A 72,089-nucleotide genomic window follows, 5' to 3' on the forward strand; every position below is an offset into this window, starting at 1 on the left:
AACAATATTTTTTTAAGACCCGACCACTTTATATTGGATGGAGGCGAAAATGCTTGATGCCCGTGTGCTTAGATTTAGGTGCACGTTAGGGAACCCCAGGTGGTCGAAATTTCCGGAGAGCTTCACTATGGCATCGTTCATATCCATATCGTGGTTTTGGGATGACCATGCTGATGCAGAAATCCCCGAGTGCGTCCTTTACAATGGGACGGGTAATATCATTCTTATGGCGAGCCACTGGGATAGGGTTGACCTTACGTGCATGATCGGTGCGACTAGAAGTATGACATGGCGGTGAAATATGCGACCGGCCAGATGATGCGTTACTATGATACAGGGTGTGGAAAAAAGATAATGTGGACAATTTTGTGCGCACAGCAAGCGGCGGCATCTTCAGCGTTCCTTTCAAAGATGAAGCGCTTTGAAATCGCGAGTATGATGATAAGATGAATCGTGCTGCTTTGTTCTGAACGGCTTCCAGTAGAATAATTAGGGTTATGCGATGGGGATGCCAAGTGACTGATGCATGAAGTTACTTCATGAAGCCTGGTATCGTCGACCGGTCGCGTCATTCGGGAAAGTAGCTTGCTGCCGTACGCACCGCACTTGGATATACGTGTCGCAGTGAGTTTCCCCGACGTATGTTTCGTGTTCGTGCGCCAGCTTTTGCGAAGTGACCTTCGTGTGTGCTTGGTCTTCTGGTGCAGCGTTCGCACAGCGCACACGTGGATTACTGTTGTGTGCCATTTTGCAAGTCGCGGTCTGGAAAGACCGCCGGCGTGTCATTTCACCAATTCCCTGCTGATGAGGAACTATACGCGAAGTGGCAGAAAATCATTTCACGGGAAAATGTCCTGATTAATGTCGTCTCCCTCCACTCCACTCCTGCAAAGAAACCACGCAAAGAGTCAAAAGCTCGAGGCTCTGCTCCGAATTCAGGCAAGCCGACGAAACAAAATTCTTCTTCTTCTTCTTCTTCTTCTTTTATTATTATTATTATTATTATTATTATTATTATTATTATTATTATTCCTGCTTTGTTATTTTCAAGTACAGTGACGGCCGGTATTTGAAATAAACGTTTCCTAAACCATTTTTTCTCAAAGACTAAGTGACGGATCGGCCGAGCCTACTGAGTGCGAGCCAAATGCAATATTCATCCGCTTACTTATTCTCGAAATTACAGAAAACTAAAAGGCTTTGTTATAACCGCGTGGATGCTCTGCCGAGCAACAGAAACGGGCGTATGAACGGTCCGCGCCACCCCTTCGGAAAAGCGGAATTTACCAGAGTCATCATATTTATACTTGCTGCCATGTTTCTATCGCACTGGTACCATGCATACCATATAGAGTAACTTCAGAAAGGGCCGCGGTAAGTCTGAAGCCAAGCACTTCCTGCGCGCGCTAGCTTCAGCAACGGCCGGGAGCGGGTTGGCTCGGAGCGCCCCCACGACATTGCGGTCATAGGTAGAAACAGCCCCCCGTGCGCAGGCCGTAAAGGAAGGAGCGAGCGCGCGCCTCCAGACCGGCCGTGTCCGGTTTTACCCCCGTTAGCAACTAATTTATTTATAAGGCAAGCATATTTGAATGGCATTTCGCATTTAATGAAGCCATCGCACGCCGCACCGCACATCGGGTGTCTGCGGGTAGCGAGTGACCCACGTGGTAGCAGCACTAAGACTCGTCGTCTAGTGCGTAACCATGACACTCGCACGATTTCCAGACCCGTGGTGACAGAACGTGTGGAGTGCTGGTACTAATTCATGCTCGTGAGCGTTCAAACAATTTCAAACGACATTAACGGACACCTCGGCACCTAATTCGTGGTAGCAACAACTTGTAGGTTTGGGCGAGTCGGTTCATGATGCGAAAACTGAAGCAGCGCGAAAAAAACGACGACAAAAATGGGAGCACACACAACAGGACTAGCGCTGAACTGCCAACTGAATGTTTATTGAAGAATCACCACTTATAGCTATGCCACCAAAAACGCCTTGTCACACAAAAAACGCCACAAAAAACCAACGATTGCGGACATGCGTATTGCTAAACTAACAGGTGTTTATCGAGAAAAGATCTCTCATGAGACGGCGCGAAGGGCTCGAAGAGCGCGCTTTAAAGGTCGTCGCTGAAAACTGAAGCAGCGCTAGTCCTGTTGTGTGTGTTCCTATTTTTGTCGTCGTTTTTTTCGCGCTGCTTCAGTTTTCGCTAATTCGTGGCTCATGGCGCGTCGGCGATCACGTGGCACAGTTTTCATACACGGTGATTTGCCACTGCTCTATGTCGGTTTTGTAATCAAAACGCGGAATGAACGTTTTGATACACGTAAGAGGTGTCACTTCGGGCTGGCTGTGGCCGCTACAGTGAACGAAGTGACCTTCGTGCTCTCTGTAACTTCAACGCAAACTTGCGGTGAGAGCGCAAGACGTACAGACGGGTCCACTGTTAAAAGGAACACTTGTGTTTCGGTTATGTCCGGATTTCGCTCTCCTACAAAAGCTTAATGGCTTAGATTTGCATAACACTACTGGTGGTTGACAGTTCCGAGCCCGTTACTAGTAACGTTCACGAGCAATCTTTCCGCATTCAATAACCCTTAGGGGGCCAACAAAATGACAGTTGCTCATTCGAGTGTTCACTTTAAGAGTGGACTGTACTAGGTAAGCGCGCGCGCAGGAGCGACCACGCGCTGAGATGAGCACAGGCTCATCTCAGCGCGTGGGGCGACGACCTTTAAAGCGCGCTCTTCGAGCCCTTCGCCCCATCTCGCTAATGATAACAAAAACGCGCTGATGTACCCTGATCTCTGAGTACCGCCACCGGCAAATGGTGTATATAAATAGCACGCCGTTAGTATGGCGAAGAACGTGCCGTCTGTGGCGGAGTCGTTTTGCGCTGCGCGCTGGGGATCGAGGGGTCTTAAGTTAGACTCCCGGTGACGGAACTTTTTCTTCTAGTTTTTCTTTGCCATATGTTAGTCTGTATTCATATTGCTTTTTTAGCGCAAAAAACGACACCACAAGAAAGAAGACGAAACACAGCGCTTTGTTTCGTCTTCTTTCTTGTGGTGTCGTTTTTTGCGCTAAAAAGCAATATAGATTCTCACCAACTAGCCCGCCAACGCATTCTGTTGAACTATGTTAGTCTTTATATTTTACGACCTCATATCCGTAACGGAAATGCGTCAGTGGAGCCGTGAAGGACCCCGGCATAAAACACTTTCGTGTTAAAAAAGGGAACAGAGAGAAGCGCAGCGCTTGTCTCTGTTCCCTTTTTTGTCTCTTGTCTGTTCTGCACTGGTTGTTGCAAAGGGATTACCAACTAATCGAGTGGAACGCTGTGCTAATGGTTTCAAGTACATGCTTTTGCGGATTCCGATCTTGTCATGGCATAGCATACAAAATATTTCTAGACTTTTGCGATAGCGTCTGATTTGTAGGAATTCTAGATTTGCTGAAATTAGAAGAGCGCTTGGGGAAATTTTTCAACTGTACGAATTAAAAATAAACCTAGCTGCTTTTTTCTGAATATTTTCTAGTTTGCTTATATTTGCATTTGTGTGCAGATCCCATACTGCGGCAGCATATTCTTGTGTTGGTCTTATATAGATTTTATAAGCCAAAAGTTTTACATCTCTTGAAGCCTCAGAAAGTGTTCGCTGCAAGTATCCTACACTCAGCCAAAAGAGAGCAACGGCGGTATAGGGGTTCCTCCTTTGAGGGAGCAAGTGCATTGACTCTTCTAAAAGGAGCAACGGCAAGGGGACGAACCGTTGCTCTCCTTTCAGTTGCTCCTTCAGGGGATGAATGGTTAGTCCTCCCAGTTGCTCCTTGAGGACTAACTCTTACTCCTTCCTGATGCTCCTCAAGGGAGCAACGGGTGCTCCTTCCCGTTACTCTTTAGTTTCTTCTTGGGCCAAAAAAAAAGTCGTTTTTGATTTACTAATAGAGCATATTGAGGTTTATACAGATATTTGTTTAGATGTACAAACGATATACAGACATCTTATTCAGAAACAAATTTCAGAAAATTTGCAACAAACACACAGGATTCGAACTCGCGACCACTAAATCGCCATGCGCGTACGCTAACCACTACGCCACCACACGCTACGGCGCCGTCTGAAAGGAAATGGGGTTATGTAGGTACAGATGGGTCGTTGCGCGTTCTGACGCGTTAGTGAAATGAGCATAGGCGTGCAGAACCAGCGGTGATGTTCGAAAGAGTATAGAAAGTAACAATGTAAACATCTGAAAACGTCAAGGTAATGAGTCGCGAAAACACGGGCTTTGCCAGTGCTGCCTTTTGCGCTAGCTAAAGGGCCAGTAATTTTTTTTTCTTTTTGCCCGGAGGTGCGTTTTCCTCTGCGATAGCTGCCCTCCTCCCAAAATCATCCAGTGACGGTAAAAATGGGGGTGGGGGGGGGAGGTAGCGGTGTTAGCTCGCTGTCGGTCTTTCTGCGCATCGCAATATAAGTGTGCGTTGCGTGAACGCTGCTGCAACTCTGTAGTCGGGGCTTTTGCTGCTTTGTGCTGGAGACTGCCGTTCAGCATAAAACCTCAAATGTAAAGTCTATCAACTGTGTACTTCTTTCAACCGCTTGTTTGTCATGAAGTATACACGGAGTCTCGCGAAGCTTCGCATTTTATTGCCACATTCTCAGGCTATATATTTATGCCAAATGTTATAAGCAAACATGCCATTTAACTTGCGACGATAGCAGCTTCAGCCTCTGGCGTTCTAGTGCAACCATGCCTTTATTAGGAGCTGTTAGCTTGTATTAGGGACTTTTATCTTTACTTTCTGCGCATGCGCGGGCCTTTACAGAACGTGAACTACTCGCCGGATTGGCTTTACGTTTACGGCCCTATCTCGCAAATCCATCTTCGTTCGCGGCTACTCGCGATACCCGCTTTTCTGAGGCTCTAGCCGCCGAGTGAAAGTAAACCTAAGTGTGAGCGCCAATTGCGATCACCTTTTTTCAGCCGGATTACCGAGGCTAAAGTCTCTAGAGTGACATAAAAATAGAATACCGAAGCCGTAAAAACGTGAGAAGCCTTGACATAAATACCCCGACAGGGTGGATAGGTGACACCATCTAGCGGGAACAAGATAAGCCAGGCGAGCAAAATATTGTTATTGCAGAAACATCGTGCGTTATACTTCTGGTTTAAATGCCTTGCTGCGGCATAATTACGAATGAGTTACATTTTCAATCATTTTTTTCCCTCAAAAACACTAGGCGAAAACAAACGCGTCCACGACTATGATTGCATGAAGCGTCACAAGATGGCGACAACATCGTCGGATAACCCGCTATTCTACAGCCCTTTGCGTATACCGGGACACGCTAAAAACCCCTCGTGGTTTTGCCGCAGCGGTGATATAATCTTATATAAATTAATTATAATTTAAATGTCGTTATCACCACCATTTCATGGTTTATTCAAACGTAAAGGTATTCGTTTACATACGTAAACGTTTACGTACGGGGAGCTAAAACTTTTCTGAAACCAACTGTCTCTCCTTCGTCCTTGTCTGCTAGCGCTGAAGATGGTTTATTATTCAGTATACCAACAAGCCCAAAAAATGGCGAGCTAAATGTGCCTATTAGCGTGCGTATCTCTCTGTTCAGTTTACAAAAATAGTTTCCTTACGCCAGCCCGCAAGAAAATGTGGCCCATGCATCGACCGATACAGGGAGCGTGCTGAAGGAGAGCAACGGTTGCGCGCCGAGAGCAACCGTTGCTGTTCGTCCTTCTGTTGCTCCCTTCCAACCTAAGACTAAACGGTTACTCCCCCAACTTCAGACATGTCAGCCGTCTTGTTCCAGTTGGTCTTTTTGGGGAGTAACAGTTGTTCTTTAGGACTAAAACTCGCAGTTACTCTCATTTTTTCCATTTTTGGCTTGGAGTGTAGTTGCCGCATGGCCTTCTTGTGTATGTAGGTGACGTGACCATTCCATCGGAAATCAGCTGTAATGACAACGCCCAAGTATTTGTAATTGGAAACTGCAGATAGGTTATTGCCGCTGATACTATAAGTGAAACTGAGTGGATTGTTCTTACGCGTGATTGCTATTGCTACCGCTTTGCCGTAGTTTATCTGCATCTGCCACGAGGTACACCAGTTTTGAATTTGGGCTAATGAATGGTTAAGAGAAATCTGATCGTCAGAGCTGCGGATTTCATTATATAAGATGCAGTCGTCTACAAATAAACGGATTTTTGCCGGTATGTCTTGAGCGATATCGTTAATGAAGATCAAAAAGAATAATGACTCAACAACAGAACCTTGGGGAATGCCGGAGTGGACGGAAGCAGAATCAGAGCTGACATCATCGATGGACACTGATTGCTGTCTACAGGATAAGTAAGCGGCAATCCATGCAAGAATGGAATCATTTTTAAGAATAGGCTTTAGTTTTAAAAGAAGTTTACAGTGCGATACGTGGTAAAAGGCTTTCTCGAAGTCGAGGAATATGATATCGACCTGACCAGATTTATCTAACGCTGCGGCGAAGTCGTGAATGCTCTTAAGTAGTTGTGTTGTCGTGGAAACTCCTCGTCGGAAACCGTGTTGGCGACTATCGATTAATTTATTTTCTTCAATGAAGTTGGAAATATGTTTAAAAATGATGTGTTCGAGTACTTTCGCACAAGTGCAGAGGAAGGATATTGGCCAATAGGATGCAATAGAGGATGGGTCACCCTTTTTGGGTATCGGGGTTATTCTGGCACATTTCCAGTCACTAGGAATTTCCGCGTCTGACAGCGATTTCTGAAATATCAGACAAAAATTTTGCACACCACTCAGCATATCGGTGCAAAAAAGCGTTCGGGATTCCATCTATGCCGGATGATTTTTTGACGTCCAGTTTAAGCAAGAGGGATAAAATTCCATCCTCGCTGATAGTGATGTAATCAAAGGGGGGTGTTTGTTCATGCGTCGAAAAATATGAAACAATGCCGTCGTCGGGAGTGAGCACAGAGCAAAAATAATTATTTAGCGCGTTAGCCATTTCTTTGTCAGTTTTAGCTGTGCCGTTAATTAAGAGACTCGTGACAGTTTTTTTTTTCTTTCGGAGATAGGTGTGGCTAGAATTTTTCCGGGGACGTAGAAAGGAAATGTTTTAAAGACGCACTTTCGTAATATTTTTTGGCCTGTCCAATGTCGTGCTTTAGTCGAGCGCGCAGCTCAGATAACTTGTCAGCACTCTGAGCAGAGGGGCGTCGCCGGTGCTGCATTCGTGCCTTTTTTTACTTTCCTTCCCAGTCGAATAATATATTTTGTTCTCCAAGGGTTCGTACTTCGCCGCTGTTTTCGTTTCCATGGGACAAAATTGCAATGCCAGACCGTTTCTTTAAAAATGCACCACAAGCCGTCAACAGATGTGCTGCCAGATTCATACCGCGACATGAAAAGAGAAAGTGAACAGTCCAATGTATCTAATATATCTACATCACTAGCTTGTGCAAACATAGGAATTAGTTATGAGTGCAAAGCAGCGCAGCCGACAGGAGGGGACAGAAGAGGACACAGAGCGCTGAAGTCAGCGCTCTGTGTTCTCTTCTGTCCCCTCCTGTCGGCTGCGCTGATTTGCACTCATAATCATGTTGTACCAACACGCCCAATCCTACAGTCTTCATAGGAATTAGCCTCCCCTTCTTTTGTTCCTCAGGCGCAACGATAACAGGTATTGTGAGGCACGCCATATATCCGATATGCCTTCGATATACCTTCGAAAAGATTTTACTGAGCGAAACGTTACAAAGTGACGCTAAAGATTTGTGTAAATTTTATATGCGTGCATATACGTTGAAGAGGCGCATATGTATTATATAACCAGTTTACAGTTGGGTAACGCTGCCAACGGCAGCGTGGGCGTTACCAAAACCAGAAGCAGGAAGCTGCTTCAGCAGCTTCAGCAGGAGCTGAAGCTGCTTCAGCAGGAGAACGTACGCACGTTTCACGAACCCGTGTGCATGTGTGGAAAGGTTCCTGACAGTTCTTGTTGAACAAGGTCATCATCACCATGGTCAGTGGGCACCAACAGCTGGTCTTGACTTGTTATTGGATCCGGTCGTGATCGCGGTGACGAGGGGTATAGTGCAGCTGTTGGAAATCGTGGATGCCTCGGTTATTTCGTCGACAAATTGTGTCGATAGAGCTGGCGACATGTCGGAACCTGAAGTCACCCTTCGCGTTGGTGAGGTATAGGCCGTCAAGGCTGGTAGGCCTGGATAGGGCTACGTAGACCAACACCAATGGATGGCGCTTGTATTCGTAGACTACCTGGGCGTATGTGGCCTACGTACCGCAGTCTACAAAGCGGCTGTCAGTCAATCTGGCATCATCCTCAGTCAGCATGAGGCCATCACCCCGCCTAGTGAGAAATGAAGAGGACACTGCGCCGCTCTGGCGGACTAAGTGCACTTGACAGTGCGATGGTGTGAATATCATACGTAACTTTCATTAATGTATTCCTCCGGGGCCGAGCAATGCTTCAATATAGCTTGCTAAATCATAGGAATATAAATTTAATGTTTATTAGACTGCTATAAAAGCGGAGCCAACGCTGGAACCACAGACGTTAATCTGATATGACTCCTGTATCGTAGGAGTATCATGTAGTGTTTATTGCTGTCTTGCAAAGTTAGGTAGCCAGCGCCATAACAACAATTGATGTTGCACCGACATTACGCCTGCATAGGCTGTTTTTCCAAACCAGTTTATATACCTGGCGTAGCTCTGTGGTAGAATACCTGATTGCCACGCAGACTGCTTGGGTTCGATTCCTGCTGGGATCCTAATTTTCATTCTTTCCATTCGACGGGTCAACGCTGCCGATGTCGATTTTTCTTAACGCTCTCCCATTTAAGTTACGAATGTCTTTTCTCGCCGTTCCTGGGTAGATATAAACTGTCAATCACCTGTGGCGCAGACCCGTAGACTGCGGCCAGTGGCAAACAGGTATGTGCCACACATGTCTGGAGGAAAGGGTTTGACGACGTACGTGACAAGATTTTCGCGTTATTCATGTCATGACCCGACAGTCATGGATGGATGGATGGATGGATGGAAACGCTCAAAGTGCCAAAGGTTCGGTAAAAAATGCTTCGCATTTAATAGGCAGACCATCTTAGCAGACGTAGAAAAAGACCAGCAGTAATCTGCTAAATCATATCACTGATCTTAAGCAAAGGCCTACTGCTATGTAACTACAGTTCTTGTGCAATCACAAGTTTTTTTTTTTATTTTTGATAAGTATGATGCTTTTTTGTTTCTTTCTTTCAAATGTTTGAGGTGGATCTAGTTTCCAGAACCTTTTTTTTAATTATTTCGTATGTTTGTTACACGGGCTAGATAGGTCCCGTGGTATGTAAAAAAGTAGTGTAGTTCATACCTGGCTATAATCTGTTAAAAAAAACTTTCTCCAAAGGCTGTTTCAGGGTTATGTGTATTCTAAGCCAATTGAAATATGTACTTGCCTCCCCAAGTGACTACAAATTTGTTTTTTCAAGCTGCTAGGACGACATATTAAACGCCGCTAGCTGCTCCAAATCAAGGTTCTTCTGCTGCAAAATCGAGATTTTGCTGCTCCAAAAACAGTTTCAGCCGTCTCACCCCTGCTATAGCAAACCTAGACGCTGCAGCGAGCGAAGTGACCTTCATGCGGTCTATGGCTTCAATGCTTACCTTCTAATAAAAGCACAACACCTTGACTTAGTCATTGTTCGCTCTGTGGGGTGGCTCAACACAATGCTTTTACTGAAATAGTGTTCATGTGCACTGTGCACGAGTTAGCTGATGTTGATTGGTTTGCACATATTTTTGTTTTCTAGAAGTAAGCCTTCTTTGTTATACTGCTCCAAATTTGGGATTTCGTGCTAAATAATTCAGGTTTTTTTTTTGTAACCTGCTCCAAATTTGGATTTTTCTGCTTCAAAAGCAACATTTTGCTGCTCCAAATATTGCTCCAAATCCTATTTTCGCCTGTTGCACACCTGCGTGTTCCACACGCCGTGATGGTCTAGTGGTTATTGCGGCTCAACTGCTGACCCCGAGCTCGCATGATCGAATCCTGGCCACAGTGGCTGCATTTCTATGGAGGTGTAATGCTAAAGACCTGTGTACTTAGATCTAAGTGCGCGTTAGAGAACCCCAGGTGGTTAGCATTTCTGGAACCCTCCACTACGGCGTCTCTCATTATCATATTGCCACGCCCGCTTCTTTTATTTTGATGTGTTCGGGTTTGACCAGCAAGGACGGTTATCAACGCTCGACGCTGGCCGCGAAGCAGTGTTCGAGAAGCTTCACGATTTTAGTAGATCGTTTTGTTAAGATAGCGCGCCGCACGCGAATGTTCCATCTTTGTCGAGAGATAACGCCGCCACCAGCGATATTGCTGGAAAGTTCCATAGCGCCTGTGTAAAAGCCGACGCGCTTGACCGCTTGTGAGTTGATCGAAGGACGACGCCCTGTTCGCCGCTATCATTGTACAGCGTGTATTGCTGTAGTTCTAGTTTTCAGTTTCTCGGCCTCAAGTTGCCAAATAAACAGTTTCATCTCGGACGTGCTGACTGTTGTCTTCGTCGACGTCACGACCACGTGACAATATGGTGGTTTTGGGCCGTAAAACCCCAACAATTATTAACGCCGTGTTCATTTTTATCGTCGCCAAATGGTTGTTACTTCTACTCCTCTAAGGAAAAGTCACGCAAGATACGTGAAAAATGTCATAATCACAACTGTCCACGGTACTTCTTCTCTTCGTGCAATGTGATATCTGACACCGACAAGTCATGCTTAAGTCTGGGCTGTTCTCATTTTAAAGTATTCGTAGTGTACTTATTTACATTTCTGCCAAAAGCCCGTTACATTTAACAATTTAAATCAGTACATTACAGTTTTCGTAGAAGTGTTGCTACATTTGTCTACTTTTATTGCTTTTCGCTCAGGTTGGCTACTTTTTGGATAGTTTTCCCGTTTTTACTATATTTTTAAGAAGGGTCTACAGCATTGACAGATTTTAAGAAGGGTGTTATTCAGTAACATTCATAAAAGACTTGGACAGAAGCAAGAAACAAAGTTACAAGTATTTGCTCCGTGTACTTTCTAGAAAGCACAACGCTATGCACAGGCCCAAGTAGCAACCTCAGTGAAGTCTTTTCAGAGGCATTTTGGGCTGGGAAATTATTGTTGCTCTTTCTCACCTTGTTTCCATATGCACTTTAATGACGTATGTTGGAAAATGCTTAAGGCGTGTGTGGGTTTTCTTTGCTTTCTCATGTGAAGGGTGCCTACTTCCCTTGGAAGGCCACTGCCATGGGCAAGAACCAGATGAGCGGCAAGGCATTTCTCGAGAAACGCTACAGTGAAGAACTGGAACTGGAGGATGCTGTGCACACAGCCATCCTGACGCTCAAGGAGGGCTTCGAAGGCCAGATGACTGCTGACAACATTGAAGTTGGACTGTGTGATGCTGCTGGCTTCCGCCGCCTATCACCCGGAGAGGTCAAGGACTATCTGGCCAACATTGCTTAGCCACTGTGCATAAAACAAGCCATGAAGCACTTGTTTCCTTGTGAATTTTCGTGAAAGCCATAGGTGCTGTGAAGTGTGGATGTATACCTAAAGTTCCTGCTTTTCTGACGTGCATCTGCATTGCTCTGTCCCACTAGGATTGCGTTTAAAGTCTGTTTGAAAGGAAAAGCACGCCTAGATAGAAGGTGCAGGATTTCGAGAGTTGTCATAAAGTCCTGTTGACTGCATTCACGTTGTGACCATTTTAATGCATGTGTGAGTGTGAGTGTAAATCCCGAAATCTGACTTGGTTTCATTGCTCACTTGTGGCATTGTAACCTGGAGCAAAGACTTCCCTTCAGCTAAGAACAACTCAGATGTAATTGAAGGACAGCAAGAACATACAAGAAGAGTAAAAACACAGGACGAGGACTGTGTTTTGAAACACTTTTTTCTGACCTTCAATTATGCAACCGTATCAGCTAGCCCAGCTTTCCAACTTACTTAATTTCTAAAATATATTTTCCGGGATGCTTGTTTGTCAACTTCTAAAGGACATTAATGTTACGTCAGCCAGACTGGCCAAGCTGACACAACACAGCACACGACTCGAAACCCAAGCAAGCCTGAACCTCATTATTGAAGAGTGTCTGCTGCTGTGTATACATGTGACACTTGTGGTGCCACCTCTAAACGTTCTCATGGCATCTGGTGTCAGTCTGAGACACTACATTTTCTCCCTTGACAATGATCCCGTTAAGGTGAACTCCGTTTGAGGGGATCATGAGCCACCCGTCAGTCTTGCTGAGAAAACACATCCTGCTGACAGCAGACACTGTTATGAAAAGCTCAGCTAAATCCTGCAGTCGTGCGGGGCAAGGAGAGTTTAGAAGCAGAGCGCAAAGTCACCATTTCTCAAACGCACTCTCTTCATACAGGGGCTACTCTCTTCGGTGGGTCTGCTGTTTGACGTTGAACAACAAATAGCATGCTGTTGGACATTAATCAAGAGCAGCGGTTGGATCAGATGCACTTATTGCCATGGAATATCGCCGCGTTCTGTAGTGTGCTAACGTATTACACAATTAGCCACACGCACGCACAGTGGGATAGAGCGATAGCGTTCGTGACGCTCAAGGCCGTGACACGCGCTGGCGTAACTTATTTCCTCCTGACTATCCCTCCCTGTGCAGCTTCCATCGCTCTCGTAGAGACGAGGGAAGAGTAAGCGCATAGAGCGTGCGAAAAACCCTGTAACTCCGCTCGTTCTTGACGGATTTGAGAAATATTTGCGGCAATCGATTCGCGAGGCAATAAACTCCGATACTGAGAATTCGATTCGATTATTACTAGGAAAGGTAGTTGAGGACCCCTTTAAAGGGGTGGTGCCATCAAATTTCGAGGCTAATACAAGCCTGTTGTTGGTTTCCTCTGTATGCAAGGACATTCCACACGAAGGGTCGGACACAGCAAACGTTTAGAATATATTTTAATTCACTGCCAAAGTGTACCTAAATGCCCATTCTCCCGATCGAAACCCATCGCGAGCGCGCCAACACTGACGTAGATCTGTAGGATAGGCAACGAAAGTTGTAGTGACGTCACACCAAATCTGCTGTATTAACGTGAGTGGCCTCCGGACCTCCGCCACCTCCGCAACGTATGTACCAGCTGTAGTGAACTAGAATACATCCTAGTTCACTATAGTACCGGCAAAGCATCGGTTGCTACATCACTCGCCAAGTTTCGATCGCTTCCTGGCTATGTGCGTCACAGCCTTGTGTGGTCACGTGACCACGCCTCCTACACTTCTACGTCACTGCCCAACCTCGGCGCCCAGAAACCGAAACCGAAAGTTGTCCACATCAAAAGGCGATATTAAATTATTTAGCGAGAATACATGCATCTTGGTGCGTGCATCATGTTTCCTGGAGCTATAGGAAACGCCTACAGCAAAGAACGCGCAAGCCACAAATTTGGTGGCACCACCCCTTTAAGACGAATTCTTGCTTATGCCGAACAACATGGGAACATTTGTTTGATTTCCCATAGACTCGATGCGGAAAAAAATCCGCTAAGACGAACCACCTAACAGGTACGGTGTATACACCACAAGGAGGCTGCCATTTTTAAAGCTCTCCACCGCCGCAGCGCTGTCTAGCGTCTGCGATGTTTCGCCGCCCTTCTGGTGTGTGGGTCGTAGGTAGAGTGACCTAGAATAGGGGGAGTGTCCAAAGCGCCGGACCCGTGTGTAGACAAGGACGATTTCAAAAGGGCACCAATATTCAAGACGCACGGAGTCCGTTGGAGAAGAAATCGACGTAAGCACGAGGGCCAAACATTCAGGCATAGGGTATATAAACATGCAGGGTGGCAGGAATAGGTTGAAGTGGGGAGATAGAAGAGCAGCTGAGGCAGGAAAAACTGATGGTATATAGGTTTGTAGAGACGAACCTTAGGGATATGGAGCGACCACCTTGCAATCCGGACTATGCATGGAAATATTGCAATAGAACAGAAGGCAGCACTGCAGAATGGGCAAGTTGGTGCATTATGACAACGTATTGGTATAGCGCAGCTCAGTTTGAGCATAAAGAAAAGGCTTCAGTGAAGAAGGAAACACAGGCAACAGGATGAGCGCTAACAGGATAGCCTTTTCTTTATGCTCAAACTGAGCTGCGCTATACCAATACGTTGTCAGAAGGCAGCAGAAAGGGGGGTGGAATCGGGGCATTTATTCATAAAGGTACAGATTGGCAAAGGGTCAAGCAGGAGTGCAGGGAACATTTGTGGCTAAAAGGAAAAGTGGCAGGGCAGATGACGCTCCTTGGTTTTGTATACTTGTGGACAGGAGCAAAAGCTAGAGAGGAAAACCAAGAAATGGTGGAGTCCATAGCAAATGATATTGATGAACTAGGAAAAGAGTGCGAGATAATTATACTGGGAGATATGAACGCGCACATAGAGGATATGAATGGGTATACGACTCAACAGGCAAAATTCTGATGGATATGTGTGAAAGGCATGATTTAATCATTTGCAACAGTACTGAGAAGTGTGAAGGGCAGATAACATGGGAGGTAGGAGAACTACAGTCGACGATAGATTGCGCACTGATGTCTCACAGGATGTATGATAGGCTAAGGGCAATGAACATAGATGAATATGGCTACAGAAGCCTAGGTAGCGATCACAAGCGTATCGACCTGAGTTGTGGAAGAGAAATGAAAATAGGAAGGAGGCAAGATGAGCAACCACAGGGGAACTTTTATTCAGAAAGGTAAGTAGAAATAGCAACTAAACAAATTGAGAAAGTAATCACCGAGGATACTAAAACAGCGTGGACGTGCACAAAACTAACTAGACTGTTTCAGCTAGAGCTTTCCAAAGTACGAGTCAAGTCGACCGGGAAAAAGAGACACAAACCCAAGAGCTGGTGGGACGAAGAAGTTAAGAGGGCCATAGTAAAACGTCAGGAAGCCTCCAAGGAACACAGATACGCTAAGCAGAGGGGTGAACCGGAAGATGATGTAGAAAGAAAATGGGATAACTTCTTAAGCTGTAGAAGGGAAGCATCCCATCTTATCAATGAAAAGATTAGAAGAAAGGGGGCCCAGTGGTTGGCAGACGTAAACAAGAAGGATAGGAAGGCAGCTGCAATCTCAACTCCCTGAGTAACAAGACAAGCCTAGAGCAGAGGTTTATAACTACAACTTAAGATGTCAGGCTAGAAGGGGATGAGGCAATGGAATATATAAGAACAATGATGACAGAAAAATTCTAAAAACAAGGAAGCGCCACATGCATCCTAACAGACAAGTATAGAGCAAGTAGCGCAGTGGCTCCATTTGGACAACGAGAGTGGGAACGGGCAGAGAAGAGAGTTCCTAGTAGCACATCAACAGGCCCTGACGGCATCCTAATTTTGCTTATAAAGAAATTGGGTCCGAAGTCTAAGCAAACATTAAGAGAGGCCGCGAGCAAAACAATAATGGATGGTGAAGTCCCCGATGGGTGGAAACTAAGCAGGATGAGCATGATCTATAAAGGAAAGGGGGACAAAGCAGACACAAACAACTACCGCCCTATAACAGTGACATCATTGGTTTACAGGCTGGTGATGCAAATTATAAAGGAAAGGCTGCAGGCATGGGTTGAGGATGAGGGGGTGCTGGGGGAACTGCAAAACGGGTTCCGGAAACAAAGGTTGGAGGACAATCTGTTCTCATTGACGCAGTGCATTGAAATTGCAGAAAAAGAACACAGACTCCTGTGGCTGGCATTTCTGGATATCAAGGGAGCCTACGATAGTGTGATTCAAGAGGACTTGTGGGAAATACTGGACACACTAGATGTGGAAGATGGAATAACTAATCTCCTAAAGGATATCTATAAAGGTAACAAGGTAGTTATAAAATGGGAAAAGCAGGTATCCAAGTCTATAGAGTCAAAGGAGCACGTTCGAGTGGACCGACAATGTCCATGCCTAGCTTTTCCCAAGGTTTGTTTGGCCATGGGATAGGCTGTAAGGGTGCAAAAACTGGTTTAGCAGATTTATCTGCTGTTTGGCATAAGACAGTCGCGAACTGCACGTTCAACTTGGCTGTCTAAGCCAGGCCACCAGTATCTTTCTCTACGTCGCTGCTTAGTCGTGACAATTCCAGGGTGACTTTCATGAGCCAACTGTACGAGTTTATTGCAGAGTGAAGCAGGAATGCTTACTCGTGTCTGCTCGGAAAACTAAGTTGTCTACATAGGACAGCTCATTTCTGATGGCAAAGTAGGGCAGTAGTTCGGGCTGAAGAGATTTCTTTTCTGGCCATCCGTTAGCAATGTATGAAATTACTTGTTGCAAAGTAGTATCCTCAGCAGTTGCTGCCTGTAAATCAACTTTACTTATGCAGGGAGTGACAAGTGAAATTATCTCTTCTTCTAAGTCTGGTGACACTGGAAGTTGCAAAGGCAAACGGGAAAGTGCATCTGCTACAACATTATTTGAACCTTTGCAGTACTGTACAGTGAAGTTGTAGTACAAAAGTTGACGCAGTTTTTCTTTGAAGTCGTAAACCAAACTTGATTCGTAGAATCGCCGTGAGCAAGTCCAGCTTCATTTTGTTGCGGATATCAGATTTGGTCACGTTTACACAAAAGAATACGCGCTCGGCATCGGCATTAGAAACTGGAAGTGTCAAAATTCTGAGTGCACCCAGCGCCAAGTGCGGAAAAGGGTATTCACCAGAAGTGTCCTTGTAAGATGCCGCTGAGTGCCAAAATGTCAAAGATGATCTGTGATCAAGTGCACCGCAAATTTTCTGAAGCTGCCGTATTTCTGACTCCAGCTCGATCGAGGAACATCCGAAAAAATGCGGCGGCAGCTTCAGTATGCTTTCACGGCTCTTCGTGCTGTCTATGTCATGCGGATTGACGGCATGCAGCCTCCGTAATGCAGAGGAAGCATTTGGAAGCCGCTGCTGGAGTTGTATCTCCATTTGCCGCAAGAACTGGAAGCAGCGCTCTCTCACGACCCCTTGGTATTCTACAGGGACTAGTGAAAGTTCTTCTCTCAAGACGTCACCTAAGTCCGCTACCTCTGGTTGCAGGAATATAGACTTCATCTTCACCAGGTCTAGCGATAGCAGGCTCGCTGTTGAGTTGTGCCTCAAAACTGATGGGTGCAAAATTCGTCGCAGAACGTCCAAATACAAGTTTTCAAGCTCTTGAAAGACAACCAATGGGTCGGCTGCGTTTGTCTTGAACATTTTGTTCACCCGTCTCACGCTATGTAGGACTGGGGCAAGAAACACAAGGTAAGCATGATTCCTTCTGTCCCCATACATCTCTCGCAAAATGCGCTCGTTGTAGCTACGCTCTTCTGCTTTTTCGTAAAACTGTTTGAGTACCTGATACTGCCCCAAAATTCTTTCGACACAGTCAGCAATAGCAAGCTATCTTGTCTGCGAAAGAGAAAAAAGTTTTGGCGGCGGCTCTGCACTTTCATCGTCCACTGACAGACTGGCATAAAGTATCTTATAAGCACCTTGTCGGCAGCTGCTGTGCGCAGAGAAGCTGTACGTTTCTCTCGCCAAGTGCTCGACAGCAGAGGGAATCGCTTCCATCGATTTGGACGCCACAAGGTCCAGGCTGTGGCAAGCGCATTTTACCAAGACCAATTCCTTGTCCTCACGAAGACGACTGAAGAGGGAATTGTGGTTGCCACTCATGGAATTTGCACTATCGGTACAGAGCCCGAGACAGTTCTTGACTGGCAGGCCGTGCTTGTCCAAAGTCTTCATTACGGTGTCGTGAAGTGTTTGCGCCGTTCTGTCAGACAGCTCTACGAGATCAAGCAGCGTGATCCGTGAAATGTGTCAAAAGCACGTTTGCAATTATAGCAGTGCACTTCGTTCTGTGCAGGTCGAAATCCTTGAATTCGGAATGGAGAATCTCGCCAAGCTCATCTACAGAATTTATAGACGTGTGCACGGCAATGTACAAGGCAATCCTTAACTCTCGGCAATCCTTGTCATAGTTTGCTCGACCAGAAGAGACTAGAAGCTGCGGCAATTCTCTTTGCGTACTTGGGATTACTGCGGACTCGCGATGTTTCTTGGTTTCGGCGTGCTTGAGCAGATCACTGTAGTGGGGTCGAATGTTGCAATTGCAGTATTTGCAGTGGACGGCCGTTCCATTGTCACAAGGTGAAGCCCAGCCTGTAACACGTAATAATAAAAGATACCTATGAGGCGCGACGCGAAAATAAAGGCCTGAAGTATAGTTTTCATTTAGCTTACCGCTCAGTTTCTTGTCCTTTCGCCATTCTTCTCGGAACGTGCGCTTCGCGTTTGCGTGTTTTCCCATGACAGATGGTGGTCTCCGCACGCTGGAAGTGCAAAGCAGAAGCTCTGCTAGCTACACAAGTGTTTTCGCGCCAGTATCGTGCTTCTCGTGTCCTAGCGATACGCCGCGCTACACTGCCCACATGGCTGCGCCTTAGCGCATGACTTCGGGCGCGCGACGGGGAAAGTACGTTAGATGCGCGTTGTGGTCATCAGATGGCGCGCAGCGTCAGTATTGAGTAGAGTTACTGTATATGCTACCTAAAGGTAGCATATACAGTAACTCTAGTATTGAGTGTCTTTAGCAGTGTCGCGAGCATGGTCGCGAGCGTGTAGCAGCGTGAGCGTGCCGGGTCTCCCTTTCCGGAGGTGCATTGAGGTACGGGGGCGGAGTCACTTTTCTTTTTGTTGTTGTTCGTTTCCTGACGTCACTTCCGTTTTTTCTTTTTTTGCGTGGAGCGGCTGTATGTTTTCTGAAGTCATTATTTTTGTTTTTTATTTTTTTTTGCGCGGGTAGGAGGGACAACACTGCAGAGCATGGACCCGACTAACCCGACAGCGCCGACAGGCTGACACGATGTTCTCTGCTGACACGGGCACATTTGATCGCTGCATCAAGGTCGGCTGCATGGTTTAATCGTGATTTGGCTAACCTCAGAGCCAAACTCTATCCGTGTCGGCCCTGATTGCGATCAAGTGTCCGTACGACACCGGTATATGACACGGTGTGAAAGCAAGCTTGACGGCTCGCAGAAGTTCGAGCCATCGTGGTGACCGCTGTTATGACGGTGGATACGCAGGTCGTTGAAGGCGCACGTAATATTTCCAAGGTTATTGTCGTGATCGACTTGAACATAAGCCTCCTGTGTTCCCGAATAATCTGACCTGGAAACTGGACTCGCGTGAGCGCTGGCCAGACGTCAGCTGAGTTCAATACCGGGCTGTCGATCGCGATCAAAAGTGTCCGTGCGACACCGGTATTATGGCACGGTGTGAAAGCAAGCTCGACGGCACGCAGAAGTTCGAGCCATCGTGGTGTCGGCTATTATGACAGTGGCAGGGATACCTTTCTCTATGGTGATACAATGATACACGGTTTGTTGCTTTTGTTCCTGCAACATTGCTCGATTTATTATTCGTGCGCCTGCGACGCGCGAGTAAAGATTGGATACGACATACGGCCAGCCCACGGGCCACCAAGTAGCTGTTTGGTACTGGAACGACGGCCAACATAATAATCCAGGATGCGGTCGACATTGGACGCGTCCTCATTAAAGTATTAACATATTTAGCGCGCATTAACTAATGCTCCACTCACCCAGCCAACTCGTTCAGCAGTTTTAATTCCAGAGTTCGTTACTGAACTCAGCCGACGTCTGGCCAGCGCTCAAGCGAGTCCAGTTTCCAGGTCAGATTCTTCGGGAACACAGGAGGCTTATGTTCAAGTCGATCACGACAATAACCTTGGAAATATTACGTGCGCCTTCAACGATCTGCGTATCCACCGTCATAACAGCGGTCACCACGATGGCTCGAACTTCTGCGAGCCGTCAAGCTTGCTTTCATACCGTGTCATATACCGGTGTCGTACGAACACTTTTGATCGCGATCAGGGCCGACACGGATCGAGTTTGGCTCTGAGGTTAGCCAAATCGCGATTAAAGGTCTCTGCACAGCGTTGTTCCTACCCGCGCAAAAAGAAAAAAAAAGACTTTTGAAAACATGCAGCCGCTCCTGGCCGCTCTACGCGAAAAAGAAGAAGAAAAAAGAAACGGAAGTGACGTCAGGAAACGAACAACAACAAAAAGAAAAGTGACTCCGCCCCCGTACCTCAGTGGGGAGCGACTAAAAAGCCACCAAAACATGCCCGCGTTGCCAGACCACTTTTTGGTGCTGTCCCTAGGAAATTCCAAGCGAGATGTACCTAGCCTAGTCCCGTGGCTCTACGTGCGTGCGAGACGTTGATCATGCGATTTAACCATGGAAATGCAGGTGGCTTGATTTAATGAACGCACGAATTAAGGTGCATACTTGCTGCTTTCTTTGGGAAGGGCCACTTTTTGACTAAGGGGCACGCAGTTCGCAAGGAGGGGGAATCAGTGTTGTTTCAGCTCAGTGAGATCACTGCGCAAGCATAGCCACACAGTGCATTAGGTTTCATTTTTGTGTTAACCTTGCTGGCGTATCAAGCGCATTAGTTTACGAAGCTGGTTCTTTTTGGACGACGAAGTTTGAGACGTGATCGGAACAGCTAGCGTGCTATATATTCATATGAGCTGCTGTTTGGGCCTTGTTTTGTGGTTCCAGAAAAGCCAGCTTTTCCCAAAAGGTACCTTAGAAAAACCGTTAGCCCCAATATTCCGTGATAGTCACCGAATAATCAATATTATTGCTTGTTTTAAGCAAATACTTGTGGCGATCGAGCCACCACGTGAACGAGCGTCACGCCGAAGCCGGCCTCCCTACTTGGAGCACAGTATGTGCAGATTGCATTTTTTTCTCATCAGATCAGTGGAGTTCCCGGTGCCTACCGAACACATCGTGGTGATGGATCTAGGCCATCCTCAACCGATATATGTCGCATATGCATGCATGGCTCCCATCGCATGCGTGCGGTATCAAGCCGATATATTGCCACGCCCACTTCTTGTCTTGTTTTGATGTATTCGGGTTTGACCGGCAGGGACGGTTATCAACGCTCGACGCTGTCCGCGAAGTAGTGTTCTAGAAGCGTCGCGATTGTAGTAGATCGGTTTGTTAAGATTGCGCCCCGCACGCGAATGTTCCAGTTTTGTCTAGAGATAACGCCGCCACCAGCGATATTGCTGGAAAGTTCGATAGCGCCTGTATAAAAGCCGACGCGCTTGATCGCTTGTCAGTTGATCGACGGACGACGCCCTGTTCGCCGCTATCATCGTACAGCGTGCATTGCTGTAGTTCTAGTTCTCATATTCCGGCCACAAGTTCGGCCAAATAAACAGTTTCATCCTACAAACGCCGACTGCTGTGTTCGTCGACGTCACGACCACGTGACATCTGGTGGAGGTGCTGCTTCTTCCATGATCCGTACGCCCCCGCGAAGCGCTGACCCAAGCCCAAGCCGCGAGGAGGACGACGGCAAAGGAAACCCGGATCGTCGAACAAGCCGCAGGCAGAAGGGACTGCAGCCAGAGTACGGGCTCCTTCCCGAAAACACCAGGCAGCCCCAGGTCCCAACACCGACCGCAGCGACGATGACCGACCCCGTGCAGCCTGCGCCGATACTTCTCCGGCAGCCCAAGGAGCCGCCAACTTTCCGAGGGTCGTCATTCGAAGACCCGGAAACCTGGCTCGAGACCTTCGAAAGGGTCTCAGCGTTCAACAACTGGGACTCCGAGGACAAGCTGCGCCACGTCTACTTTTACCTGGAAGATGCAGCAAGGACCTGGTTCGAGAATCGGGAGTCCACTCTTCGAACCTGGGACGCCTTTCGCAGCGCTTTCCTGGAGACGTTCACAAGCGTCGTCCGAAAGGAAAGGGCCGCAGCCTTGCTGGAGACACGGGTCCAACTTCCAAATGAAAGCGTGGCCATCTTTGCAGAGGAAATGACCCGGCTATTTCGCCACGCTGACCCTGCCATGCCCGAGGACAAGAAAGTCCGCTTCCTCATGCGAGGAGTTAAGGAACAGCTCTTCGCTGGACTTATGAGGAATCCGCCAAATACCGTCGAAGAATTTGTCTCCGAAGCAACAACAATCGAGAAAACGCTTGAGATGCGAACACGGCAATACAACCGCAGCTTCTCGACCACAAGCTACGCCGACGTTCAAGCACTAGGATCCGCCGACCTGCGTGAGACGATTCGAGCAATCGTGCAAGAGGAGCTGCGAAAAATTCTACCTTCGTCGCAACCTCAAGTGGATTCCATCGCCGACGTCGTGCGCCAGGAGATCCAGAATTCACTCGGTGCGCCTCAGCTAGCAGAGCCGCAGCCGCAAGCTATGAGCTATGCTGCTGCAGCCCGCCGTCATGCTCCTCCTCCACGCCCACGCCAAGACGACACACCGCCGCAGTACCCTCGCCAGACGCCGCCAGCGACGCCCTACCGTCCACCTGTCGGCCAGACGCCGCCGCCGCCACCGACGCCCTACCGCCCACCTGTCGGCCAGCGCTACACCCCGAGGAAGACCGATGTCTGGCGTGCCCCTGACAACCGCCCGCTCTGCTACCACTGCGGGGAGGCCGGCCACACGTACCGCCGCTGCCAGTACCGTCAGATGGGGCTACGCGGATTCCCCGTCAACGCGCCGCGCCCGCAGACAGGCGAACGGCCTCGCGACATCGACGACTACCTCACAGGCACACAGTGGCAAGAACGACGACCTTCCCGCTCACCGTCGCCCGGCCGCTACATGTCACCGCACCGCCGGCAGTACACTGGCCCAAATCGGGGCCGGTCGCCTAGCCCGTATCCTGAAAACTAAGGGCAGCAACCCATGGAGGTGCGGTTGCTGAACGACGAAATGCTGAAGATCCTCCGCCGTCGACGACGACACCGCGATGAAGTTCCGAGCCCCCGCCGCACGCCGAACGACGTCGACGTCCCGAAGACGAAACTTTGCGATCGGAAGCAGACCTGACGACGCAACGCGGAAGCAGCGGTGCAAACCGACGTAGCCGTGACCCGACGCCGCGACGTAACCGCAACGCAAGACGGCGGACTAGCGACCTCGACGTTCTGATCGACGGCCACAACGTCACCGCTCTTGTCGATACTGGAGCCGACTATTCCGTCATCAGTGGGCCGTTCGCAGCAAAGTTGAAGAAAGTTAGGACTGCTTGGGAAGGCCCCGAGATCCGTACCGCTGGAGGCCATCTAATAACGCCGATTGGTGTCTGCACGGCGAGAGTCACTATCAACAACCGGATTTATCCTGCGAGCTTTGTAATCCTACAAAACTGCTCCAGGGATGTGATACTTGGAATGGACTTCCTAAGTGACCACGGCGCCGTCATCGACTTAAGAACCAAGTCGATAACCTTATCGTCGGAGAAAGCGACACCACCGGATACGAACCCATGTCAACATGCCCTGAACGTGCTCGAGGATCAAGTCACCATTCCTCCTAGATCCAGCATCATAATTCCCGTCGGCACCGAAACGGCTGAATGCATCGAAGGTGTCATCGAGAGCGATCAGGGTTTGCTGCTAGACCGTGACATTTGCGTCGCAAGAGGCATTGCTCGGCTGTATGAAGAGAAAGGAAGCGTGATGCTAACGAATTTCAGCCAGGAATACAGACACCTGAGCAGGGGCACGACGATTGCATACATCGAAGAAATCTTGGCCGTCAGCGATGCGTTTGCCTTTTCAGATTCTGACGAAGCTACGACGACGATCCCTGAGCCACCCTTCGACGTAAACCCAAGTCTTCCCGCTCGCCAACAGCAACAGCTTCGACGCCTTCTGCAGGAATACAGGGACTGTTTCTCGTCGTCGTCGCGGGTCCGACAAACGCCCCTTGCTAAGCACCGCATCATAACAGAAGAAAATGCTCGACCACTCCGTCAGAGTCCCTACCGGGTTTCGACGCGGGAACGGGAGGCCGTTAAGAAACAAGTCGATGAAATGCTACGCGACGACATCATCCAGCCGTCCAACAGCCCGTGGGCGTCTCCCGTGGTGTTAGTGAAGAAGAAGGATGGGACCCTACGTTTCTGCGTCGATTATCGTCGCCTGAACAAAATCACAAAGAAGGACGTATACCCTCTCCCACGGATAGACGACACCCTGGATCGACTCCACAACGCGAATTACTTTTCGTCGATGGACCTCAAGACCGGCTACTGGCAAATTGAAGTCGACGAGAGAGACCGAGAAAAGACCGCCTTTATAACGCCGGACGGCCTGTTCGAGTTCAAGGTCATGCCCTTCGGTCTTTGCTCGGCACCTGCGACTTTCCAACGAGTCATGGATACTGTATTAGCTGGCTTGAAGTGGCAGACTTGCCTTGTTTACTTGGACGACGTCGTTGTGTATTCCTCGAACTTCGACGAACACCTCCAGCGACTTCAACCCGTACTTCAAGCAATCAAGAACTCCGGGCTCAACCTGAAGCCAGAAAAGTGCCGCTTCGCGTACGAGGAGCTCTTGTTTCCGGGTCACGTGATCAGCAAGACTGGAGTGCTCCCAGACCCGCAGAAAACAGCTGCCATCGCCGCTTTCCCGCCACCCACCGACAAGAAGGCCGTGCGCCGATTTCTCGGCTTGTGCGCCTATTACAGACGCTTTGTCAAAGACTTTTCACGGATCGCCGAGCCACTAACGCAGCTCACGAAGACCGACGTCGAATTCAGGTGGCAAACAGCGCAAGTCGAAGCATTTCATGAACTGAAACGACGCCTGCAGACACCTCCGATACTTGCGCATTTCGACGAATACGCCGATACGGAGATTCACACCGATGCAAGCAGCATAGGACTCGGCGCCGTCCTTGTGCAGCGGGCGGGCGGACTGGAAAGGGTTATCAGTTATGCTAGCCGGTCGCTGTCTAAAGCAGAGGTCAACTATTCCACAACAGAAAAGGAGTGCCTCGCCATCATCTGGGCTACGTCAAAGTTTCGCCCCTATCTCTACGGCAGGCCCTTCAAAGTTGTGAGCGACCATCACGCCTTGTGTTGGCTAGCTAACTTGGAGGACCCTTCAGGTCGCCTCGCACGGTGGAGCCTGAGACTTCAAGAATTTGACATTACTGTCGTGTACAAGTCCGGAAGGAAACACTCCGACGCCGACTGCTTGTCTCGTGCCCCCGTCGACCCACCAACGCCCGACGACCAGGATGATGACAGCTTCTTGGGAGCCATAAGTACCGAAGACTTCGCCGAACGACAGCGAGCCGACCCTGAACTGAAAGGTCTAGTGGAATACCTGGAGGGCAGGACCATCGTTGTCCCAAAAGTATTCAGGCGAGGATTGGCATCATTTTCCTTGAAAAACAACGTCCTCGTAAAGAAGAACTTCTCTCCGGCCCGAGCCAGCTACCTTATCGTTGTACCTTCGGGACTGCGACCAGAAATTTTGCATGCCCTGCACGACGACCCGACGGCTGGACACCTCGGACTTTCCCGAACGCTCGCACGAGTACACGAAAAGTACTACTAGCCGCGCCTTGCCGCCGACGTCACTCGCTACGTAAGGACGTGCCGAGACTGTCAGCGACGGAAGACACCGCCCACAAGACCAGCAGGCTTCCTTCAGCCGATCGAGCCTCCTCGGCGACCATTCCAGCAGATCGGGATGGACCTCCTGGGGCCGTTCCCAACGTCGACTTGCGGAAATAAATGGATCGTCGTGGCTACCGACTACCTCACCCGGTACGCCGAAACAAAAGCCCTGCCCAAAGGCAGTGCCGCTGAGGTAGCCAAGTTCTTCGTTGAGAGCATCGTCCTTCGACACGGCGCCCCAGAGGTTCTCATCACCGACAGAGGTACGGCGTTCACGGCTGACCTAACTCAGGCGATCTTGGAATACAGCCACACAAGCCATCGCCGCACCACCGCGTACCACCCACAGACCAACGGCCTCACCGAGCGTCTAAATAAGACCATCGCCGACATGCTGGCCATGTACGTCGACGTCGAACACAAGACGTGGGACGCCATCCTTCCGTACGTGACCTTCGCGTACAACACGGCCGTACAGGAAACGACGCAGATGACGCCATACAAGTTGGTCTACGGACGGAGCCCGGCAACGACGCTCGACGCCATGCTACCAAACGTGACCGACGAGGAAAACATCGACGTGACCACCTACCTACAGCGCGCCGAAGAAGCACGACAGCTCGCCCGCCTACGGATCAAGAACCAGCAGACGACTGACAGCCGCCGCTACAACCTTCGACGACCCCACATGGAATACCAACCCGGTGACCGTGTATGGGATGGACGCCAATACGCCGACGAGGACTTAGTGAGAAGCTTCTTCGACGATACTTCGGACCGTACAGGGTACTTCGACGTCACGGCGCTCTTGACTACGAGGTCGTCCCGGACGGCATTACGAACTCTCAGCGGCGCCGTGCGCGACCTGAAGTCGTCCATGTCGTGCGCCTTAAGCCGTTTTTTGCGCGTTAGCGAGCCTGGGGACTCTATTTTTTTTCCTTCGTTATTGTAATTTATTTGTGTATGCACTTGTTTTGTTTTGTTTTTTTCTTTTCTATGTTCTTTCATAAGCATCGGGACGATGCTTTTTCAGAGGGGGGCAATGCCACGCCCACTTCTTGTCTTGTTTTGATGTATTCGGGTTTGACCGGCAGGGACGGTTATCAACGCTCGACGCTGTCCGCGAAGTAGTGTTCTAGAAGCGTCGCGATTGTAGTAGTTCGGTTTGTTAAGATTGCGCCCCGCACGCGAATGTTCCAGTTTTGTCTAGAGATAACGCCGCCACCAGCGATATTGCTGGAAAGTTCGATAGCGCCTGTATAAAAGCCGACGCGCTTGATCGCTTGTCAGTTGATCGACGGACGACGCCCTGTTCGCCGCTATCATCGTACAGCGTGCATTGCTGTAGTTCTAGTTCTCATATTCCGGCCACAAGTTCGGCCAAATAAACAGTTTCATCCTACAAACGCCGACTGCTGTGTTCGTCGACGTCACGACCACGTGACAATATGAAGCACCATTGTATATAACTTTTTTTGCCTAGCTGTTCTTTATGAAATATTTTTTTCATTGCTGTGCTTTTCACATATCCTATCATCAGTGAAAAGGAGTAGCCGGTGCTATACAGAAGCACCAACATCTCCTAAATATCATATAATAAAAAAAAGTATTTGTTTACGCCAAGAAAATCAATGCTCCTCATCACGTAATGCTTCGCTGAACCGACCAATGTGTTACGAATGCACACTGTCGGCTAAGTGTATATACAGTAAAACTCGCATACATCGGAATCAAAGGGCATCGCTAAATAGTTCGATATACCCGTAATTAAATATGCATAAATGTCATGTCTTGATATATACTGAGTATGTGCAGCTCAATGAAACGAAGACAAGAGGAATAAACGACATAGCCAGTCTATGTCGTTTATGCATCTTCTCCTGTCTTCGTTTCATTGTGCTGCACATACTCAGTATATATCAATAAATATTCATGCGTCTCAGACTGTCCCTTTCGTTCTAAAGCTGCTGTGAAGCCGTTAAAATTTTCCCATTACTTATTTTTCATCAACCTGCTCGTGTGAGACGTGTACGTATCGGACCAGACAACACTTTGCGCCACCGAAGCAACCTGGCGATACATCTTTCCGGCAACTAATTGCAGCCACAGGTAGCAAGCTTCACAGCGTGGCATTTAGTTTTCGTCGCATTACACCCATGTGTAGCGGTAAAACTTACAAAGCAATTCCTTCATTGTATGGAGCGCAAAGCAATCTGTGCTGCGCACGCCGCCCATATTTTGACTCGTACCCTGCTTGTTTACGCCATGCTTGCACTGCCCCTTGGATTCAATGCACTATATATTTACATTATATATACGTGCTACAAGATGACAGATTCACTATAGTCAGCTTTATGGCATTGCAGCTGTGTTATGCCACAAAGCATGTACTGTGCATCGACGTTCGTTATGCAGCGAAGCCCACCAGCAGGGAAATCGTAACTGCCACATACGTTACCTGATGCTTTGTCTTCTTTAATTACAAAAAAAGGCGCCCACGCAGTCTCCAGTCACCGTACGAGCACCCAAACGTCTAATAAATGCGCAAGTGCATAGCAATTAAATTAAGGTTTCTTCAATTCTTCTACCTGCCACGCAAACGAATTAGCAGCAAACCTCTACATTAGAGAACAGACCAAGCCACTTCTTGGAATAGCTTGGAATAGTGTCATGGAGAAACTTAATTATGTAAACAGAGATTATTACAAGATACCAATGAATCAGGTGGCCTGAAACGTGATCGCATAGTGAACTTGCTGCACAATTGCGACGAGGCGCCGCTACGGATGTCTACTTCAAACGCCAGCTGCTACATTTCAGGTCAAATAATAAATGCGCAGATGATGGATTTCTTAGCGCTGCTGATAGTCTTAACAATCTGTATAAATTCAAGCGAACACTCGCGAGGTAACATAAAGCAGGGCATACACAGACGTTTTAACGCAACGTACGCTCTCGAGTGCCTCAAGTTTCACCTCACTTGACGACCATCGGACACATCGGATTCGAAGGGGATCGCGAAATAATTCGATATATTCATTATTACAAACCGAAAATACGCCTGTAAGCTTTAATATTTACACGTCTCGGACAGTCTCATGAGATGACTGATTCGATCCTTTAAGTTGCTTCGAAGGCGTAAATGTTTTATCAACACTTTGCGGCAGCGAACCCTTCTCGGCCACGAAGGGCTAGAGCTTCACAGCGTGACGTTTAGTTTTCTTCGCATAACGCCACTCATTCTGGAGCGCACTGAGTTGACAGCAGAGCCGATGACGTCGTAATTGAGGCTGCTGGTCGTCACTCAGTCACTTCTAAGCGAACACTCGCGAGGTAACACAACAAACCATGACACAGATACACAAAATCTTTAAAGCAGACACGCCATCAAGTGCCTCTAACTTCAAGTTTCAACTTGGCCCTCATTGCTCTCGTCAACTTGACTAGGGAATTTCTGGGTACACCAAGGCGCTAGTTTTGCTCGACAGCACAAGGTAGCCAACATGAAGCGTGCTTACATCGCTAACATTGGGCGATGTTTAGGTGGCTTTTTAGTCTCGTGCCCTCAGTGCACCTCCGAAAAGGGAGACCCGAGCGTGCCAGCCCCCGCGTGGGTTGCCTACATGCGTGCGACCTCCTCACTCCGTTTTTAGGAGCTTGCTCGCCAAGCTTCTTATGCTCGCGCCTTGTCCTCACCTACGTGACCGTCGGCTCGGCGGCACAAACCACGCTCGGCGCAGCTGCGCTCTCTCTGGTGATTTCAAGAATGCTCACTAGATGGCGCCGCCGCTCAAGGCGGCACACGCCCACGACCTCCTCTATAGAGGAGGTCGTGCACACACCACGCTCGGCTCGGCGCAAGCGCGACTGCTCGAGGGCCGCACTGGCCGCACCTCTCGTTTCGCTGGCTTCCTTTCTCTTCGCCGGGAGCACACTAAGTGAACACTCTTTGTTGCCGCTCCGCAGCATGAACGGCAGCGGCGCGACGGGCTCGCAACGCAGCAGCAGCTTGGGAAGATCTCGCCTTGCCAATAACCAGCCAACACATGATGTGATGCGTATTGTACGACTGCAAACATCCCTCCACAATCAGGGGCACCTGTATCGATGTTGCCTTCTCGAACTTTCCATTGCGTCCCATCATTGATGATCCCTTGGCAACATACTTTACTGATCATAAAGCAATCATCTTTAAAGGGAAACGAGTCCCCAAGCTCATCAAGGGACGCCCTTCTTGTACTTTGTAAAAGAACATCTCTTGTGTATATGTAATGCATATAGTTCATCCATCATAAAGCAATCATCTTTAAAGGGAAACCAGTCCCCGAACTCATCGAGGGACGCCCTTCTTGAACTTGGTAAAACAACATCTCTTGTGTATATGTAATGTTTCTAGTTAATCGAAATGTATATATACTTCATCAAAATGTATATAGAGCATCCAGCCTTACATTAATAAACATTGTTTATGTAATGCATATATAACAACGTTGTCACGTTTATATACAATGGTAGAGGAATGTGTTTGAACTTGGTAAAACAACATCTTTTGTGTATATATAATTTTTATAGTTCATCCAAATCTATATATACTTCATCAAAATGTATATAGTGCATCCAACCGTAAATTAATAAGCATTTTGGATGTAATGTATGTATAACAACGTTTTCACGTCTATATATGATGGTAGAGGAATGTGCACGGAGCATTCGCGGGTTACCCGATCATCTCCGAGCAAGCTCCTCTAACATCATTCATTTCGTGGATATGGCGGTGAATTTTTTTCAGCCGTGCCGCGCTTAGGGATCTCGTACGCGCGCCAACCCGCTTGCCTGAGGGACGCGCGTGTGCGCATGAGCCAAGACGACACCAAAGCTTGGAATCAATGGGTCGTCTTTATGCTTGCTTGCTATTATATCTGCAATTAATTTTTAGAAATTGGCTAGTAAATGCGCCAAAATAGAAGTTCAAAGTAGCCAGAAAGTAGCCAAGGAGCCAACCTAAAATTTTCATCGCCAGACGGGGTATGGCGCAAAGTAGCCACCAACGGCAACCCTGATGGGAACCGACCGTCGGCGTTAGTGCGGCTTTTAGCCGCCGGGCGCCGCCACCGTAGTAGACCCACCGACGCGTCGTCGCTCGCGGAAACGGTTGCCGTGGCTGCATTCGAAGCTGCTATATGGTTCAGTTTTCGGCTGTATTTGCGTTGTTTAAAGTATAATGAAAATTTATAAACTGGAACCATGAAGCACTTGTCGTTCTGGGCAACCAGCCCATTTCGAAGGCATGTGTCTTTCGCGGCTATTTGATCGAGACGCTCGCGCGTCGTCTGCTAGCCCGATACCAGAGAGCGCGTGCCAGTGATGCGATTGTTTTGTCACCATTAGGTTCGCTTGACTGAGAGTCGGTTTTTGACTGTCTGAAAGTGGATATTTGAAAGCAGCATTTGCCAGGAGCTAATACTGAAAGCTTGGGCGCTTAAAGTTCCCCGATGCGTGCTACCGTCTACAAGTGTAGCTCACTATACGCAAGCCTGGAGTTCATGCGTTAAATAGCATGAAATGTCACTAGACTGCTTTAGGGATATACGTGATCGCCCGTTTCCTTTGTAAAGCTTTTGAGAAGTACATTTGTTGCCATCGGGAGAAAGCAACAGCTGGTACCAGAAAAAGAGGAACTACGCCAAGTGATCCCACCATTTCAGAGCTTAAACCAGTTAAATCGTGGTGGTACGAAAAACAAACAAAAACAGCTACATATGCCGCGCGCTTCCTGCAACACTGATTGATGTGCGTGAACAGACGCTGTCGTTCATGTATAAAGTCGTAGTGCCGACTCTCAACTTGAGCCATTATTGTAAAAGGCGTGAAAAATGGCGCGGCCTGTTGTCAGTTGCTTGAGCGCGTCTTTGTATTTGTCGACGGATTGTAGTAGCTTCAGTATCTGGCTCGTCAGGTATCTTTCTTTTCTCTTCCATTTGCCCCTTTCGGTAGTGAGCAAAGTATAGAGGCCGAATGGCTGGCGACCTGGACGCTTTTGTCGCATGGGGCAGCCTCCTCAACCTTGTGCACTCATTCACTGTGACACTGTACATAATGATGGTCGGTTGTTTCGCCGGTAGCGCATGTGGTGTCCATGGGCTCCGATTCTTCAGCTTCGGGACCTAATGTCAGTGCTGCATGCACATGGCTGCGATCGCGAGGCAGCGTTGCTACTGGTACTACATGCATTCGTTGACTGTTCGGACGCAACACGGTCACGTTTAGGGATACTTGCCATGCTTGGTTCAGTTGTTACCTTGGGCTGCTAACGTGAACGGTGGTCTGCAAAGAGTGACCTGCATCCTTTTTAAGCCGCCGCTTCTTATATTCTATGAAATCTTCGCGTCGTAAACGACGGCTGCATATTCTAGTCCCAAGCAACATTTTATTTTTGGCAAAATGTCGGCCTGACGTCGCTGGCCAACTGCACTGTCGTTGGCCCAACCTTGGCACCCGATGTAGGGCCGGTCTCGGGGATTGACATTGGCCTCATGTGGGCCTGCGTCGGCACCAAATGTAGGCCCGTCCACCGTGGCCGACGAGGCCGAGTGCATGCCGCTCGCGGGTTGACTAATGCCCGACCTTACATAAGCGTCGATTTACCGACGACCATAGGTCGGTTGCGGACGTTTCTCGCTAGTATTGCTCTGCTTTTTTGTGCGTGTTCTAACAAAACGCATCAATTGTTTTTCTGGTGTGTTGGTGCGTGTCGTATGTAATGTCAACGGGCAGTTTATAGAGGCGTTTAACTCTATCTGAATTACGGGCACAGTGCACATGTAAGACGGAATTAAACGCCTTTAACGGTCTGCACTTGTTAACGTGTTAATACGTAACACACAATAAAAGAAAGACGTGAATATAAGTTTTCTCTCTTTAGATCTTTATTTTGCAATTGTATAGATGCACTAATTTTCCATGCAACCTTGTTCGCACGGAGCGTTTGCATCAGCCCTTGTGCCAACGCAACCGTGCAGTCCATGTGATCACGGCATGATAACGCCGAGGTGAAAATGTGTAACTGGGAATCCAAGTGGTTTCAACTGATGTTAACTGGGACCAAATGGTCCCAGTTGCGGGCCACTGGCCCCAGTTGGAAACCAACTGATCCCAGTTGATTCCAGTTGCAACTGGTTCCAGTTAGCAGCTGGTCCCAGTTACAACTCAACTGGTTCCAGTTGATTCCAATTGCAACTGGTTCCAGTTAGCAGCTGGTCCCAGTCAGGGCTGGGCAGAGATACTCGGTAAAGTATTCCGGAATACAGATATCGAAATACATGGAACAGAAGCCTAAAATACGGATACTGAGATACATTTGACTTTAGCGTAACGGGATATTTTGGAGATACTTTTGCAATATGACGAAAAAAGTATTCCGGAATACAGATGCAGCAATACAGATACTAGAATACTTCTTTTTTATTTCAAAGATGCTCCTACTCCGCTAAGACATTTAGAGGTGCAGCATAATGGTGTAATTAAAGTTGCAGTGCATTGAAACTTTTAGTTTATTTGTTTATTACAGTACCCTCAGCGCCATTAAGACATCACAGAGGGGGGGGGGGGGCGGCTTACAAAGTACATAAGTAGTAATAATGACATAATTACAGATATCAATCGCAATAAAAAAGTACACTGTTTCACAGCAACAGTAACAAGCATTGGGCACCGAAATCGACATGCTTGGTGACAACTAAATGAGCTACGCTAGAAAAAGCACAGTTTAAGCAAATCACTAATGAACAACAGTGAATTGAGAAAAAGTATACATTTACTTTGCACATAAGATCGGCTTTGCTGAGTAGGTTGCTGTGTGAGCTTCTGATGCGTCGATTCGGCCTCAGCACAAGACTCGCGAAAGAAAAAAGTCTATCTAGCGGTGCAGACGGGCACAAATTCGTGTTACAGCGAATAAATACCGCCTTCATAGCCGGATAGCCCTCGAGCGTGGCGACATCTCTCTCGGGCCATCCAGATACCGAAACACTTCCTCCCTCACGTGGGTTGATCTGACCGCTCAGAAGCCCAAGTCGGTCTCCATCTTCGGAATCCTCAGCCGTCTGGCCCGGTCGGCGCCGGGTCAGACGACTGAGGATTTCGCTGCCCATAGAGGCCGGTCATAATTACATACGCGCAATGGAGCCCAGTATGTCGAAACTGCACAATCCGAAAATTGGCTTCCTAAAATCACGTTCTTTGGGGGTGAGAGAGTAACGTGTAAGCCCTCCCAAGTCGCTCCTGCAAGCTCTCTAAACAGACGTGGAATCAGGGACAGCTGCTCAGAGCGCCCCATCAGAAACTACAGCAAGCACACTCTAAGGCAAAATTACCCCGAACGAGGAGTAACGGAGCCCAATAGGCCCGCAGATCAACGGTTAGACCGTCGTAGGAGCAAGCGGAGAGGGATGCGTGCGGTGTGCAATTCAGTTAGTCTGCAAAGGGATGAACGGCGCGGGAGATGCAGGCCGTGTGCATGGATACGTTCCGTGTGCAAACCGTTGTCAAGGGAGCTAATCGTCCTCCTCGCTCGGGTCAGTCTTCCATCTTGTGTTTGAGCTGGCGTGTTGCCGGTTAATTAAGTCGCGCTCGGAGTTCGCCGATCTAGGACCTACGGCTCGCTGCCTTTGATACAGACGTATGCGTGGATTAGTGTGTCGTGCTGCTTTTACGTTTCGCCACACCCACGAAGTCTGGAGCTGCTCTCGACACGTCGCGACGCCGCGCTGTATATCTCCGGCGCAGTCACGGCACTGCGTCGCCACCGGCTAGGAATGGCGGCCGAGAAGACTGTAGGCCTATCGGACTTCAATCTGACTCGGGGCACAAATCGGCGCTGGATTCTTTCACAAGTAAGTGATCGCTTTTTATTCTGCCGTACCTATCGCGTGCGATGCAGTAAACTGATCGCGTGCGCGAAACTGATCGCGATTATCGGTAACGGACTCGATCGTGTTGTATATCGCGCGCACGAAATGTACCGCGAGGGCCGGCTTGGGCGTGGCTCGCCTGTGCTTTGTGACCGCCTGGATATTGGCCGCCGTTGTCGTCGCCTGGCCGGATGTTCGCTCACCGATGATTCACCGTGGTGATGAGCTGCAAGCTCGCGATATTAGCAATATTAGGCAGAGGCCTCGCCGCTGTTTTGCGACTCGTACGAAACGCTGTGCGGTAGCAACGAGCTCGATTGTATGCCGCGCGCTTGAAATGCACCGGCATGGGTTGGCGGGTGCTTCAGCTAGCCGACATTAGCTGCGATTCGGAACTCTGCGGAAATTGGTCGCCGTGACCTTCGGCTTCCTCGACGCTCGCTCGTAAGCAGTCCGCCGCCGTTCGAGGCGTCGACCCCGCTTTCGCTCGCTGCACATTACTAGTGCGCGCTCGAAGAATTTCGTGGAAATTGGACGCCGTTATCGTCGGCGTCCCCTTCGCTCGCTCGCTAGCAGCCTGGCGCCTTTCGTGGCGTCGGCTTCGCGTTGCGGCTGACGGGCTTGCTCGAGTGTACGACGCCGCTTGCAAAAAACTCGCCGGCTCGTTGGGGCACGGTGGTTGGCGGCGCCTCGGCGTGATGGCTGCGGCCGCCGCACTTGAAGTGTTTGTTGCGCTGTGTGGCTTGAAATGCGTCTTTGATGACGTATGACATCACGGTGAAATTATTTACATGCCATATTTTAGACGTGTGTTTTTATTAAGCATTCGACACTATCAACCACCACATTCTTTTTATGCAGCTTCAAGCAATAGGCGTAACTGGTCCTGCACTATTATTAATAAAAAACTACCTACTCAATAGAAGCCAAGTTGTCAGTCTGTTAGGTCATAAATTTATACCTAAAGTAACAAATATAGGAGCACCTCAAGGTTCTATTCTCGGCCCACTTCTTTTTGATTTGCCATCTTGCCTTACCAGTTCAGAATGCTTACTGTATGCAGACGACACAACAATTGTTAACACTGATAAATGCCTCCAATCTCTGACACAGAAGCTAAATGATGACCTTTCAGGCTTGGCTGCTTGGTGTATCCATAATAAATTACAAATAAATCCCACTAAAACGAAATTCGTTGTTTTCCACTCTCACCAACGTGAACATAATTATATCCCGCCAATATTTCTAAATCAATTCGCAATTGAAGCAGACGATGAGGCGACCTTCTTGGGAATTAAACTGGACCGTCATTTGAAATTTCATTCGTATGTTCCTGCGAAAAAAAAATGGCTTACGGCATACGTGTTCTAATTAAATCCCGCGATATATTTTCCAAACCCACATTACTTTCATTGTACTACGCTTTTATTCATTGTCATATTAATTACTGTATCACATCTTGGGGCAATACCTACAGCAGTCATCTCGTCTCCCTTCAAACTATGCAAAATCACTCTATTAGAATACTTACCCACAGTCATTATCGCAGTGATGCTAAAGCACTCCTGCATGCCAACAACATCCTAACAATCGAGAACACTTTCAAATATAATCTAGCAATACTATTTTTCAAGCAAATAATAAATCAGCTTCCTTTGTTTATAATCCCTCCATCAAGTCTAGAGAATACAAACTTGACAAGGTTTGCACAAAATCACAATTTTATCTTACCTTAGTTAATACTAACTATGGCAAACAAACAGCCCACTTCACTAGAATCTATTTCTGTAATACTATACCTTCAGGAATAAAAACCTCGGAATCAATCGGCATATTCAAAAAAGATATGAAAACTTTCCTCTCATCCATTCCATAATCTGGATAGTTTTGGTCACTTCTATTACTCCCGCTCCCTTTCGTGCCTTCTCACAACCTAATGTTAACGCAGCATCGCATCATCATCCTACATTGCTGATATCAGATGTCTCTATTTAGTTTTCTTTTTCGTAGTTTATTTTTTAACATTTTTTACCATGGTGATTATCTGAAAACTGTTTAGGAGAGTTGAATTACCTCTATTTTTTATGTTGTCTAATTTCAGTTTTTGTTGCTACTTTCTGCTAATGATTTTCTTCAGTAGAACTCCTTTTTTCTTTTTTACCTGCGATGTATTTTATTACCTGTTTTCTGCACTACTGTTTGCTGCACCAATTAATTGTTTCTATATTCACTACTGTAGGAGGTCCCGATTCAGTCTCTGACTATGGGACCTGCTTCTGTATACACAAATTTTGTAATTGATTCGATAACTAGATAAAACGATTTCTGATTCTGATTTCACCTTGCACATATTTGTCATGTACGTGCGTCTTCATCCCTCCTGTGACGTGTCGCAGAATATTTGCAATATTCTTGTGCTTCGCAGGGGTGAAATTATTTGCGTGCCATGTTTTAGACGTGTTTTTGTTCACATTGCACGTATTTGCACAGTTCGTGCGTCTTCACCCTCGCTGTCACGTGACTAAATATTTGCAATATTTTTGTGCTTTGCAGGATGCAGCCGTTGCCCACGACGAGCAGAATGCTGTGTGCCCTGGCGCGTACAACGCCTGCCATCTATCGCTTCCGTTGGAGCAGCTTCACAGAAAGGACTGTACGAGATATGACAACGTGGCTGAACATGTATTGGACATTTTGCAAGGAATTCTATGGAAGAAAGCAGAAACTTCATATGTATAGAAAAAATAAAACGTTTCATTGTCTCACTTTTGTCTTTCGTTGTCGCATTGAATGCGAAAGCAGTGACATACGCATGACTAAATATTCTTTTGCGTGTTCTTTTCCGCGGCATTTGTTGGTCACCGCGGAAAGAAACACGCGAAAAAAGTATTAAGTCTTGCGGAGAGTAACTGTAGAAAATCATCCCTGGGATAAAAAGTTCATCCGAATGGAGCGTTTGAGTGGACCGACCGTTGGTCCTTGCGAGGTGCAACTGCGAGGACTAACGGTTGCCCGGTAAGGTGTAAATGTGAGGACCAAATGTTAGTCCATTGAGGTGATCTGTGGGGACTAACAGTTTAAGAGAGTTGACTGTTGGGCTAGTTGGTGTTCAGACATGGGAACCATCGTTAAAGGCGCAACACCACACAACACAAGAGAAGACCAGACGAGCACAGGCGCAAACTAACAACTGATTTATTGAAGGCAGATCTCCAGGCATATATACCAACAGGCTGCGCAGGCGCAACGTCACAACAATCCTCGGAAAACATCAAAAATATCGCGAAAGAAAATCAATTTCAGCTTTGTAAAGCGCAATGGAAGTGTCGCTGACACACGCCTCACCTGCTTTCCTGATTAGAAACGCTTCTAACGTTTCACGAGCCGTTTTTAAATGCGAAGCATTTCTTAGCGAACCTCTGGCACTTTGAGCGTTTCTATCTACGTATCTATCTATCTATCTATCTATCTATCTATCTATCTAGCCGCCTACGTCTGGCTGCACTCATGATCGCCTCCTTAACTTGGTGTAGACCCAAATTGGCATGGGAGGGTAAGAGGATTAGACGAATATGATTGCCGGGTCATGACATGAATAACTTTAAAATCCTGTCGCGTACGTCGTCAAACTCTTTCCACTAGACACGTGTGGCACATACCCGTTTACCACGAGCCGCGGTGTACGGGTATGCGCCACAGGTGACTGACAGTTTATATCTACCCAGGAACGGCGAGAACATACATTGGTAACTTAAATTCTAGAGCGTTAACGAAAACCAACATTGGCAGCATTGACTCAACGAATGGAAAGAATGAAGATTAGGATCCCAGAGGGAATCGAACCCAAGCATTCTGCGTGGCAATCAGGTATTCTACCACTGAGCCACGCCAGGTCTATAAACTGGTTTGGAAAAACAGCCTACACAGGCGTAATAGCGGTGCAACGTCAATTGTGGTTGTGATGCTGGCTATCTAATTTTACAAGAAAGCAATAAACCACTCTATCATACTCCTACGATGTGTACTCCTGCGATACAGGTGTCGTATCAGATTAACGTATGTACTTCCAGTGTTGGCTCCTCTTTTATAGAAGCCTAATAAACATTACGTTTGTATCCCTATGATTGATCAAGCTATATTGAAGCATTGCTCGACCCCGGAGGAATACATTAACGAAAGTTACATGTGATATGCACATCACCGCACCGTAAAGTGCACTTCGTCCACCTGAACGACGCAGTGTCCTCTTCATTTCTTACGAGGCTGGGCGATGGCCTCATGCTGACCGAGGATGATGACAGATTGATTGACAGCCGCTTTGTATGCTAGGCTACGTAGGCCACATACGCCCAGGTAGTCTACGAATACGACAAACACCATCCACTGATGTTGGTCTACGTAGCACTATCCAGGCCTAACAGCCTCGACGGCCTATACCTCACCAACGCGAATTGTGGCTTCCGGTTCCGACATGTCGCCGGCTCTGTCGACAGACAATTTGTCGACGAAATGACCAAAGCATTCACGAATTCCAACAGCTCTACTACACCACATACTTCACTACACATAGGCCCCTCGTCACCACGATCACGACCGGATCCTATAGCAAGTCATGAACAGCTGCTGGTGCTCACTGATCACGGTGATGATGCCCTTGATTAAGAACTATCAAGAACTTCTTCCACACATGCACACGGGTTCGTGAAACGTGCGTGCTTTCTCGGGACACGTATTAGCACTACATATCAGCTTACCGTTTCTGGTGTTGGTAATACCCACGTTGCAATTGGCAGCTTTACCCAACCCTAAGCAACTGGTTATATAACATATATGTGTGCGCACAAAATTTACACAAATCTTTAGCGTCATTTTGTAACGTGTCGCTCAGTAAAAAAAGCTACGCCGCAGTCACCTTCCCGCCGCGTGCTTCGCATAATATCGACTCCCACGGTACGTGGGATCTGCCGAATTTTTTGTCTGCTTCTACCTACAATTTTTGCGCATCGGAAACGTGGTTCACAATTCGGGCATGTCATGCAATGGTCGACAAGATGGCTTCGCTCTTTGTTAATTAGATTTCTTGCGTGTTCCCTGAGCCGGTCATTGAGGCAGCGCCCCGTCTGGCCGATATATACTTTGCCGCAGGTCAGGGGAATCTCGTACACGACGTTTGCTGGCACACTGAACGAAACGTCGTTCATGGTTCTTTTTGCAGCCTCCCTTTTCCTCCGCACAGGTGGTGCGACGGCTCAGCTGAGCGAGCTTCTGGGGGGCCGAGAAAGCCAACGGCACGTTGAACCGGCTAGCCACTTTTTTCAGGCTATGTGTGACCTTATGCATGTACGGCACCACTTCTGGCCTCTGGGCGCCCACCAGGGGCTTCGCGGCATCTGAGTAGCAACGGTGCTTCAACTTCTTAAGCAGCGTCTCAGCAACAGACAAGACGACCGACCCAGGGAAGCCGGCTGAAAAGAGCCTCCCCAATTGAAGGTTAAAACTATCCTGCACCTTGTAAATGCACGACTTCCGAAGTGCTGAATCTAAACAGAGAGTAGCGATGCCTCTCTTTACCGTTTTTGAGTGAGCTGAATTGTGTTGCGCCTTTAACGATGGTTCCCATGACTAACAGTTGCCCGGTAAGGTGTAAATGTGAGGACTAAATGTTAGTCTATTGTGGGGACTAAATGTTAGACCCGGTGCCGTTAGTCCTTAAAGGGATTAATGGTTGTGGCAGCCCCATTAGTTCCCAAAAGGACGAACCACACACCCTCTTAACACCCTTTTGCCTTAGAGTGCACTCGTCGCCTGGGCCGAAAGGGTCACTCTTCAATAAAGGTGTCACCACCACCAAAGCTACCAGCATCCATTTTCAGTAAGCCGCAACAGGCGAAGTCGCCTCCGGCGGTGTGGGAGCCTGGTACCACAAAAGACCGTTTCACACTTGTGATCAATTAGGAACGCACACTGACACGATGGAGAGGTGGCTGAAAGCGCGACAAAGATAGCCATCTTTTAGTCACTTCCGCCGCGACTATGGGAACTGCTTTTAGAAGTGCCGCCGCTTTGAGAACTGAACGCACGCGAAGCATTGCAAAGCCTCTGTTCCAAGGCGGTATGCGCGTGGGGGGTTACGAAGTAATGGTTTGCCACCCGAAAAAAACTAGGCGAGCTGCACTGGCCTTTAGAGACATCGACTTTCGTCGGCAGAGGCCGACAACACTGCCTCCCCGATTCTGCCGTCTGCGGCGTCGCGCGCTTTACCACATGGGCCATTCTGTGCTTGAGGGGAAACCATCGCCGCCCTTTCTGTCGGCGACCGGCGGCACGCCTTTGCTTGTATTGGCGCAAAACAAATGAAAAAAAAAAACCCCGTCATACCCCCTTGGAAACACGCGTCAACTAATTTCCGACAAAAAGAAAATGTAACGAGATACCCGTGTCCTGCATTGTATCGCGATACAAGCGATACATCGTAAAGGTATTTCACTACTGAGATACAAATACATTTTTCAAATGTATCTCGATACAGAAATACAGATACTCAAAAGTATCTCTGAAATACTATCGCGATACTCTTGTATCGCGATACTGCCCAGCCCTGGTCCCAGTTACAACTCAACTGGCCACCAACGGGAACCATGACCAGTTGAACAGGAGGCAACTGGTCCCATTTGGAAACCATATCCAGTTATATTGGAAAGAAATGGTCCCAGTTGTACGCTAACTCGAAGTGCGACCAGTTACTCTGGTTGTACAATTCTTCACCGTGAACGAAAAAAAATTGAACTCGAATGTATACGACGTAGCGTTGCTGGACTTGAGCGAATGGGTTTTATCCAAGAGTTTTTTGTGTCTTACTCACAGAAGGGTACGTGATCACTGGCCTGCCGTTATGAACACAGATGATAGGACGATGAGAGAATAAGAAAATAGCGTCTCATGGTTTGCGAATGAATTATCTTTTCTTGTTTAGACGTCATCCTCCTCTTCGCGTTGTTTTAACCCCATTACAATAATATAGACAGTCTTACCTGACCTGATATGTATTTTTTTAAATCGTGTATTATCGTCGATTATTCCGTTGCGCAAATGCGCAACACAGTGCACTCAAACGTACGCTTGCTTTAGCATCAGTACTGCTGTCATCAGCTGTTGTCAATCTTTTTACGTCCATCGCGGATACCCGCAGGCGAAGCGGGCCCGATTGACGTCGGGGTGTTAATATTGCCGTTGCCTCACTGAGAGCATGCCTGCTCGATTGGCTTGTGTGCAGCACAGCGATTACTTCCGTACTTACGACAAAGACAAATCGAGCAGAGCCGAGAGCTACCACTTGCGAGACTGCCGCCGACATGCTGCTACGACAAACGCACGCCACACTCTCTCTGCTCTCTCCCCAACTGCCTCGACAGCCGTCACATCAGTTTCGTATCTCATACACTCATACAAATGAAGCAGTAAAGTAATGAAACATAAAGCTTACACATAAAATAAACTGAAAAGAATTATTTCATGCCAATTCCGCACTATTTAATGGAGGAAAGAAGCTCGATAATAAAGGCAGAAAATTTAGAAACACAGCCATAGTAGTTTCGTACACCACATGTGTACGAGGGCTATCTGCCGAGTGGTGGAAGTGTTCCTGTGGTGGTGGTCCGTGGAAGTGGTGCTTAGTTGAGCTGTTTTTCAAAAGGAACGCGCATTCATGGCGTGCGTAATTTAGATTTTGTCGAATTAGTGTTCGACAGTTTCATATCTCTGGAAGTCCGTATGGGTGAACGCCGGACAAGTGTTTTTTCTTGTGACAACACGGATATGTGGATCCATTGTGTGCGGAATGCTGTGCAAGCCTGCGCCTTGTCGGCGATGCAGCCGTTCGAAGGTAACTATATATCGCTTATGCTTCGAGTGCTAGTTGTTCAATATCCTAGAGAATTGATATAATGCAATGCAAATTGTTTTGAGTGTTCAGATGATGGAACGCCGCATTGTTAACAAGTTCTTTCGGCCCTGCTCTGTAATATGTTTGCTTAGGGGTTTGTGCGGAGTGCTTGCTAATTTTCTGCCATTTGTTTTGAAGCATCACAGAAAACGAGTGCCGTGCAATAGTATTTTGAACGGCATGCTAAATAACTATAAAGTATACTCGTGCAAATTTGTAGCTCCATTCGCGACTTCTAAAGAAAGCGCAAAGGGGCCCGTACTTTGCACTGCAAATGTATATTCCCGAACCTGTTCAATTTGTAGGTACACAGGCGTCCACTCTTAAAGGGAACATCGGAGCGTGTGGCGGCAGCTCGGTGCCACCGCCGGCCAGCGGCTGCAAAGAGATTCGCGCAGGCGCAGTGCGCGCTGCGAGTTGTGCTCTTTCGTCGTCTGCTGCCGTCTACTTCCGCGCTGCGTATCGTCGCGAAGCGAACCGTTGACGCGACGAAAGAGCACCGGGCAGCGCATTTGACAACCGTATGCTACGCAACGCAGGAGAGAGAGGGGAGACCGAGGGAGACGCCCATGTCGTCTGCTCTGGCGTTTATTGGCTGCCGGTGCCGCGACCGCCATTTCCGCTTTGCCAGCAGCCGAGGGCCGAGGGCCGCGGCGGCGGGTATTGCGGGTATGCTTGACGTTGGTGGTTGATGAGTAACTGAGAGCCGCTGTTGTCTGATGTTTTTGTGAATACGCCGGTGATCAGATTGCGTTTGGGTTGTTTCCAAACTACTGAAGCCGTAAGTAAACAGTGTCGGGCTGACTGCGTAGATAGACGGCAGCTGCGCACGCATCGCGTAACGACGATTAGTAGACGTCCAAGACTTGCGCGTTGGAGCGAGACGTACGCCGAGGCCGAACGTTTGTTTGCCTCTATGTATATGCCGCATAGGGTTCCACAGCTTCGCTAATATCAAAGCTCGCTTTTTCCCGTAACCTCCGCAGCATGTACGTCACGCGTGTTTAAAGCATGTCAAGTTTTAGCCAGTTCGGCTTATTTACCTGTTGCAGGTACGGCCCTACGTTGCCGTTCATGTTTTGTGCAGTTTCGAGGCTACCGACGGCTACGCGTTCGATGCATAGCGATTGCACCTGATATTTTTTAACGATTAAGTGCTCATTGGAACACCAAGTCAGCTTTTTACCTGCCGCGAGACCGGTCCAAAAACGTACAATGTTGTTCAATCACTGTGTATTTCATGTTTTAAAATAAACTGCCTTGCAACTTGGCATTGCTGTGACCGTTCGTGACATCTCCCGTAGTTTTGCTAACTTTGTGAAGCGATCATTCTACGTAATACTGCGATTGTATAACTTGCAGGTGACCGTGGTAACATAAGCAAAATCAGAGAGAAATGAGGTAGTTGTTATCTGAGCCAGGGAAAAAAAAAAGCTAGTTTTGACAACATACGGGACACAGGGGATAACATGTGGGTGACTTTTCACACAGCTGCATCACTGAAGTGATGGTACTCTGCTGTGAACACAGTGGCTTCTAACTAAACACGGTGTGATGATACAGCATCAGATACGAAATTATGTCGAACATAAAGTGAGAGCTCACTGATGGACCATGATTAAGACTATATGACAGCTGAAGAGTGCATGAAAAGCAGTATTGTTCGTGATGAGCAGAGATTATCAGCCACCAACCTAGCGGCTGACAATGTTAACAAAAGTTTCTGTTGCACCATGGGAGACAAAAAAAACAGTCAGTCAGTTTGTTTGCAGGCACTGTAGCACCAAATAGACTAAACTCCGAAGAGAAAACACTAAAGCTAAATATATATATATATACATATATATATATATATATATATATATATATATATATATATATATATATATATATATATATATGTATATATATATATATATATATATATACATATATATATATATATACATATTTAGTCTTTATGACACAGGCTGGGTTGTTGTGATAGACTATGAGTCCCTTGCAAATACAGTTACCTTAATTTTGGCACACTTGTGAGGTGACAAGAATGATCAATAAAATAAAAATTATATCACAAGCAGATAGTACAAAAAAAGAAGACTAAATGCCAAATGTTTTATTCGTATTACCTCCACGGCTCGAGGGCATCGCAGAAGGGAGTAGAAAATTCAAGTTAAGGCAGGTAGCGCAAAGAGACACAGACACAAGCGAAGAATAAGTGCACAGGACAAGCGCCAACTTCAAACTAAAGTTTATTTCCTGAATCCTCGCCTATTTATCTTATATCACACCACCACATAGTCACCATGGAGAGAACAACTGATACTGCTGCGAATGTCATGACGCCGGCTCACCTTGATCATCTCTTATACCTAAAATGATAACAATACTAAAACGCGGATCAAGGTGAGCCGGCGTCATGACATTCGCAGCAGTATCAGTTGTTCTTTCCATGGTGACTATGTGGTGGTGTGATATAAGATAAATAGGCGAGGATTCAGGAAATAAACTTTAGTTTGAAGTTGGCGCTTGTCCTGTGCACTTATTCTTCGCTTGTGTCCGTGTCTCTTTGCGCTACCTACCTTAACATGAGTTCCCACAAACTAGCCCAGTTATCCGTTCTCGTAAGAAAATTCAAAGCACACAAATAAAGTAAGCATTAGTAATTTCTTATTTTACAGCGTTATGTATATTGTTGCATGTTTCTGAGAGGTTCAGGTGTTTAGAATAAGTAAGCAAGTACTAAAACACAAAGACTACCATTCATGGGAACAACGCCGTCGCCTTCCTCCTGTCTCAGCACTTTTGTTTTCTATTGTGATCAACACACTTTAATATTTCTACTCTCCCACACGAAGCCCTCCTGGTGAGTCACTCTTGATGCCTTCGTGTGAAGGGCTTCAGACAGGCAACACGCATCACCCCAGTCTTTGATGGGCACTGGCCACATGAAGTGAGGAGTGCAAATTTGTAGTTAGCTTAGACGATCAGGGATGAACAGCAGGCTGGCATCGTCCGCAAGTAGCCTTTGACACAAGCCACATTTATATATTGGTGTTCACAGCCACACGAGGTCACCAAAAACATAGGTAATGTATTTGAGCTAATTATCATGGCATGTTTTGGAGCTTTCTCATGAAGCCCACCTACATGAGCATGAGCAGTTCGGAGGGCATCCTCTGCATGAAGCGAAGTCTTCGCTATGGACGAATTGTCATGGATGGTAAAATATAGTATCCAATGAGGTGGGTGAATTAAAGGAGAAAGAAAAAGCTATAGCCAGTTGTTTTGTGATTTGCAGTGTTGAAAGTGTACATGACACTGAATGATGCTTTATCGCCAGCTCTTGCGATATGAAGTGCCGTTTTATAACATGTTGATCAATGTTTGGTTTATGCGGTCGATCAGGCCACTGCTTTGTGGATGATAAGGCATTGAGTGCTGGAAGTTGAACCACAGAAACAAGGCAATACTTCCACAACATCAGCTGGAAATTGGTGACCACAGTCACTTATCATGAGAGGCAGCCCATGTCGAAGTTTTACTGAATGCAGCATAAACTTGTGCTGAAGTGTCAGAGGTTAGGGCTGCTGTCTTGTGGTAGTGAGTCAGGTAGTTGGATACACAATTATCCACCAGTTGTCTATTGAAGAACACAAACTGTCCAATATTACATCTCGCCTAACACTCTGCAAGTACAGTTCACAAAATAACATGTTAATAATTCCTGTTATCATAGAGACATTGTTAACATGACAAATAAAATTGAATAAAGAAGAACATCAGCTACAACTATCATCTCTGGCTCATGCCTGCTGGAGAGGTTGGGCCCTCAGTCCTGGCCATCCTGGGCCCCTATGGCTAAGCCTGTTTTCAGAGTCTGTGTATGCTGAGCTAGCTGTTGCTGTTGGCAATTTATTTATTTACCAAAGTGCACACAGAACCTTCACAGGCATTACAGTGGGTCATAGGCATTACAGTGGGCTTGTAAGGGTTGATCCCACAGCAACAAGCAAACTTGAAGGGAATCGCTAGAGGTTGTGAAACATATAGGTTGAAACTATCATTGATCTTTTGTGTGCATGGTTAGGTTGAAGTTGATTTGAGGCATAAGGAAGCAATTTCCTGTCTCACTAGTTCTCAAGAAGTTCTATTATGAATGATAATGAAAGTGAGTGCAAAACGGCGTCAGCTATTTTGGCATTGCTTGCAATGTTGGAAATGTAAGGTGCGTCGACGACAACGGACAAACGGGAGAGTACACACACACACGGAGCGCCACTTCCAGCAATGTTTATTACGAAATGAGCACAGGGTATATATACAGCACGTGCTGTCACAAATCATCAGTGTGCAGTTGCATTAAAGTAAGACAACTCTTTTGGTGATAGTCAAATTCAAGCCCCGCTAACACACTTATTGCCTGCTTCGATGGCTGTCTTGGCCTCATTCATTAATCTTACCCATTTATCGTGGCTTCACCCGACAACAGAGCAGGCACAGTGCTTTGTTTGCAGCTGACCATGTATGTTGACAGTACGAGCCTCGTGCAAACAAAGCACTGCTACCTTTCAGATCGTCCCACTCTAAGCTCGTCAAACGTAGCATCGCCAATATGTGCTTGCTGAATGCTTTTAAGAAGTCCTGCCCCCATAGAGCAACGGTTCATATGTTCGCTCCACCTAACTTTCTGCCACCCTCGGTCGCTCTTCTCATCTCAGTATCCATTTCGATGCTCTATAGCTGACCATCAATTATCTGTCCTTCTCATGAAGTAACCAGCTCAGGTTCATTTTTTTTCTCTTAATATCTACTAGGGTAAAAGCTACCCACGTTTGTTCTCTGATCCAGTCTGATATCTTCCTATTTCTCAGAATTACATCTATCACTTTTCGTTCCATTGCAAGCTGCACGTCCTTAATCGTTTATTTCTTATTCTCCAGGTTTCTGGTCCTCCGCAAAACTTGATTAAAAATAATTAACCGGTCTCAAATGACGCAGCTTAACAGCTATCCCTGCAAGCTAATCATGTGGGAGTCTCACAGGGCTTAATTTCAGGCCTTCTTTTATTTTTTATGCTTATTAGTGACCTATCTACTATTCTTGCTAAAACCAAGTGAATAATTATGCCGATGACACAACCATCTTTACACCCAGGATATTCAGCAGCCATGCTCTAGTGTAACCTTAAAGAGGCAGTAAAGGCAAATATTAATTCGACGTGCATTGTTGAGATAACATTCCCGAAACCTCGTAGTGCTTGTTTCGTGCATCATTGCATATAGGCTCACCCCAGATGGCGTTTGCATTGAACGTACTGGTACAGGGCGCCCAAATATTGCATTTGAAGGGGCCGGGTGGCAAGTGTGTGCCGGTACTGCATGTCTTGGTTCTCTTCATTACATTGCTGTTTATGTTGTTATTGCTGCCATTGCTTCACTAGCTTTGACTCACTGTGATAGTACTGATCCTGAACACTACTTATAACAACAGTACCTGGTTTTTCCTAGCACAATAATAATCTTATGCCTGCCGTTGGGAAGAATTACAGCAAATTCGAAATCCTCTTCTCTAGCATAGCAATACGGCATTCATTAACTCTCAAAATAGAATCATCACAGAATGTTCACACTTTCTCTACATGAAGCAACTCATTTAAATCTTCTAAATAACTCTCAGTATTGCTACATAATAGCAGCAGTTATAGAAGACACTTCGTTCATGATTACAAAGACGATCAGAACGAGAAATACTGGAGCAAGCTGTTTGTCTTGTGCAGTACTGCATGCAAATGCACTTGTAAATACAGCTGTGTATAGTCTTTCCCATGCCTCTCTTTTCATGTAACAATATTTATGTCATTTTGCTGTATACCTTTTGGTTTTGTATAATTTATATTGACAATGCAATGAGTGTTATGTCAAGTTGATTTTTTTGTTACTTTCTCTTGTATTTTTGCTTGTTGAAACACTTTTGATTATTTTACATGCTTTTTGTTTAAATCAGTATTTCTGTTAAATTTAGCACAAATTGCTTCTTATATATATATTATATATATATATATATATATATAATCATCTTACTTAATTTTCATTTTCGCTGTTCACATGTCTACACTTATTTGCCATTTTTGCACAGTAACCATATATTTATGTAATCGTAACAGTTCATCCTGGCAGTTTTTCTAAATTCTGGAACCTGCTACTGTGATATTTTTACCATCTAGGTCCACCATGACAGTTTCAATAAACTTGACATATTAGACTTGATAACGTACGTTGTGATTGAGTGCAAAAATAGTGTCTTGAGAAACGGAATATGATTACAGAGTACAGTAGCGCATTGAATTGGGCTGGATGGTACATTACTGAAAGTGAAGAAAGCAGTGCTCAAAATGGGACAATGATGAAGAGACAAACGCGACATTGAGTTACGTACGTCTCCCGTGGACATTTTTACACAGCATGATTTATTTATGCTGGCCCTGAGAGTTTTATACGGATATTACAGGGTGAATTTTCAATCACGTTTCTTAATCGCGATTGGAGTGTTTTGCGCAAGATGCGGAAGGGGGCCATTCAGGATAGTGAAATTTAATAACTATCGCGGCTTGACGACGTCGAAAGTGCTGATATGAAACTCATATCGAGTATTTCATTTTTCAAGCAAGCGTGCAGCGGTACGCGTACTCGAGCCTCGATCATACCGACCGCCACTTCGCGTATAGATTAAGGCGAGTCAGTAATGATAGTTTAAACTCGCAAGTGTAAGCGTTTCGAACGCGCAGGCGGCATCTTATGAGCAAGCAGTCTGTTAGTCTCGATGAACGGCAACGTACGGCCGTACACAGGTAAATAAGCCGAACGAGTCGTTTCGCCAAGACCAGAATACTACTATGAGAATTAAAACTTGACATGTGTTAAACACGCGTGACGTACATGCGGCGGAGACTACGGGAAAAAGCGAGCTCTGACATTGGCGACGTTATGGAACCCTAGAGCAAAACAAACGTTCGGCCTCGGCCGTACGTCTCGCTCCAACGCGTAAGTCTTGGACATCTACTTAGTCATCGTTACGCGATGCGTGCGCAGCTACCGTCTATCTACGCACTGTTTACTTACGGCTTCAGTAGTTTGGAAACAACTCGAACCGCAATCTGATCAACGGCGTATTCACAAAACACCACACACAGCGGTAGCGGGGTTAGCCTAACAGCTGTAACAGCGGCTCTCAGTTGCTCCTCACCCGCCATTTACTGCGAGGCGTCAGCCGTTGCCGTGGCAACCGCGCGAAAATTTCAACCAAAGTGGAAATGGCGTTCGCGGCATCGGCAGCCAATGAACGCCAGAGCAGACGACATGGGCGTGTCCCCATGCTCTCCCCCTCTATAATGCGTTCTGTAGCATACGGTTGTCAAATGCGCCACCGGGCACGGTGCTCACTGCGTCTGCGCGAATCTCGTTGCAGCCGGCGGCCGGCGGTGATGCCGAGCTGCCGCCACACGCTCCGATGTTCCCTTTAACAGTGGACGCCTGTGTACATACATTCGAGTGGAAACAAAGATGCTTTCGATCGCCTTACTGCCCGTAGTTCTTAATGTTTTTGCCGCTGAGGTAAGCGACTTAAAAAAAAAATTCGGATTACATCCGGCATGATCCCCAGAATAGTGTTCGTAGTGTGAATTTTTAGAAGGCTGGTCTGCTGTGTATATTAAAATGATATGGCTATTCTGAGACATGCATGTAACATATGTTACCTCTTGTTTTGCAGCAACGCTCTCCCATTGGTCACGGGTACGTGAATCTCACGGAAAAAATTCAGGATTGCCGCCAAACACTAAAAAAATTTGAGTGCTGTGTAATGTTTGTAAAATAAACATTTGATGAGTATCCAAGGTTGTTTTTTTATCTTGCACAGGAGCCCCAGGAATTAAATAGCCACATCAGGTTTAATTTTTGAAGGGACAAGCTACAGACAGTAGTTCCTAATGGGACACCATTTGCAACGGGCAACTGGCTCTTATTGAGATCTCAGTAAGAGCCGCTGGGACCCACTGCCGACTGGTCCCAATTGCAACTGGAAATAGCTGGGAACAGATCAAGTGGTTTATGGCAGTATTCCCAGTGGTGACCAGTTGTCAGTGGGTGCCAACTGGGACCAGGTCAAGTGGTTTATGGTCAAATTCCCAGTTGGGACCAGTTGCCAGTGGGTCCCAGTTGGGAATTCGGTCCCAGTGGGTCCCAACTGGGAATTTGACCATAAGCCAGTTGAACTGGTCCCAGTTGGGGCCAGTTGTTTCCAGTTGCAATATTTTCACTTGGGTGACATATATAAACATAAAGACGGACGGCATTCCTGTTGGATCGGCTCCCTTCTTTCGGCTGGTTCTCGTGCTCTTGGCCCTGAACACGTGCGCAGATGCGACATTTTACCGTCGAGATGTGAGACTTGCATTGTTCTTCTGTCGGGAAAAACTGAAAGAAACAACAATGAATAATACTGTGAACAAGGTAGACTATCTACTTGACCAGTTGCAGACATGTCGCGTCTAGAAACTCTATTCACACAACTAAACAAAATAATTTTTTCGCTGTACAGAAAACACTGCACTTACAATAAATGCGAGTGTGCTGAAATTCTGAGAAGTGCTTCAAACTCCACAGCGCACAAACTAGATAATGTGTGCAGACAGGATGGATCGAGGCTTTCGTTGTTGGCTCCTAATGTCACTGCAAAACAAATGGTACAATAAATAGAATAATGAGAACACAATCTTACCTTCAAAACGGCCGCGGGCCAGTCACATATTGTGCAGTCGGCATTTACAGCACACCTGCGACCAAATTCAATGTGAAAAGCGATTGCGTGAGACTTTTGTAACCAAGCATGCATCTTACCAGAATTCTTTTCAGTTGGCGAGAGCAGCGCAGCACGCTATCCACACTACAGTCCTTGTTGCAGTGTTCCCTAGAGAAAACGGCAAAATATGTCACGGTCTTACAATAAGATGCCACAAATAAAAAACAAGAAAATCTGACATATTTGCCCGTCAGCGAAGTCTTGGGCCCACGGACAAATATAAACGCCGTTCGCCTGAACATTTCTGATCTGCCAGCTAGAAGAGACGACCAGGTTGACGCATCAATTGTGCAAATAAAATTTGTTTTGTCGCTAGACAAAACTCACCATGATACAGCGAGGAAATAAAGTGCTACTTACGAGTTCGCTTCAAATCCTTGGCAATGGGAGACGGCCGCCTCCAGGATCAAGGCAAACGAAATGCCTCTGAGTGCTTGCTCGCCCGTCTCTGTGCAGTGTTTCAGCACGTCCTCGCTCGAAAGAGCTACAATTTGGCGGGAACTGACGCATGGAGCTTGCTCCCCTCCCCAGCGCTGCGACAAAGAAAAAAAGAAAACGCGAGAGGTGCGGGGTCCGGCGCGCGAGTTTGTAATATGCAGAGCGCTCAACGCATGGCAACGGCAGCGGCGCGCTATTGGCTGCGCGCACACAGGGACGCCGCTGCGGAGTTCCGCCTAGCAACGGCCGCCACGACGCATGCCACGACGAGACGACGTCACGACGAGACGACGTCTCCTTCTCGGGGTGCCTTTCACGGGAATTTTAAACGGTGAACGCGGCCGCCGGGCCCCGTGGAATTTTCGTCGCCGCTTGTGAACTGCTACTGCTCTCGCGTTGACCGAAGACGCCGTCGTCGCCGTAAGGTTCGACTGTGCTTTGTGCATTTTGTTTTGTTATAACGGTGAACACGTTCGCCCATGAACATTTGTGTTGTCGCCACTGTCTTTTGTGCCTTGGCGCTGCAGCAAGACGCGATCGGCCGTTGTGTTCCACTGTGCGTTTACGCTTTTTTCTTTTTTTAATAATGAACACGCTCGCCCTTGAATATCTGTGCTGTCTGCTGTGTCTTTTGAGCCCTTGCGTTGTCGCAAGACATAATCGTTGTTGTGTTGGTCTGATTGCTTTTGTTTATTTTTTTAACGCTGAACACACTTTCACGTGAATATATGTGTTGTCTCCAGTGTTTTTTGCGATCTCGCGTTGTCGCAAGACGTGATCACCGTGGGTTCGAGTGTGCCATGTGTTTTTTTTTATTATTTTTTTCGCGGCTGTGTAGAAGATTACGGCTTGAAGACAAACACATCGTGGGTTGTAGACTTCGTGAAGTCAACAGCAAGGTGTGAAAGGTAATACAAAAATGGTGTTTCATAACTTCAAAAATAACTTGCGGAATCTTCTGTGGTAATTTAACTTCATGCTTTGGGGATAATGTCCAATGATCAGCCGTTCTCAATTAGGTCGTATTATGTGTGCACTTGGCCCCCCTTATACGTGGCGTGCGGTTGGCAAAACAAAATCGAAAAAGTGCCGCAGCCACATAAGTAATTGTGTTCCAGTTATTTTCATATGTTATGGCGTAGGTACCATAGGATGGGAAAATAATGAGAGCAATCAGAGCGCAATGTGAACCACATCTACATTATGGTTGGATCTCACGAAAGTATTCCACAAACCTGCACATTTCACTTAGGTCACCAACTTAAACCTCACTTAGGTCACCAACTTAAACCTAGGAGAAATATCATACAATTACATCCGATACTTCCTAACGTATAGGAAGGTTACCTTCAACATGGGGGAACTCGAGCCTGAGGTGAGGGGCATGGACAGTTTAGTTGCACCTCAGGGCTCCATGATATTGCTCATGCTCTTAATCTCATTATGACAGGATTGTCAGAAAAAACGTGAAGACATCGAAGGAATCAATCGCTCCGTATACATGTGCACGGATGATGTTGCCATATGGATCTCGCAAGGCAGTGATGGGTAAATAGAACAGAAGTTACAGGAAGTGGTAGATAAAGTGGAAGTCTACCTCACAGGCACTAGGCTTGAATTTTCACCAGAGAAATCAGAACTTTACAGGCCCATACTTAACAGGAGGTGGCCCAAGAGATACATGAAGGAGAGAGAGTGCGAGGAGATACAGACTTGCACGAAAAGGTCCCCATCATTGAACAAGTTAGGGTCCTTGTACTCAACATTGAGTCGAAGCGAACTAACAGCAATACTCTTATAAAAATAGTGACTAAGGTCACTAAGGCAACTGGCTGATCAGGAGAATCACAAACAAGTATATCACGGAATGAAGGAGGCTAGCATTCTTAGGCCTAAATGGAACAAGACAGAAAAGGACAAAATCAATATTTTCGTAAAGAAAGCTTTTAAGCAGGACCTAGGCTTGCCCGAAAGCACCAGCATAGAGAGATTAACGCACCTGGGCATGCATAACACCTTAGAAGGATTGACTGAAGCTCAGTTGGAAAGAATTGCCAGCACCGCGACTGACAGAATATAGATAAATTACAAACAATAACCAGCAAGGACCCAAGGTTGCATCGGCCAGAGATTGGGAGCCAGATTGACATTGCAAATTTACTAAAAAAGAAATACAAACAAAATTCAATTAGGGCAGTAGAACGAGCACAGCTAATACGACCTAATTGAGACGGCTCAAGTGCACACATAATACGACCTCATTGAGACGGCTCATCATTGGACATTATCCCCAAAGCATGGATTTAAATCACCACAGAAGATGCCGCAAGTTAATTTTGAAGTTATGAAACACCATTTTTGTATTACGTTTCACACCTTGCTGTTGACTTCACGAAGTCTACAACCCACGATGTGTTTGTCTTCAAGCCGTAATCTTTTACACAGCTGCAGGCGTCTTGTTCATCAGTGATGTTCGCCCGAACCACGTCGCGAGTTTGTAATATGCAGAGCGCTCAACGCATGGCAACGGCAGCGGCACGTCAGCGTCAGACGATGAACTGTCATTGTCTTCAACGCATTCGATCGCGCGGCGCGCCGACGTCTCACATGCGCTGCTTTCCGTGGTCATAGCCGTACAACACCGGCGTTGCAGGGCTGCGAAATGCGTTGGCAAGATCAGCCGCGAAAAAAAAATAATAAGAAAACACAAGGCACACTCGAACCCACGGTGATCACGTCTTGCGACAACGCGAGATCACAAAAAACACTGGCGACAACACATATATTCACATGAAAGCGTGTTCAGCGTTAAAAAATAAACAAAAGCAATCAGTCCAACACAACAACGATTGTGTCTTGCGACAACGCGATGGCTCAAAAGACACAGTAGACAGCACAGATATTCAAGGGCGAGCGTGTTCCCTGTTAAAAAAAGAAAAAAAGAAACGCACAGTGGAACACAACGGCCGATCGCGTCTTGCTGCAGCGCCAAGGCACAAAAGACAGTGGCGACAACACAAATGTTCATGGGCGAACGTGTTCACCGTTATAACAAAACAAAATGCACAAAGCACAGTCGAACCATACGGCGACGACGGCGTATTCGGTCAACGCGAGAGCAGCAGCACTTCACAAGCGGTGACGAAAATTCTACGGGGCCCAGCGGCCGCGTTCACCGTTTAAAATTCCCGCGGAAGGCACCCCGAGAAGGAGAGCGCGGCGCGGCCATTGCTAGGCGGAACTCCGCAGCGGCGTCCCTGTGTGCGCGCAGCCAATAGCGCGCCGCTGCCGTTGCCATGCGTTGAGCATGGTTGAGCCATAGCCTCAGGAGGCTATGATTGAGCGCTCTGCATATTACTAATATTACAAACTCGCGTCCGGCGCCCCTCTGCACGCCCCGCCTCCCTTTTAACACGACGGAGGCTGGCACATACCGTTCCTCCTTTCAGGCCTTGTCATTCTTTCTGGGAGAGGGATGTGATGCATGTTGCTTGCGCTTTGGCGCGTGCTCCTCTCCGAAGCCAAAACCGCAAGGCCCCATCCAATGTCAGGCCTGCTCACTGCCGCCGTGACGTCACGCATTTTGACCGAGCGAGCGAACGCGCGAGAGACAGCGAAGCCATTGCCACTATCGTCTCCTATGAAATGATAAAGCGTTCGCGGCTAGTTTTACATGCGTAACAGCTTTATTTTGCCTTTTGCGTCGGGATTGGCGCTGGCTTAAGGAATGTGTTACGCTTTAGAGTCTTTGGTGATTGGTCTGTAAGCGACTTAATATTCCACTTAAAAATAAGAAAAGATTGTGCGCTATCGAAAATGTGACCGATTTATAAGTGCGAAGGTTGATGGCCCCGAAAAGTGACGAAATGAATAAGGTAAGTTTGATTCATACTTCATTCTTTATTTACACACACACACACACACACACGCACGCACGTCACACTGTCCATAAGATGCGCAGAAACTGTTCCTATTCATTTGGTAAACTGAGAAAAAAATTGTCGGCACTGCGTCCAGAGGTCCAGAGTCAGCCGAGTAGCCCCCATGGGAGCTACTTCTGTCCTGCCGGTTCTTGGATCGGTGTACTTGGTAGTCGTCCTTAAGTGTTCTGGCTTGAAATCGAGCTCACACACCTGAAAACCATTTAAGAAAGCGGTTTATCATAGGCTTTCCGCTCCACTGTGCTCCTTATTTGCTCAGTTACAAAACAACAAAATCTATGAGGTGTCTACAGGCTTCCCAATTCGGCTGACTTGCAGCAGTACACATTTCAAGGAAACAAATTAGGCGAAGGTGTTGGCGTGAATGGCGCATAATTATAATACCGCAAAAAGTGGTCGGAGCACCGGTAGGAAATACTATGTACAAAACAGATGCACGACGCCACGCACCGATACTCCTTAGCTTTTCTCAGTCAAAAGAAGCCCGCGGTGCTACGCGCAAATAGCGAAATGTTTACCGACCCTGAAGGAGAAAAACGCCTGTTCTGTGAATATACTGCCACGCGCGTTTATTGCTCCATTTTTATGAGTTCGGGGTGCGAGCAGCGGAACGCAAAACGCATCTCTCGCACCGCTTGTGAAGTCGCTTGATTGGAGCATGAAGGTGCGTCTAATTCGTTTCGCCGTCGTTTTGCCAGTTTTGCAGCCAAGCTCACCGCGTCTCGGCAAGACGCGCTCGTCAGAAACGGGAAATCTATGCACTCTCTAGGGACGCTACATCATCGCGGGGGTGAGCGTCTGCCACGCTCAGCTAAATGTGCCTTATGTCAAGGCTTACGCTAAGAAGTCAGAGGTGCACACGACATTATTTCATCGAAATAACAAAATAAAGGTGGTGCCTTTAAAACATCTGAAAAGCAAGTAGCATAGACTACACATACCTTTGAATCACGGAGAGAATGCATATAGATGTCATCCCGATGAACGGCACGCTCTCATTTCTCTTTTTGGTCGCCTTGGGAGAATGAAACCACTGGAACCTTCGGTACATCGACAACTATCGGCGACACTTGGGCCCACAGCACTGCTCCATTGGGAGAGCTTGCAGGTGTACAACATTCCGTGAACGAAGCACATCACATCACCACGCAGCACTTCACAAACGCAGACCACGGTCTTCAAGCAGACGCCAAAAGGAACATCAGTATACCACGGCAGGCTTCGTCAGGCTTAGCAATCCTGCTCTCTCGAACGGCGTGAGCATGCATGCGCACGTCTACTCGGCAGGAGACGAGGGTCAAAAATGACTGACGTCAGAGGCCATGCCCGGAGTAGTGAGCAGGCCTGAAAATATTCTAGAGGGCGCTGCCCCATCTCACCACGTTTTTTTTTCTTTTTTCGGAGGAACGCACGTGTTGCTTATATCAGCTCTTTCGGGTGAGAAAAAAAAAGGCGTGCGAAATTTCCACTGAAGCACATGCCTAAACATTTTAGGGCAGCGCTAATGCGTGCAAGAAGCGAATCGAATTTGAATTGAACCGTTTTCGTTGTTAACACAAAATATCGTTGTTACTCTAACATTAAAACAAATAAAAATGAAAACCATAAACTAAGCATCAAATACAAATTTTAAAACTCTTCAGCTTGTGCGGAATATCGAATTCTGGCTCTGCAAGCGACGTATAGCATATGACCGTAGAAATTATCGTATTTTTACGCTAATTTCGTGTTTATTTGGGCATAGATGATATTTTGAAATATTCGTATTAACGCATATGGGCTATTCCCGAAGACCGAATCAAGTATGACGATATTCGATTCGATATTCCAAATGTTCAATCTTCTATATGTAACCATTATATCTGATGTCCTCCCTTTGTCATGCGGCTCGATCAGATCAATAATATATTTATATTCACGACAGTGCTAAAGCGTGAGCACCGTAGCGTTCCAGAAGTGCCGAACTGTTCCACTTGAGCTCATAGACAAGGCGGAGGCGGGGATGATAATTTTCGGTGGACAGTTCCAAATCATAGATATTTTAATAGCGCCTAGCGCGCTATAGTATCACGATCAAAATGAAATTTCTGCTCGGCACTCGCATTTATTCCCATTTATTGCTGTTTTTCAACTCAAGTGCTTTGCATCTAATGCATGCAAAGGCGGTACGTTTTCTTGAGCTTCAAGCAGAAACCGTAAACGCTCAGTACATTTGAAAGACACTCATGTCGCACCACTGTACACTGAGCTTCATCATAAGAGGTAGGGCTTGATCGGTACTCATGACATTGCGGCGGAGGATTCTCGGCGGCCCGATCGCTAAAGGTTGCGAAGTTTCTTGCGAAACAGGTGAAAAACTTCGACATTTAAATTCCGCATCCTAACCAACTCCGTAATGGTACCTTTTCCTAGTCAAATACTTAACGTGCACATCAGAAATATTCGGCTGGATTCGGGAAAACTGAGACACAGCAAACATAACTTCAGTGCTGGGGTTATTGATTGGAGCAGAACTGCAAATGCGACATCATTCTTAGACAAATGGACGTTTAATAAGCTGCAAGAACGCCATATTTTGAGATCACTTCGCAATTCACCTTCGCATATAATCAGTTCGAGCTGTCGCACCCCTGAAACACGCAGCTGAAAATTTCCACCAAAGTTGTACGCTCCGCGAGAACTCTATTTCGCACGTTTCGTGTGACGAAAAAATGAATTAATTCAATTTTTCTCCCATCGGAAAGGTTTTGGCTGCTTTATAGCGAGCCTAAAAATTATTAGTTTCGTGTGACGAAATTAATAATTTTGAGGCTCACTATAAAGCAGCCAAAACCTTTCCGACGGGAGAAAAATTGAATTAATTCATCTTCAATAAAGTTTATTAGTAATCGACGGTTTAATGTACGTGGTCGCTTACAATCAACGTGCCATTTGCGAACTATTTCAGTCAATTCTCGCCGCAGCACAACGGACCAATGTAAAGCTACGTTAAAGATAAATTTCACTTTCCTATCCGTTATGTACTTCCTGGTGGCAAATACATTGATCTCCAGATTTCAATCTTGCGATTTGTCAAGGTTATAAAAATATTTTAACGATATGTCTCTGATCGAATCTTCACAGCGCCGAAGAACTCCAACTTCCATATTGATACCAATGCATGCGCTCATCATTGTGGCCATTGCATGTGTAGCCAGCGTCCAATTAATAGCTTAACTTCAGTCAGTTCAGAGCAAAACTCGACGTTATTCCTTAGCCGGAAGTTGACAGTCATCCGAGGAAATTTCCTTTACGTCTGTGGTTGACGGTCATCGCTGTTTTCCTTGTTTGACCAAACACCGTCATCGCTTTTGTAGCTACACTACATGACTTATTCCTCAACATACTGCCCGAACGCGCTCGCGCTTGTTAGCTCGAAACCTAAATGTTGAATTTCAAAGTGAAATTGTCCAGCGTTCAACTTGTCACTCGACCAGAGACGAATACTTTTCACCACCTCGCGTTATTTTGCTCCGTTTTCGATAACAACAGCGTTAGATTGATGAGCTCTGCTGACAAATCCTCATCACTCTATGCAGCCGATTTAACGCTGGACAAATATATGGATCAATATAACGGTGTTGAGCGGTGCACATGGTCCCATGTGGTGCGTCAGCAAGGGACTTGATAATTAAGCTCTCATATGTGTAGAAATTTTGTACGGTGCGCTCACGTTCCTCAGCCTTTATATAACTCCAGTCAGCAACACACATCGTCAACGGCACGTGAAGCTTCTACTATTAGCAATGTAATTTTATTACTTTTTTCGTTTTGCATGCGAGAAGTACTGACGGCAGATTACCGCCAGGCACAAGCTATGCATTTTTCTTACGCCTCCTGGTTTCAATCATAGAAATATAAAGCTACAGCGTCCAGTTTTAAGCACGTGTAAGTTGCTCACATTTATATTTATCATTCTGTGAAATAACGGAACTGGTAAACATTTTATTGACATCGATCCAACAGAACAGCAGTGGGCGTTGCGCATTACCCGCTGCAAATGCTCCATTAAGCGATTCTTTTATACGCATGAGTCAGAAGATTAGACAAATCCGCGGGATGTTTCTCATGCATTTCTATGCGTCCTGTTCGCTTGCTTATCTTTTTGTATAGTATTTTCAAGGCGTATAAAATGATCACAATGCGATTTCTGACTGGCATTATTTCGCACCTTGAGGCAGTGAATCGTTAGGATATAATTGTACAGTATTTTAACTTCTTTATAATGTAGGTTACGGTGTACCTGATTTGTCTTTTGTTATTAAAAGCGAGGGTTGATTTTTATTAGAAATGGTGTGCTAAAATTATGAATGTCGCAAACATACAGTAAAACCCCGGTGATACGAATCGCGCGGGGTTACCAAAAATATTCGTATCATCCGAAATTCGTACCACCGGAAAACGCGGAAAATTAGCATGCGACAAAAGAAAGTTGGCATGCGTTTTGATTTTTCCCCAGAGCCGCACCGACGTCATGAACAGCTCTAAATGATTACCAGTAAAGTTTTTAGACGTCAACAATCATACTTGTACTTGTAAATATACGGTGCGTGCGCGCGTGTGTAATCAATGAACCAGATGTGTTGACAGCTAGTAGCCCCTTCCTAATCTTACTACGCTTTTCTGCACAACAACAAAGTATTGCGGTGAAAGTGACCTTAAGAAGCGCTTTGCACGCGATAGATGAAGGGCATAAAATTTTAGAATCGATGTCCTTTGTGGCTGTTACCAGTAAAGTAAATCGCGGGGGTGTTAGGGGTGCTTTTCGGGAGATTTACAGCCGTGCCCGCACAATCGGGAGGTTTTCTCAAAATCCGGAAGTCTCCCGTGCAAATCGGAGAGTTGGCATGTGTGCGCGTACGCTGCGAGGCCTAGCTCCTTCGCCAAGACCGTCCGCATCGTCTCTTGGGGGTTTCGTCCACCTTCCATGGGACTTCATGACGGACCCGCAGCCCAAGTTTCAGTCTTGTTTCTTAGAATGTCTGATTGCGAGGACATGGCTTGCATCGACGTGACAGGCACGTGTTAACACAGTACAAAGACGCCGCTGTCTTGAGCACGGCAGCACACGTCAACGCGGCGGAAAAAAAAAAGAAAACAAACGCGACGTCAACGCCACCTGTAATAAGAAGGCGCATAAAGTCCTCCAACATTCGAGCGCACAGTCACTGAGGCAACGACGCACCGTTGACGGTCACGCAGCGCGCATGTCCGCACCCGCCGCGACTGCCGCGTCTTTCGCGACAGCGCAGGCAGCCCCTGTTCGCACCTGTACGTTAGCGTACGTTGGTATCAAACGTCACCGGGTGAAAATCAGTTCGCAACAACCGTACTCCAATACATTGCAGGCTAATGGCCCTGGCCGGGACCACAGAAAAATTCGTATCACCCCGAAATTTGTATGAGCCGTGATCGTATCACCGAGGTTTTACTGTATACAAGGCGATCGACCTTTGACAAAGTGATAGGATAACAGAAACTTTTTAAATGGGAATATCGAGGAATATACCCGTTGTAACTGTATAGTACCAGCTGGTTTCAGCCAGAGCTATTATCTATGGGAGGTAAAGGTGTAACTATATTGCACCTAAAAAAAATATAAATTCGCGTTAACGTGAAGATTTGTTACTACGTATACACGCAAATTTTGACAAACGCAAGTACTTTAGTGGTGCTGTTTTGGACATGTGTCCCATTTTTCTTATCTTGGCGGCAAAAGCGCTGCTGGGCACGGACGGCCTGCCTGCAGATGTGCGGCTTCTTTGAAAGAGGAGGCGGCTCCACCACTTTTCCCTTGCGGCGCTAGAATACGCGGAGAAAGGAAACCGGAGAACAGTGGAAAAAAAGAAAAAAAGAAGTTTCCCTCACCCCACAGGGAGCTTCGGGGCCGCAGTAGCCCATTTTTAAATGCGAAGCATTTCTTAGCGAACCTCTGGCACTTTGAGCGTTTCTATCTACGTATCTATCTATCTATCTATCTATCTATCTAGCCGCCTACGCCTGGGTGCTCTCATGATCGCCTCCTTAACTTGGTGTAGACCAAAATTTGCATGGGAGGGCAAGAGGATTTGACGAATATGATTGCCGGGTCACGACAAGAATAACGTTAAAATCCTGTCACGTACGTCGTCAAACCCTTTCCACTAGACACGTGTGGCACATACCCGTTTACCACGGGCCACGGTGTACGGGTATGCGCCACAGGTGATTGACAGTTCATATCTATCCAGGAACGTCCAGAACAGACATTGGTAACTTAAATGCTAGAACGTTAATGAAAACCAACATTGGCAGCGTTGACTCAACGAATGTAAAGAATGAAAATTAGGATCCCAGCAGGAATCGAACCCATGCATTCTGCGTGGCGACCAGGCATTCTACCACTGAGCCACGCCAGGTCTACAAACTAGTTATGAAAAACAGCCTACGCGGGCGTAATATCGGTGCAACGTCAATTGTGGTTGTGGTGCTGGCTACTAATTTTACAAGAAAGCAATATACGCTGCATGACGCTCCTACGATGTGTACTCCTACGATAAAGGCGTCATATTAGATTAACGTCTGTAGTTCCAGTGTTGGCTTCGCTTTTATAGCAGTCCAATAAACATTACGTGTTTATTTCTATGATTCAGCAAGCTATATTGAAGCATTGCTCGACGCCGGAGAAATACATTAACGAAAGTTACGTATGATATCCACATCACCGCACCGTAAAGTGCACTTCGTCAACCAGAACGACGCAGTGTCCTCGTCATTTCTTGCGAGGCTGGGCGATGGCCTCATGCTGACCGAGGATGATGCCAGATTGATTGACAGCCGCTTTGTAGACTAGGCTATGTAGGCCACATACGCCCAGGTAGTCTACGAATACGACAAACACCATCCAGTGATGTTGGTCCACGTAGCACTATCCAGGCCTACAACCTCGACGGCCTATACCTCACCAACGCGAAGGGTGGCTTCAGGTTCCGACATGTCGCCGGCTCTGTCGACAGACAATTTGTCGACGAAATGACCGAGGCATCTACGAATTCCAACAGCTGTACTATACCACATACTTCCCTACACATGGACCCCTCGTCAATACGACCACGACCGGATCCTATAACAAATCATGACGTGCTCACTGATCACGGTGATGATGCCCTTGTTCAAGAACTGTCAAGAACGTTTTGCTCACATGCACACGTGTACATGAAACGTGCGCGCGTTCTCGGGACACGTATGAGCACTACGTATCAGCTTACCGCTTCTAGTGTTGGTAATACCCACGTTGCCATTGGCAGCGTTACCCAACCGTAAACAACTGGTTATGCAACAAATATGCGGCTCTTCAACATATATATATGTGCGTATGAAATTTATACATATCTTTAGCGTCATTTTGAAACGTGTCGCTCAGTAAAAAAAAATCACAGCATATCCACGGGGTGAATGATGATGAGTGGGGCGAAGCTACGGAGGGAATCATCTGTAAACCGTGAAACTCTTCCGTGAAATGCGCCCAGTACATAATATAAAGAGTGTGAAACATCGTGTATATATTAAACATCAAACTTTTATTGTACTGTTGGTTTACGTGGTCCCTTCATTATCACTTGTGATCGGTGAAATGCAAGGAAGAAGTCCACTCCCGAGCGAAAGAGCGCCAAGAGCGACCGCATTCCCCGCTCGCCCTGTGCGAATTAAAGGCAAGGCTAGAGGGAAGACAGGACGCGCGTTCCACGACGCCAGGTCGGTAGCATGCCCAACGAAAGCCAACGGAACGCGATCGTGCAAGTGCTCCGGCTTCGCATCGCCTCATGGTTCCATTTAGCGTCCCAAAACCAAACATATTGCTCAAGGTGTGCCTTGCGTTTTTCGTAGAAATAATTTCTTTATCATGTACACTAAGACGAAAAGTTGAAAGCTCACTAGAGTGTATCGCCCGCAAAGTATGTCTTTTAGTGTGATTTAACTCTCGTACGGCAGGGTCCTCGCGCCGTTGCCGGTCCACCTCGCCCGTTGACGATCGGGCGAGGTGGCTACATGCAACTACTACCCTACTACTACTACACTTTAAGAAAAACATCTGGCGTTCTTTCGTTCTGCTTTTACAAAACATCTGGCGTCTTTCGTTGGTTTATTTCATCAATCAACGGCGTTTTGAACAAAATTTTTATTGTTTAATCACGCACAGGAGAAATCTCACCAGGCACTACCTTGGAGGTAAACAATGGCTGCTAATGGCAATGAGAGACAGAAGAAGTCGGCTTTTAGCTAACACTTACACTTCTACTTCTACTAACGTTTCCTACTGGAACATGCCAATGGCTGCTAATGGGGAATGAGAGACAGAAGAATTCGGCTTTTAGTTAACGCGCACGCTGCGAATTTTTTATTGTTCAACAACGCACAGGAGAAATCTCCCACCGGCACCACCTTGGAGGTCAAAGCGTAAGACTTGTTACTCACTACTACGACCACTACGAGGGACGAACGGGTGCCGCCTTAAGGAGCTTCGCCCCTAAAAAGTTACGCCACAGTCACATACCCGCCGCATGCTTCGCATAACATCGACTCCCACGGTGCGTGGGATCTGCCGATTTTTTTCTTGCTTCTTTTGTTAAATGTGCGTTTCCTCTCCATGCTCCCTAGCTAGAGCAGCGCGCGATTCCTTGTAGGCCTGAGGCTGACCCTCTTTCCCACACTTTTCCACCGTCTGCGTTTTATTTCCCATAGTACGAGTCGTCAGTGGAGACTGCCATTGCTATGTGTTCGTTCTAACAATCTTGAAGGAATATTTCTTGTTTATAATTGCGGCCACGCCTTTTGAGTTTCTTTCACATGGCATATACGGTATTTACGTTCGCCTGGTTTATCCGTCAGCGAAAGATAAGAACTTCTACTCATTCCTTCTAAAAAGACAGGGCGTGCAAACACGGACACAAGAAAGAAGTCAGGATACCACAAACGCCGACTAACAACTAGTCTTTAGTGTTGTTACTCGGCGTTTGTGGTGTCCTGACTTCTTTCTTGTGTCCGTGTTTGCACGCCCTGTCTTTTTAGAATGAATACTTACCAACTAGCTCAGCTCTCTGTTATTCTAAGCTTCTACTCATTCCATTGCGCAAATTACATAATAAAAGACTAGCTGTTAGAACAAAACATTGCGTCTCTCTATCTACAGACTAGGGCAGCTGCTGCAGCGCTGCTCGGGCAGCACGCAAAAATTTTCATGCTTCATGTTGTCTGTATACAGACGATGCTTCTTTTAAGTTATACAGAGTGGTTTTTAATGGCCGTTTAGTTCAGAAATGACAAATGCATTACGTGAGCTCGGTTTATTGCAAGCGGGTGACATTACGTGTATGAAAAATTAAAATAAATAACTGCCTATCTAGATAAAGTTCATTTATGACCTTCAAGTTACACTGCCTTACCTACTGCGACTGACAAACGTAGCCACTGAGTTTGCAACGCATATCCAAATTGGAATGAAATCTTACGATTTAATATTTATGCCATCAAATTTGAGGTAGAAATTCACTGTTGCTTCAGTCACCTTTATTTTTATGAGAATCCGTTTTAAGCATCGAACAATGACAAAAGCATAGTTAAACGCCCATGTATATAAATACTGTCGCACACTTCGCGAATGATGGTCTCGAAAAAATCTCTTAAAGTAAATCACGCCTGGCGAAACCATGCACGAATTAAATGGCTCGCTATTATATTGGATTGTTCGCACAAATAATCTCACTTGGTGTAATCAGCTCAAGGACCACAAGTATGTTGTGTGTCACAGGTGATTTTTGTAATGTTTAAAAAATCACACTGTAGGAGTTATTTATACTTCCTACAGTGTATTTTATGCTGCCCTAAAATAAATATACGCTGTTCGAATCCTCTGTCGGCAACCAAGGCTGGCACGACGTGTTGCCGGCTTGTCGCCCCGACAAGCGTTTGGCGCGCTCGGCGTTCACTCGGCCACCGACGGTGGCGCGAATCGTGCAGCCGACCTAGTTCCGACGTAGCTGACAGCGCACCTCCGGCCGACCCTTTTCGAGCCGACCTAGTGCCGACGTAGCTGGCAGCGCACCTCCGGCCGACCCTTTTCGGATGCCTGGTGGCCAGTGAAGTCGGCTGCCGGCTATTTGCCAGTGATCAGCCAAACGTCGGCAGTCGGCCAGGGTTGCTTGGGGTGTAGTTTGAAGATGTATTAGGAGACCAATTATGCCGCCTAATTACTGCAAGCCACCTCTACCGAACACCAGCGGCAGCTGGAATTTCATGGAACAAGTCGAACAGTGTATTAAAGGAGCACTGACACAAAATTTCGAAGGCGAGATAATGAGTGAAATAGATGTATGTGGAGCCATACACAACGTCTACGAAATATCAAGGGCCAATATATCGTAGAACACATTTAAAATCAATCTTAAAGTGCATGCCGCGCGACTGAGCGAGATGCGAGCACCTCGTGACGCCGACATCAACGCGGCGGATATGTAAACAAACCTACGTCACGAGTTTGTGTTGGGTGGTTGCTGGTTGTGCCCTTGCGCTTGTGCGCTTGTGCTACCTGCCATTTCTTCCTCCGTGCCTGCGGCTTTGCGTGTGCTGGTTGTGCTCCCTTCCGCTGTTCGCTCGTCGTGCCATTTGGCAGATGTTATGGCCCGCTCACGCTAGTGGCAAGCCTGCCGCAACGGCGTGGTGCCGCAGAACATCGGCCGTCGCCGCACGCGCGAGCTGTCCAACGTGCACGGCAAGCTTCTCCGGCGAGGCATTCGCGCCTCCGAAAAACATGGCCGCACTGCCAAAAGCGGTTGTCGTCCACTTCGAATCTATCAAGTGGCCGCCGTGCGCTCTGTAGCGTGTAAGCTCCGAACTGATGCTTCCATTTGCTTTAGATTCATGTCCTTAAAGGGGTACTGACACGAATATTTTCAGTTGTCGTTTTTTTGCGTCAAATGGAAGTTCAAGCCCTCAAGAGCCTAGAAAAGGTAGTGCTAAGCGCGAGTCCGCCCTGAAAAAGTACTTACAGTACGTTTTTAAAAGCTAGTTTCGGTTCCTACTGTACCCTGACGTCACAACACGGTATGAGCTTCTCGTCACGTGCTCGCACAATATACAGTGACGTTTCCACGGCCGCTCCGCAACGTGGCTCCGTTGGTGACGCACAAGCGGCCATATTGGAAGTTTTGATGACGCACAAGCGGCCATCTTGGAAGTTTTGGTACCTAACGTCATCACAACTAGCCAGACTGCTGCGTGAAGTCACCAGAATTTGTACTGTAGCCTGACGTCAAGCTAGTGTCGATGTCAGTAGGTGCGCCATGGAAAAATTGACTTTAATATCAAATTAAAATACCTTATGAGCATTTTCTGAGCTTCACACTTTCTCAGAGCCGTCTCTGCATGCAGGAGATATGTATGGCACAGTAAAGTCGCCTTCGAAAAAAGGTGTCAGTACCCCTTTAAGCTTCGACAGCAATGTATTCGTCCCGATTCGGCGCCGTTTTTGAGAGCCATAGTCAAATAATCGATGCTGTAGGGTTAACGAGTCGAAATGGGCGCTTCCGAATGCTCGGAGGACATAGATTACGCGTTTGTTAGTTGTTTCTAATCATCCATAGCTGGCGCCACTTGACCTAGTGCCACCTTGGGAACACTTTATTTGGTTTTACGCGACGCCTTTTTTAATGCCGGACACACTAAAACGCTCTATTGATTGCTCGAACCATGCCTGGCAACGACACGGACGACGTCCGCACTTCTAGCGTGAAAAACTCGGATCAAAAAGCAGCAGCTCGAAGCGTCCCGCGTCAGACGAACTGGCGTAGCAGACGAACCGTAAGTGCGGCGCCCGCCGCATCCGCTCTCGCGCGTCGCCTACATCACAATTTTGCGTGGTCACGTGGCCAGCTGCGTTTACCCGTCCTCCGGAAGTAGTGCTGCCTAGCTCGGTGCTCTTTGAAACCGACACTGCGACTGGGCGCTCTAAAAACGTCTTTAAATAAATAACCGTCGCGCACTCGCGCAAACGAGGTTCGCAGCCGTGATAAGTGCATCATAAGCTATCTATTGCAACAACAACAACAAAAAAAAACAAGGTGCAAAATTTTTGTGTCAGTGCTCCTTTAAAGGAGCACTGACATCAAATTTTAAAGTCGAGATGTGCCATTCATTCGATTGCTCGATATGCATTGGCCAAATTTGGATGGCGTCCGTCGCGTGGAAGTAACTTTATTTCGAGGGCAAACAGCGTACAAAAGCTCAACGGAAGATTGATCACGCTGCGACATCAACACTAGTGCTACGTGTAAGGTGTGATACATTCCGCAAATACCATCCTGAGTGACGATACGCTAGTAACAGTGACGTCACCTATCTGAGTGTATTTATTGTGGCGCCGACGCCAGGCGACGCTCTCACTCCCAGCCAGTGGCTCTCCTTGCTGTCCCGATCCGTGCTTGCGATTCATCGTGTCGCATCGACTAATTTGTCGTGTGCTCCACAGCGCGAGTGCGATCAATCGGAGCGACTACGTGCCAGCATGTCAGGAAACCGCTGCGTAGTGCGGACCTACTCGTCGAGGCACGGAAAAAGCGGAAAGTGCGTGGCCTTTCATTAGACATAAGGTACACGCCAACACCACAAGCTATCAAAGTGGAGTAGCCTATAGATAAATAACATCGCTAACAAGTAACACGCATGTAGCGTTAATAATGAATGTTAGTTCGTCCGTGGACTTCCTTGCGCTGGCGTAATACCGGGTTACTGCAGCCGTAACCGTGAGAGGCCGGATAGGTGGGGCCATCTGGCGGCGCAAAGAAGAACCTGGCAAGCACAGAATTGTTATTGTAGAAACCTATCGTATTCTATTTCTCCGCTGGTGTGAATTCGCTATACCGTGCACGCTAATTATCTGATATAGCTAATTGAGACACACCAGCGAGTATGGCCCAAACGTGCGTCCCAGGGCACCTCCTCGTTGCTGCTTGGAACGGCGTCAATTTCTGAATCGCTGTTTCGAAAGAGTCGAAGCGAAAATGATTCGCGACGTCGCGTATCGCGGTGATTCTAAGTTCCAGTATGTCGTCTTCAACACAAGTACTTTTGACGGCGACGCTGGTGACAAGGCATGACTGAACGTGCGCGCCTAGCAGACGAAATGTTAGCTGAGCAGCTGATCGTCACGTCACTCCTTTCTGTGGACAAGCGGTAAACTGGGGCGCGGTCTGGAGTTGACCGCGAGGGAGCGCTGCCAGCGCTAAAAAATGGCGGGCTTGCAGGCCGTTTTGAATCGGGCTAGATACCGGTGATATAAATAAATAAAACAGATAGCTACTCGTCCCTCAGTTGCATTTTCGGTCGCGAATCGCTACTAGGGGGTAGATAACTACACGTGGATGCAAATATCTTGACATGCGTAAATTTGATGTCAGTGCTCCTTTAAGGCGAAAGCCTTAGTTGCCTTATTAAACGCGAAAATTGACCGTCGAAAAAAGGGAAATAAAAAAAAGACAATCGTGATTTCTTTCAGTTCCATTTGCAGAGTGGAACACAACAGCATGACATACAGAATTCGTCCCTCAGTTGCATTTTCGGTCGCGAATCGCTACTAGGGGGTAGATAACTACACGTGGATGCAAATATCTTGACATGCGTAAATTTGATGTCAGCAGCATTGGGGCGGTTGCAATAGCCTGAAATAGAAAATAAAACGCGAATACTATCAAACTCGAGTGCAAGTATCGAACCGGCAGCACGGACTGACAGACTGCCTGCGGAATACGTACAGCGGGGATGGAAAGACACGCGAACATGCTGGCATCTGCATTATTTGCTGTTTCGCATTTATTTTCAAGTGGTTACAGCCTGGATTATTGACTAAAAGACGACGTCATCCATGACACAATAAAAGACCATCTAGCATCTTTTTATTGCCACCACGGTTAGAGCTTTGATGAAAACAGCGCGCCGCTATGTTCGCCTTTCTTTCCACCCCCCTGTACCTACGAAAGCTTGCAAGAAGCACAAATGCAAATAAACTCGGATGCAAACACGAATTCGTGAGCTTCGCGATACGCGCGGCCGTTCAGCGCCAGCTTCCCGTAGTCTTAAGGTCCCTCTATTTTTCAAAGGTGGCGCAAACTCCTCCTCTCAGCGCCGTTTCCTCCTCGCCTGGCCGCCAATATTGGGCGAGACTCTCAAGGCGCGCCCGGCCCACATGAGGCGCGTCGAAGCGCTTGCTTCCACTTGCTTAGAAACGCGACAATTCTGGGCGCAGATTCACACAGGTGTTCGTACGTAAGATGTGTAGTAAAAATTGTTTGCGGTTGGTCGGTACATTAGCTATCATTTCGCGTTTTATAAGCAACAAATCGCACACTGGTGCCGGTATATATAAAATCTCATTGCGGCACCTTACGCGCGAACAGCTTTCTGGACCTGGGACCTGTTTTGACAACTTGAAAACCTAGCATTTGTGCATTGTATTTGATTTCAGAAGTATAGGATGCGTCGCTCGCTCCAGGCGAACAAGAGGCTGAACATATTAAACGCAATCCGAGAAAGTCTTTGCAGGTGCCGTTTTTCTTTTCGGATACCGTGGTGTTTGTTCACAAGACGCATTTCGGAAAATCAGACGCTACGTCAAATTATGAACACACAACACGGCGGAGGCACCTATTTGCTAAATACCCCCAGCACGCATTCTTTTAAATTTCGAACTGGGTTGACGCGCTTCTGTTGCCCCCTCAGGTAAATATCTTTTTGGTTCCATCGCGTGCTGCTCGTGCTCATTAATTGGAGCTAGCTCTTTAATTGGAGACTGTTCCAGACTGGCCGATGCAGAAATATGGAGGGAACCGCATTAGGCTTTAGCTTGTAAACTCGACTTGCTGTGCAACCAGCAGGAAAGAAGGAGGGAGACAGGAAAGAGGGCAGACTACCAACTGTTTATTCTCAGTTCACGAAGCCAATATATAGGCATGCCACGCTGCGCCATCACGATGCGCACAACACCAAGATTCATTTACAACACTGCACCGTGTGAAAAAACACCTCATTTTTACCGAGCGCCACGTTTTCTTGTTGTCACATAATCCCAGGCTGTACACCTCTACTTTTATCTCTTTATTATTTTATCTTTTTACAACTCTAAGAAGGCGCGGACAACATATGAAAAGCCAGAGTGAAAAATTTGTAAAGGCCATGGAAAATGACTAAAACTATAAAACAACACTGCTCATATGATTGAAAGCCATCTACAAAAGAGCACCAACGATGAAGCACACCAAAGGCAAAACACCAAGATTCGCGAGTTAGAACCGTCTAAAAACTTTACAAAGCGTCATACGGGAAATAAAATATGCGAAAAGAGTGGACATCAGCTAACCCTCATCAAAAGATTAACATAAGGAAACCCTTCTAAAGTGTTACCCCCAAAATTAAATATGGCCATTTAAGCACACTATTTCTTTGTCCGAAAGCGATATCGACGGCATGCTTATGCATTTGTCATGGTACTGCCTTATAAAATACGCTTCTATAATTTACCTTTCGGTCTTTTCCCTTGCTTTTGCCATGACTGATACATTCTCGAATCGGGCGGTACAGCCACACGTCCTACAGTGAAAATCCAAATGGCCACCATTTTTACCCCTTACAGCCAGACTGTGCTCACGCATGCGTTCGTTGAGGCAGCGCCCCGTCTGCCCTATGTATGCTCTCCCACATGATAAAGGGATGTGATAAACTACACCAGAAACACACCGAGTGAACACGTTCGCATGCTTTTTTGAGCAAACCGCCTTCTTCTGTTTTGTCATCAAGGAACAGATCTGCCCTAACGTTCTAGGCGCGGAAAACGCTATATCAACACCATACCTATTAGCAACCTTTTTCACATTGTGGGATATATTATGCAGGTACGGCATAACGTGTACAGGTTTCTTCTCCTTTTCTTTGACCTTGGGATCACCACCCTTGTATTTCCGAAGAAGGCTTTCGCAAGCACTGGTGATAATCTGCATGGGGTATCCAGCTGCACCCAGACTAACCACCTGTGTCTTGAAGCTCTCACGCATCAGATGTGGGCACGACTTATCAAGGGCTGCTGCGCAAGCTGACAGCACTATGCCCCTTTTAATCAACTTTGAGTGAGCGCTTTCGTACGGCAGCAGGCCTTTCTTGGATCGCGGATTGTATTTGTAGCAGATGTGCTCCTTGGTAAATTTCAGCCGTAGGTCCAGAAACTGGATCTCATTTCCGACCGCCATTTCATGAGTGAACTTTAAGCCACTGGAGTGTCTGGTAAAAGCCTCCAGGACATCATTCACAGCATCATGCACACGCTCACCCGGTATCTTTCTCAGCACAATAAGGTAGTCGTCGACATACCTGTA

The sequence above is a fragment of the Rhipicephalus sanguineus genome, chromosome 5, assembly GCF_013339695.2.
Source record: "Rhipicephalus sanguineus isolate Rsan-2018 chromosome 5, BIME_Rsan_1.4, whole genome shotgun sequence".
NCBI classification, from domain to species: Eukaryota; Metazoa; Arthropoda; class Arachnida; order Ixodida; family Ixodidae; genus Rhipicephalus; species Rhipicephalus sanguineus.